This window comes from Saccostrea cucullata, unplaced genomic scaffold (assembly GCF_032062105.1).
Source record: "Saccostrea cucullata isolate Sc308-1 unplaced genomic scaffold, CSIRO_AGI_Scuc_v1 ctg8892, whole genome shotgun sequence".
Classification (NCBI taxonomy): domain Eukaryota; kingdom Metazoa; phylum Mollusca; class Bivalvia; order Ostreida; family Ostreidae; genus Saccostrea; species Saccostrea cuccullata.
The window spans coordinates 2316-73014 of NW_026936679.1; the positions used below are offsets into that span (position 1 = coordinate 2316).

The window sequence follows — 70699 nt, forward strand, 5'->3', positions numbered from 1 at the left end:
ATGAAACAGGGATTTTTCACCAAAGTAAATTGTAGAGAAGAATTTCATAACAACTTCTCTCTCTCATTCTTGTGTATACCCACCAAACACCGAACGATTCGATCACAAACCAATCCAACACATCAGCGAAAGGGGGGAGGGAGGGTGGTGCTTGTTTTGTTTTGAAGTCTTAGCAGAACACTGTGTCCACACTCGAATTATGTAATCTAAAAGAATTTTATACAAATCATTTAAGTTGTTTCACTATTTCAAATCAATCAAATAAAAGAAAAACCAAGAGATGAATGTAGTGTAATACTTCATATTGCTATCAACCCCCCCCCCCCCCCCACACACACACACACACACACACACACCGACCGGACTGTAATGTTTTCATATTTCATTCTCTTGATTCCCACGCTAAGAGTTTAACCCTCACTCTCTATTTATTTATATAACGACCTCCCTGCTAAATTGATTCTGACAGTTCCATTAAGATTTGATATTTTGGTTTGCTCGTTAAAGTTACTCAGCAGACATGTGGCTTATATACACTATATCTAATTATGTAGTTGTAGATTAAAAGTTAGAACTGAACGGACGTGTTTCTTTATTCCTGTGCCCAGAGCGCGCATGATATTTTATTCACTGTTACCTATATTATTGGGGACAGGACATTACACGGACACCTGTTGTTGTGACCGACCCGAGAGACCAAAATCGCCGGACTGGTGTATTGTAAAACTGGAGGGATGTTAGGATCGATATACTACAGACACAATGTAACTAACAATAAACTGTCAATTAAACGTACTAGTATTTACATTAATTCCTTTATAGAATATACCAAAGTAAAGATGGTCTCAATGTATAAATTCCTAAATTATGTTAATTAAACTAAAACATAGTTCTGATCCACCGTCCACACGTATAATTATATAAGACACCAAAGTCCAAATCTAACCACCCTTTTGAGACCCAACGAAGTGTATAGATGCTGATGGAAAAGTTTTGTATTTTGATTGCAAGTCCGTTGTTTGCCTTGGAGTGCGAGCGCACAAGTCTAGGAATACGATGCAGGGTGTGGGGACAGTACGCGATAAGGTACAGAGACGTAGAGATGTTTGAGATTGAGTAATTATCTAAATCACGCCGTATACTTGAGATAGTTTCCGCGGCTGCGGAAATTCGTCGTGAGTGATTCATTGGTGCCGTGCAAGGCTATTAACAGCAATGAAGAGACGGTCATCATCCTGAATTACTAGATCTGTCAGGTAAATGGTTTTCTATAATTAAATGGACGTAAATGAAAAAAAAAAAAACAATCACGAAAATCAAAAAAAAAAAAAAGAAAACTAGTTTATTCATTATTATTTTAATTTTTTTTAAGGAGACCCAAGGATCCGTATCAGAACAACTGACGACAACCTAAACAGTTAATTAATGTACGTTACGATCCTAGGTCAACTCCGGGTGTAATTTTCAAAAATAGGGAATTCGGAGGAAATTTTAATATTTACCAATGGGAAAATTAATTGTAATGAACAGTGCGACATTGAACTCTGGGGACGACATTTGTCCGAGCTTTTGCCAACTACTTTTCCAGAGATACGTGGAAACCATTTATGTCTTCTGGTGGGATTTTTTTTTTTAATGGACTTACCTTCACACCTGAATATCTTCTAGTTTAAAAGATATTACACCTGCAATCAAGAAATCCCATAGGATAATGGTGGGATTTTCTATCCTAACTAATATCCCACCATTATTCTGTGGGAGGAAAAAATGCGCTCTCTGTGATTTTTTCTCCTATAGAATCAAAACTACAATTTTTAACGTTACATGGGAATTTTATCCCATAATAAGTGAAATGGGACAAGAAGGTCTATAATCGTCATAAATAAAATTAAAACTTCTCTATCAAAATGATTTATAGAATATGATATCCTACATGAGAATGGAAATTGTTTTTATCTTTTAATGTAGAGGGGAAAACAGCTCATCTTCTGTTAATCTAATACAGTCAAGAGTCAAATTCATTTTTTAAAGCTTGTTGCCATAAAAATCATTGCAAACTTAACATTTTAAAATCATTACTTTAATATTTCTACTCTTGCTATATATCACTATAAAAAAGCTCCGTGGGGATCAGGGTTAGAATAGGTCCTCAGTACCCCTTTGCTTGTCGTAAAAGGCGACTAAATGGGGCGGTCCTTCGGATGAGATCGTAAAAACCGAGTCCCTGTGTCACAGTAGGTGTGGCACGATAAAGATCCCTCCCTGCTCAAAGGTCGTAAGTGCCGAGCATAGGCCTAAATTTGCAGCCTTTCACCGGCAATGGTGACGTCTCCATATCAGTGAAATATTCTGGAGAGGGACGTTAAACAGAATACAATCAATCAATCACTATAAAAAATTAACTGTGTTATTATATATATGCTGTGGTCTAGATATAAAATTGTCATTCTTTACTTTTATCTTAAACCTTAAATAGACTTCTGCAAAGATCTATCTTGAAATGATTTCATAATGAATGGCAACTAAAATATTTTTGTAATATTTTTGTAAATATCATTTAAATAGGTTTGTAATTGGGTATAATTATATGATAAGTGCTGAAATACTTCCTACCTTTAAATATATTTTATGAAACCACATTCTCGAGTGCTCCTTATACATAGGAGGGAATTCCATAACTGAACTGAAACACCTTTCTTTTTGACTAATTTGCGCTGAGGTGATTGCGGACTAATTCAAGCATTACGTATTAAAAGGATAACTCAACAAAATGAATATAAATGAGACTAAATTGATTTAAAAGAACGTGAATTAATCCTTTCAGCAGACTGCAAAAGTTCACCCACTTCTTTCCCTGTTCTTGCATCACAGTTGCAACAATGCATTTACAGAATGTGTATTTTACTAAGAATTAAAGGCGCAGTGGAGATCTTGATCGGTATCGGGTGGATTTGTCTCGACTATGCGGATTCACTCATGGGCCGTTTCGTTCATTCTAAATAAAGTATTTAATGTGTTTTATAACGACAATAATTTTTACTTTAAATGAATGTTGAAATATATTTAATTATGGTGGCGTTTTTAACCAGAGAGCGTTATCAAATAAAAGTACTCAGCCAAGTGAATTTGCATGAAATAAAATGGAAAAAAATGTAGTCCACTCAGGGTTCACAGATGAATTTAGTGTTCAAATAAATTCATATGTTATATGCATGCAGGTATCAGACTTTAAAAAATTAATTTCTATTTTTGAATAGTAATTATGACTGTATTTATAAGGCAGATAAATCTCTTCCTTTTCAAATAATTTATTTAAATTTTAAAACCTGGTCTTGAATAGAAATAAGTATCCCGTTGGTCATTTTCTAAATGTTTCAAAAAATATTAATAAATTCATTTATTAGGTTTGATTTACTAAGTGAATGCTGTAACAAAAACATCTATTCCAATCTAGCTAAATTCCATTGAAAAGTACAAAAAGTAATGGTTATTCAATTAAGTGAACACACTTATTCCTTTTGACGAAGTTACCATGATGATGGATTCTTCCTATGAAAATTTTATTCCTCTTACAATTTATCATTTTACATGTAGAAAGTACATGCTATTGCAAGCAAAATAATATCAAAATGACAAAATTTCATTGAGAAAAAAAAAATTATGGCCATTCAAGAGAACACACCAGACAAGTACGATTAACGGAGTAATATGACTTGATGATGCATTCTCCCTATGAAAATTTCAGTCTTAATCAGGTTGGAGAGAATACTCGAAATCGGGCATTATCCTTGAAATCGCGTATAATACCCGATATTAGGGTATCGTTGAATCCGCGAAATCGGGTATAGGCGGTGTAATCACCTAATAAAACTTAAACAATGGAATGGCGAGTTACCGAGTTAATTTTCATCTAGATACAAATGTTTTCTAAAGGTATCACTATCCAAGTAAGAATTTGGGTGTCAGGATTAATGCGCACAGGACAACAAATACCCGTGGAGCTTAGTACATTTCATGATCTGCACCCAAAAAGGCGTTCGTTATGCTTTATATTTTTCATAATGTTGAAAGTATTTCCATCTTCTAAATGTTCATACCCAACACAACAGAATCCTTAAATATCAGAATTCGGGAGTTTATAATAATTCCACATCAACACGACAATCATGAACAATTTGTAAATAAATAAAATTATACGGAAACACATTTCACACACAAGATAATGCTTGATAATGAGTAAACAAGGGACTATCTATCGTATCCAATTATGCTTCGTTGATTACTTTCACATTCATCTTGTGCATAATATCAAATTTTTGAAGAATCTATAAATTATGCAATGGTAAAAATGTCTAAAATTTCGGCTAAAAATCTCTCTTTTTTTGAAAATCTTTTTTTTATTATTATTATTCATACATACATGTATTTGCAGAATATGTCTCAAACATTTTAGCAGAGACAGTGATAATTTCAGGAATACAGCTTGTGAGAGAAGTTAACTGTTGATCGTTTAATTTCGCTAAGTCATCAATATTTTACCATTCCTTTGCAACTTCAAGGGGGGGGGGGGGGGTTTAAAAGCTGAAACGGTTGTTACTGCTTTCTGGGTAAAAAATCATTTAGCAGTTATTCCTTGTCCAATTCTCGGACCACCTCTGACAAGTGAAAAACAACATCGACTGTGTGTGTTCTGCATGTGTCCAAGAGACATCTCCTTTTGCAATAATTGAATTATATGTTAAAGCAGAATTTTGTGCTAAACGTTATTGAATGTCACGGTTATATATTTTAAATTGTAGGGAAGACTTCAAATAACATTGCCGTCTTTGGTGAATAGAATTCATCATATCTTGAACAAATTTGTGCTTTAATTGTTATACGTGTTTACCGAAAAAATCGAGGTAAACAAAAAGCAACCCGTTATTTTCTAACACAATTATATGATACTACAAGTATTGAAAATAACTAAAATTCATGTTTAATTTTTTAACACATTTTTTTCATCATAGATGAGTATTAGAAAAAGTTATTGCCATGAGTAATAAGCATCAGAGATAAAATACCGGTAACTAAAAGAAAAGAAAGAAGACAGGGGATTATTAAGTCTTTCTTTCCCTGTCGCGTGACATATTGTCACGAACCAATCAGAAAGTGCGTTGTACATGTGTATTGCACAATGAGGTATAAGACAGCGATATAAAAAAAAAAGAAAACAGAAAACAGAAGGGAAAATATATCATGTATATCCTACAGTATGATAAAAAAGGAAATGACTTTAATTTTTATTAAATTTTAATGTCCGATGAAGAATTATATTCCCAAGAATTAAGACAAGAGTGCTGTACATTGATCTACATGTATATTGGGAATATATTATAAGCATTTAAGTTTTATTTAAACCCCCCCCCCCCCAAAAAAAAATAGATAAATAAAAACCCAGAAGAAAATCCTTTTCACATGACTTCTCGCTCTTAATTTTCACACAAATACATCGATCAAAATGCAACCAAAACATTTGAGGTGTCTTTGAAAGAAATTTCCAAGCTAAATTGTCAATAAAAACATTCTCTTAAAATTACTTACCTTAAATTAGTTATTTTCAACCTGTTCTCCCGTGTGTGTTTATTTAATTTAATTTTAGTTTCTTCTTTATAATAACGTTCGTATTCTATTCTGGCAGAGATATACAATTAGGACTCGCTTATACTGTACTTTCCAACTGAGGAATAATTTATATTTCACGTGAAAGGGACGCCATACATTTTTCTGTAAAAATACATAACACAGCGTTAGTCGTTTGATTTCTTTAAAGTTTCACATTTTGTGAATAGTGCACAACTTAGAAAATTAAGTTTATGGAATACTTTATTGGGAAATAAAGACAAACAAAGTGTAGTTATTTGTTTTTAGAAACTATATAGAAAAAAAATAACGCCATCGTATCTTCTTTGTTACCCCAGCAGTGTTTGTCGTGTGATTTTGAATTCATTTGACATCCATATAAATTAGATTTAATAAAAACAAATCCCCAAGATACTGATGTACAAGTAACAGTAACTGACATAATGCGCCGTTGCTTTATTCTTTTGTTTTTATAGAAAGTTGCACGGAATACCCGATTTCAAGGATTCAACGATACCCTAATATCGAGTATTATACGCGATTTCAAGGATAATACCCGATTTCGAGTATTCTCTCCAACCTGTTAATTCTTACAATTTATCATTTTACATTAAGAAAGAACATGCTATTGCAAGCAAAATAATATCAAATTGGCAAAATTTCATTGAGAAGAAAAAGTAATGGTCATTCAAGAGAACACACCTGTACGATTGAAAGAGTATAACATGTTGATGGATTCTCCCTATGAAAATTTCAGTCCTCTTTCAATTTATCATTTTATGTGTATAAAGTACATGTTATTGCAAGCAAAATAATATTAAATTGGCAAAATTTCATTGAGATATAAAAATGTTATGGCCATTCAAGAAAAAGAACATGCTATTGCGAGTAAAATAATATCAAATTGGCAAAATAGCATTGAAAAATGAAAAAGTTACGGCCATTCAAGAGAACACACTAGTACGATTAACGGAGTAATGTATGACATGATGATGGATTCTCCCCATGAAAATTTCAATCCTCTTACAATTTATCATTTCGCAATTAGAAAGAACATGCTATCGTAAGCAAAATAATACCAAATTGGCAAAATTTCATTGAGAAATTAAAAAATATATATATAACCATGTAAGAGAACACACCAGTATGATTAGGTGAGTTTAATTAACATAGCAAATGTTCCCTATGAAAATTGAAGTCTTTTTACAATATCAGAATTTCTACAATTTTTCCCATTTTCTCCACTGCGCTTTAAATTCTTAGTAAAATACACATTCTGTAAATGCATTCTTGCAACTGTGATGCAAGAACAGGGAAAGAAGTGGCTGAACTTTAATTAATTAATTCAGTTAATTTTTTTTATAGTGATTGATTGATTGTATACTGTTTAACGTCCCTCTCCAGAATATTTAATTGATATGGAGACGTCACCATTGCCGGTGAAAGGCTGCAAATTTAGGCCTATGCTCGGCACTTACGACCTTTGAGCAGGGAGGGATCTTTATCGTGCCACACCTACTGTGACACAGGGACTCGGTTTTTACGATCTCATCCGAAGGACCGCCCCATTTAGTCGCCTTTTACGACAAGCAAAGGGGTACTGGGGTACCTATTCTAACCCGGATCCCCACGGGGCTTTTTATAGTGATATATAGCTAGAGTAGAAATATTAAAGTAATGATTTTAAATTTTTTTTTAGTTTGCAATGAATTGTATGGCAACAAGCTTTCAAAATTTAATTTGACTCTTGACTGTATTAGATTAACAGAAGATGGGCTGTTTTCACCTCTACATTAAAAGATTAAAAACAATTTCCATTCTCATGTAGGATATAATATTCTATAAATCATTTTGATAGAGAAGTTTTAATTCTATTTATGACGATTATAGACCTTCTTGTCCCATTTCACTTATTATGGGATAAAAATCCCATGTAAAGTTAAAAATTGTAGTTTTGATTCTATAGGAGAAAAAAATCACAGAGAGCGCATTTTGTTCTCCCACAGAATAATGATGGGATATCAGTTAGGAGAGAAAATCCCACCATTATCCTATGGGATTTCTTGATTGCAGGTGTAATATCTTTTAAACTAGAAGATATTCAGGTGTGAAGGTAAGTCCATTAAAAAAAAAATCCCACCAGAAGACATAAATGGTTTCCACGTATCTCTGGAAAAGTAGTTGGCAAAAGCTCGGACAAATGTCGTCCCCAGAGTTCAATGTCGCACTGTTCATTACAATTAATTTTCCCATTGGTAAATATTAAAATTTCCTCCGAATTCCCTATTTTTGAAAATTACACCCGGAGTTGACCTAGGATCGTAACGTACATTAATTAACTGTTTAGGTTGTCGTCAGTTGTTCTGATACGGATCCTTGGGTCTCCTTTAAAAAAATTAAAATAATAATGAATAAACTAGTTTTCTTTTTTTTTTTTGATTTTGGTGATTGTTTTTTTTTTTCATTTACGTCCATTTAATTATAAAAAACCATTTACCTGACAGATCTAGTAATTCAGGATTATGACCGTCTCTTCATTGCTGTTAAGGACATACGCAATGTACCTTATCTACTGATAATTTTTAAAGATATTCTAACTGTAAACTTATGATACCATTTCATGTTCGTAGACAAAAAATCAGCATGCCTCACCAGGGGTTTTGAAAAGATAACAAATTTTGAAAATTTTTGAATTTTCAGAGAAAAATGTACAAAAATTACAAAACATAAACTCCAATTTTTTTTTCATCAAAAATTGTTTTCGAAGAGGTGTACAAATCTATATATAGACATTTAAAATATTGCACACAGGTCCTTCATTTAGTGGAACTCTTCAACTCCAGGGAAGAACCCAATAAAGTTCAAACTACGTTGCGTATGACCTTAATAGCCTCGCACGGCACCACTGAATCACTCACGACGAATTTCCGCAGCCGCGGAAACTGTCTCAAGTATACGCCGTGATTTAGATACTCAATCTCAAACATCTCTACGTCTCTACTTTATCGCGTCCTGTCCCCACACCCTGCATCGTATTCCTAGACTTGTGCGCTCGCAACCCAAGGCAAACAACGGACTCGCAATCAAAATACACAACTTCTCCATCCTCATCTTCACAGTTCGTTGGGTCTCAAAAGGGTGGTCAGATTTGGACTTTGGTGTCTTATATAATTATATGTGTGGAGGGTGGATCAGGAATATGCTTTAGTTTTATTAACATAATTTGGGAATTTATACATTGAGACCATCTTTACTTTGGTATATTCTTTAAAGGAATTAATGTAACATAGGTTTAATTGAAAACAGTTTATTGTTAATAACATTGTGTCTGTAGTATATCGATCCTAACACCCCTCTCGTTTTACAATAAACCAGTCCACCAATTTTGGTCTCTCGGGTCGGTCACAACAACAGGTGTCCGGTCGGGGGGGGGGGGGGGGGGGGGGGGTTGATAGCAATATGAAGTATTACACTACATTCATCTCTTGGTTTTTCTTTAATTTGACTGATTTGAAATAGTAAGACAACTTAAATGATTTGTATAAAATTATTTTAGATTACATAATTCGAGTGTGGACACCAGTGTTCTGCTAAGACTTCAAAACAAAACAAGCACCACCCTCCCTCCCCCCGCCCCCTTTCGCTGATGTGTTGGATTGGTTTGAGTTCGAATCGTTCGGTGTTTGGTGGGTATACACAAGGATGAGAGAGAGAAAGTTGTTATGAACTTCTTCTTTACAATTTACTTTGGTGAAAAATCCCTGTTTCATAAACCATTATTTGTTGAATAGATTTGTTATGTGTACATTGGTATGTATGTACAATAGTTTGAAACGACACTTGGTAGAAGATATCATACTAGTTTGTATAAAAACTTGCTTGCTACACAACCTTTCGTTCAAACAATGATTTATAACAAGATTTTAGTGATCGATACATATATATTTATTTGAATACATACAATTAAAACGAATTTACAAACAATGTTAAAATAAGAGAGTTATAAAAGGTGTGATTGATATAAGCAATTTATACATTTTTTTTTAAACATTGAAAATGTCTCCACACATATGGTATTCTAAGGGATTACACATTGCACATTGAAGCATCCCTAGTTGATTTTGATGGACGTCCTGTAGAAAACAGGGTTCAATGGTTTCCAGTTCGGGAACGGCTTTTTCAATGCTACTCAGATGTGATTTAAAATTTAAGTATTCGAGAGGGCGGAGGCAAATCCCCTTCTTGGTGGGTACGAGGTTTTTTTCATTCTTCGTTTTCCAGTATATTCTTATGTTAACACAAGGACTGTCTCCTTTGACTGTTAAGAATATTAGCACCGATATGATACTTCAGATCGTATTTCTTGGTTAAGCTGTGTCGATCAAATCAATGGAGAGCGTCAGGGTTTTAAAAAGCTAAACTGATGCCTTTCTTAGTTGGAAACTGTCGATTTTCAGTTGATTTCCCTTGCCGTATGTCGACTCTACGTTCACCATTGTCCAGCGCACATGCTTGATATGTATCGCTCGTTTCCTAATTCTAGACTGCACTGGGTGGTAGACATATTGTTGCGATCAGTTTTATTTTACTAAGTGAATGTACTTATACCTAAACAGTTTATATCGGAAACACTGTCATTTCCGAATATTTGTCTGATTGGTTTATAACGTTTAAAAGATTTCATCTTATATAAAATAATACCACATCAAACGAAAATTTGTGTAGTATAATAATTAAATTTGATTTTATTCAAACAAGGATGTGAAATAATAAGATATAACTTTACATAGTCATGAAATGTTAAACATTTCCGATTTATGTTTATTGCATTGATACACATCTTTCCAATGATTTTAATCCAACACGTATTTTAAATATATGTTCGAAAGAAAACGTGGGTCTATTCTGAGTTTTTTTTTTATTTAAAAAGCACCGGATTTTTACATAGTTTTACTATTGTTTCATCGTTAAACATTGCACGAATATCTTAATTTTTATGAAACTAAATGTTTTTCAAGTATTGGTTCGAGGATTTGTGATAAACAATTAATCACTCTCCGAAAACGACATATGTCCACACCCATTAACATCCATTCTCCCTTACGATCCTCGTTAGGGATGTCAATTATTGTACCATCACCTTAAAATCTCAGACTTTTTCATTTTTGTTTAATTATAAACGATGGTGTTTCATTAATCCAGAAAACAATTGGGCGGAATTATTTTTTTTCTATTCATTAACCAGGAAATATCTTAAATTTAATTCCTCGTATTTTAATTCACATCTATTGTATCAACAAAATTTATTTTCCCTCGACTTTATTACAATTCATACATATTATCGGGAAATACAGATGGACACGTTTCATTAAACTTGTTCTGATAACCCCACCTCTTATGATTTAAATTATTCATCGAAATGACCTTTATCAAAATTACTAGTTGTCAAATTAGTTTTATATGTTAATATCTATGTATTGATCAACGGATTAAGTTGTTAAAGGATTAAAACAGTCGTGTTATTGATCTATTCATATCCGATTTTGACTTCCTGAACTTTTTTGTCTTGGTATAATACACTTCCGTGATCTATCGTCAGCGCCTCAAATTCGTATGCGCATCAAGGTAGCACGAAAAGCCCCACTCGATACTACTGTTAATGTTTTTCTATCCAAACAACCATTTATTTTGTCAGTTTCGTTTTATGTACTGATGTATTAAAATTTTGAATTAGATAAATTTTGGTGCAGTTTGGTTCTCGCGGATCGAGCGAAATCAATTCTAATCTTTTAAACTATAATGCACATGTACACGTATCATGCATCTATGCATTAAATATTCTAGGTGTTTATTTTTGTGAAATATTACTATGTTATAGTACCCCCTAGGAAAAACGGATATAAATGTTACAATTTCACAAAGTCTTTCAAACTAAATGAAAAAAAAAAACATGGATGTGTTTGTAAAATCTGACCAGCTATGTTCAGCCAACCAAATCATGGACATTTAAACCATAAATGGTTCGTACAAATGATTCCTGCAGATCACTTACCAAATGCGCTCATCTTCTTTCTGCAGTCTTTAGTTATCGCCCTTCTCTTTAGAAAAGGTAAAGTTGAATAAATGAGGTATTTGTAAATGTATTTATGGATCCATAAGCTATGATGATTCGTAAATATTTAAACAAAAATTCATAACAGTGATAAGGAATACATGATGTAGTTGTTGATTTGTAAATATTTGATGTTGTTATGGGTCAGAATTACCCGAAATGCCAGCAAAGATCAATAACACAATTTAAACTTAACAATAATTTATTTACAGTAATATATAATAAGTATATGAAACATAAAGTACAAACTTAGCAAGAATCTAAGAATACATACATCAGAGTGTCCGTTGCTGCACACAATGTCCCAGTGAAAATATATCCCAGTTATATCTCAATAGTGCTTATACGACAAAGTATATCTATGCATCGAATTGACAGGGTATTTATACAGTATCATAAATCTAGAATATTCTAGAAATTGTAAACACATGATATTACTGGAACAATCTGGACATACACAAAATTCAGGAATGTTCTAGAAACAATGACCGAACATATTGACCACTCTGGAATGTTCAAGAAACTTATTGTTACTAATTATATACATAATGAAACAATACACATATCACAACACCTCCCCCCTTAAAAAGTTTGAATGTCAATGAAAAACTTAAATTGTCAAAAATGAAATGTATGTACATTAATACAAAATCATATATGTTCACGATACTCTGGACAAGGCATCTGCAATAACATTGTCTTTGCCTTTGATATGCTTAATTGTTATGTTGTATTCTTGTAACAACAAACTCCATCTAGTAAGTCTTTGATTCTTATTTGACAATTTATGCAAAAATGTCAGGGGGTTATGATCCGTATATACAAGAATCGGATGCAAAGTAACATTCAGATAAACATCAAAATGCTGTAAGGCTAACAACAAAGCAAGGCATTCCTTTTCAATGGTGGAATAGTTTTGTTGACATTTTGTAAGTTTCTTTGAAAAATAAGAAACAACTCTATCTACATTATCACTATGTTCTTGAAACAAAGCTGCCTCGATTCCAACATCACTAGCATCAACAGTTAGCTTAAATTGCTTAGCAAAATCTGGAGTTGACAGAACTGGGTTGCTCATAAGGACAGATTTGATTTTATGAAAGGATTTTTCACAGTCCTTTGTCCATTCAAAGTTAACCCTCTTTTGTAAAAGATTTGTAAGTGGACTAACAACTGAGGAAAAATTTGGACAAAATTTTCTGTAGAACCCAGCCATGCCCAAAAACCTCATTAATTCTTTCTTGTTTGTAGGAATCGGGAACTTTGCAATAGCTTCCACTTTAGCCATTATGGGTGTAACATAACCTTGACCTACTTTATGACCTAAATACTCTACATAAGCATGACAAAATTCACTCTTTTCAAGGTTCACAGTTAAATTTGCTTTAGCTAAAATGTCAAATAAAGCACGCATGATTCGGAGATGTTCGTCCCATGTGTCGCTGTATATGACGACATCATCAATGTAGGCCTCGCATCCCTCAAGGTCTTGAAGAAGGGAGTGAATCATCCTTTGGAATGTAGCCGGTGCGTTTTTCATGCCAAAAGGCATTACTTTATACTGGTAAAGTCCATCTGGTGTAGCAAAAGCAGATATTTCTTTTGCTCTTTCTGTTAACGGTACTTGCCAGTAGCCTTTCAACAGGTCAAATTTACTGACAAATTTCGCGTTTCCAATGTTGTCAATACAGTCATCGATTCTAGGTATTGGATATGAATCAGTTTTGGTAACAGAATTCACCTTTCTAAAGTCTGTACATAATCGGTAGGTACCGTCCTGTTTTGGTACAAGAATACAAGGTGAGCTCCAGTTACTTTTACTAGGTTCAACAATGTCATTGTCCAACATGTACTGCACTTCCCTTCTTAGGTACTGCAATTTTATTGGATTCAGACGGTACGGATGTTGTTTGATAGGCAGAGCGTCGCCAACTATAACATCATGACAAGCTGCATTAGTTTTCTTTGGAACATCCGAGAAGATTTGATGATACTCATTCATCAAGTTTTTAACTTGTTCTTTTTGGTGAATGTTCAAATGTCCAAGTTTGGCATCAAAATCAGCCAAAATTTCTGAGTTTTTCAAGCGGACACTCTGATTACAATCTTTCTCATTCATCTCTACACTTGTATCACTCTCAATACAATTTTGAACAGTCTTAGCATTGGCTAAAGTGGAAACCGGTTTTACAGAATTTCGGTCACACCTTTCAAAATACTCTTTTAACATGTTAATGTGACAAACCCGTTTCTCTTTACGTCGACCTGGTGTCTTAACTACATAGTTTACATCACTGATTTTGCTTTCAATTTCATAAGGGCCATAAAATCTGGCCTGTAAAGGATGACCAGGAATAGGTAAAAATACAAGAACCTTATCACCTGGCTTAAACACCCTATTTCTGGCATCTTTGTCATACCACATTTTCATTTTCATCTGAGAATTCTTCAAATTTTCTTGTGCTAATTTACAAGCATTGTAAAGTTTTTCTTTGAAATCAGACACATAATCTAAAAGATTAAGATCATTAGTCTCAGTCAGCCACTTTTCCTTCAATAATTTCAAAGGACCTCTAACTGTATGTCCGAACACCAATTCAAAAGGACTGAACCCAAGAGACTCCTGGACTGCTTCTCGTGCAGCAAATAGCACAAGATGAACCCCTTCGTCCCAGTCTTTCTCATACTGGTAACAATAGGTCTTCAGCATTGTTTTAAGGGTTTGATGAAAACGTTCTAGCGCCCCCTGGGACTCAGGATGATAAGCAGTTGATCTATACTGCCTAATACCCAACTCATGCATGACTTGCTGGAACAACCCCGACATAAAATTTGAGCCTTGATCCGACTGAATTGCCTTGGGTGCTCCTACAAAACTGAAAAACTTGGTTAGGGCCTTAACTATGCTCTTTGCCTTTATATTCCTAAGAGGTATGGCTTCAGGAAATCGAGTGGATGTACACATAATGGTAAGTAAATACTGGTTTCCAGATCTGGTCCTAGGCAAAGGTCCTACACAATCCACCAACACTCGACTAAACGGTTCTTCAAAAGCTGGAATGGGTTGGAGAGGAGCAGATGGAATCCTCTGATTTGGTTTACCTACCATCTGACAGACATGGCATGACTTGCAAAACTTCGAAACATCCTTTCTTAGCTTAGGCCAATAAAAATGACTCAAAATCCTATTACAAGTCTTATTGATACCTAAATGACCAGCCATAGGTGTATCGTGAGCTAAACTCATGACATCTCGACGATAAGCAACTGGGACCACTATCTGGTGAACAACACGCCACACTTCATCTGGAGAAGCGTCAGGTGGTCGCCATTTTCGCATAAGGATGCCATCTTTCATATAGAAGCATTCTCCAACTTTAGTAGCCTCTTCTGGTGGAAGTGCCCTCTTACTAAGTTGAATGATATCTGGGTCTTTATGTTGTTCAGAGAGTAAACGTTCTCGGCTGAGGATGTCCTTGCCTTGGCTAACTAGTGGATGCAACTCATCATCCTCACCACCAAATTTTGGTAAAAGTTCTTTCTTCTCTTGCTTCTTGATATTGTGTGGTTCCATGCTTGTTTGAGTGCCATCAAGGTCAGATAAGAAAGTGTCATTCAAATCAATATCAACAGAGGAATTCGTCTCGTCAAAGGCTTGAGTATGGTCTGCCTCCATTTCTCGTCTTCTGGCCATCGCTCTAGTAACAGCACAGGCTGGATAAATGTCATCATCTTCATCATCGCACATGACATCTGGATTGATCTTCTCACAAACTATAGGATCTGGTACAACTTTCCCACCAGCTAAATCGTTGCCTAACAACAAAGAAATGCCTGGAACGGGAAGAGTAGGTCGAACACCTACGATAACAGGTCCAGTAACTAAATCTGACTTCAAACTAATTCTATGCAGGGGAACATCAATGACGCCTAGCTCCACACCCTGTAATAAAACTGACCCACCAGTAGAAGTCTGCTCAGACAAAGGAAGCACGCCCTCTAACAATAACGTCTGTGCAGCACCAGTATCTCTCAAAATCTGGACAGGTTTTATTTCGCTAGAGTCACCGAGTGAAACAAATCCCTGAGACATAAAGGGCTTATAATCCTCCATAGAATCAATAGAACTGGACTGTAAACCCTGGACATCAGGAGTGTCAGAACAAATCGAAACTAAGGCTTCTCTATCACCTCTAACTGCCGCACAAGCATGTGGTTGAGTTTTATCAAAATTATTTTTTCTCTTAAGTTTAAAGCAGTCACTGATCAGATGACCTTTTTCCTTACAATAACTACAAGTAGGAAGCGACCCTATTCCAGAAGATCCTTCAAAACGTCCTGGACCGGACTTAGAACCACCTTGGGCTGGAGACTGGGAACTTGTGAAAGACTGAGACCCTGAACCACTCTTTTTATATGTGTCTGAATTGGTAGAATTACTGCTAGTCTGAGATCTTGATACAAAATTCTTTTTATGAGACAGAGCATAAGTATCAGATATGACTGCTGCCTCTTCAAGAGTTTTCACATTCTTATCTTCTAAATGTGTTTTCAAATCTTGAGAAACACCTTCCTTAAACTCTTCTACCAGGATGACTTGGCGCAAATTAGCAAAAGTTTTATCAAGATTCTTAGATCTAAACCAATGATCAAATAAATCTTCTTTCTCTCGTGAAAATTCAACAAATGTTTGATTATCAAACTTCCTATACTTTCTGAATTTTTGTCTATACGCTTCAGGTACTAATTCATATGCTTTTAATATTGCTACTTTGACCTTCTCATAGTCTGAACTCTCAGCTACCCCTAGTGCAGAGTACATCTCAGCTGCTTTGCCAACCAGTACACTTTGTAACATCGTTGACCAAACATGTTGTGGCCATTTAAGATTCTCCGCAACTTTTTCGAATTGGGGAAAATATTCGTCTACAGATTTTTCTTGAAATTTTGGAACTAATCTAATATTTTTTGCTGCGTCAAATTCAGTTTTGACAACTGACGGTTCTGGTTGGTTTTGTAATTTTAGTTTCTCTAATTCAAAGTTCATTTCACGCTCTCTTTCTCGCTCTTCTCTTTCTGCTTCTAATTTGTCTAATTCAAATTTTCGTTCACGCTCTCGTTCTTCTCTTTCTAATTTGTCTAATTCAAATTTTCGTTCACGCTCTCGTTCTTCTCTTTCTCTTTCTTTTTCTCGATCTTCTCTTTCTAATTTTTCTCTTTCTTATCGCATTTTCTCTAACTCTAATTGAAACTGATATTCTGCCATTTTGTTAGAGCTTAACTCTGATTTAACTGTATATTTTGGAAGATCGTATTTTTCAAAGATGTTTTCTTCTACTAGTTTGTTTGCAACCTTAATTCTAATGTCTTGCTTTCTCTGAGAGGATTTAACATCTAACCCAAAATGCAAACCTAATGCGATCAAATCATCCTTTTTTAACGTATCAAAAACCTGAACACTTGGTGAACTAAGAAAGTCTGTGACCGAAAATACCATGTTGATTTTTGCTGGCTTATAATTTAATTTAAAGGTTCAATTAACAAAATTCTGACAATAAACTGCAAAAGTGCAAAAAAAAAAAAAAAAAATTCTTAATCCCGGACGAGCCCCCAATTCTGTTATGGGTCAGAATTACCCGAAATGCCAGCAAAGATCAATAACACAATTTAAACTTAACAATAATTTATTTACAGTAATATATAATAAGTATATGAAACATAAAGTACAAACTTAGCAAGAATCTAAGAATACATACATCAGAGTGTCCGTTGCTGCACACAATGTCCCAGTGAAAATATATCCCAGTTATATCTCAATAGTGCTTATACGACAAAGTATATCTATGCATCGAATTGACAGGGTATTTATACAGTATCATAAATCTAGAATATTCTAGAAATTGTAAAAACATGATATTACTGGAACAATCTGGACATACACAAAATTCAGGAATGTTCTAGAAACAATGACCGAACATATTGACCACTCTGGAATGTTCAAGAAACTTATTGTTACTAATTGTATACATAATGAAACAATACACATATCACAACAATGTTTTTACATGACATTAATCTTTGAAAACAGAAACATGAGAGGGTTTTTTTTTTCAGATTGTTAAGATTTTTTATATGAATTGGTTTTAACATCTCCTGGAACTCAACATGCTGTTTCTTAAAAAGAATTGAAATGTACCACAAGAAATATTATCTTTGTCGTATTTTGTTTCCTTTTCAGATATGCATATCAGAGTAAAGATTGGTAAGACCTTATTCCTGATATATCCTTGTTATAAATTAACTTAGAAGACCAAACAATTGACAAAAAAAATGATAATGTGAAATCACAGATTTTCGTTGGGGGGAGGGATGGGTTATAATATTCGTTGTTTTCGAAGTATGACGTAAACTGCCCCAAGTTTTGTTATATCGTATAATATAAGTTGAAATAAGCTTTATTCCTTATACTGTAGAAGTACTTTTTTCCGCGTGGTATTAATTTACGCTATGTACGCGGTCACAAATTTTCCGCGGAAATAAGTCCCATCGAACTTAATTAAAAAATAAGGCATATATGGAGAATCTTAAGAAATCCGCGTAGTTTACTTCCAGCAGATTAAACAGAAAAAGAGATTCCGCGTAATTATGACCCCGTGGAAAAAAGTACGTTTACAGTAATTTAATTTCAGTGCAGACAATGAGACAATTTTCCCCCAGAATAAGGCTTCACATTGATTAAGTTTTAAAATTAACGTCAAGCGGAGTAATAAGATTTTTGACGTAACTCATTGTGACGTAGGCAAGTTGTGTTATACAAAATGGATAGAATCTTTTATTCAATCAAACTACGTGTTACAAGTAAAATTAAATAATATACAATTATTCAAAATAAAATCTCCACGAAAATTATACCCCACGAAAATATGCATTTTTACAGTAGATGTTTATTTCATGTGAAACTTCAAGCAACTTTGAAGATATTTCTGGATTTTTTAGATACAACAAGAGCTGCTTTAGAAAATCAAGAGCTAAGAACAAGGGATGTATTTGTTCAAATACGAGCAATTAAAAGAGTATTTGAACTTTTAGAGTCCAATAGATATGTCCTCGTAAAAGGTAATCCGGGATCCGGAAAAACCACGATTGCCATGCATGTCTTAACTGAATTACAGAAGAAAGGGATGTTTCCTCTTCAGGTGTTCACAGTTGAAGAATTGTATGGATCCGTGTCACCATCTTCAAACGTCGCTTTATTTTTAGATAATTTATTCGGGGAGTTCTCAGTTTCAAATGAGGTTGACAACTTTAAAGCAAAGCTACATTTGATTAAAGCAATGTTGAATAATGATAATTGTCAGGGAAATGTTTTGATTATAACAATCAGAAATGATATTTACAAAGAAGCAGTCGAAAGAATAAATAAAGAATTATTTTTAAGCAATTCTTCAGTTAACTTATCTAATGGGAATTTTCAAATGCAAAGTTCAGAAATAGAAGAAATGTTTACAAAGTACGATCTTGATAGATTGATAACATCAAACACAAAGCTGGATGTTTTTAAACTTGGAAATTCTCTTGGAATTCCCCAGTGTTGCAGCCTCTTGAAAAATAATCCAATATTTTCCGAACACCCTCAAGCTTTCTTAAAGGATCCTATTCTAAGCTTAGAGAATTATATGAAACAAAGGTTAGATCGAAAAGAAAGGAAAATGTCTGTTTTAATCTACATTCTTCTCTGTGGAGGGAGTGTTGAAGAAAGCGTGCTGGAAACACCTTTACGAGACAGAACGCGGAAAGAAGAAGCACTGAGAATGTTAGGAGTCACAGATTCAACTTTAAGGAATTTTCAAACTTCTGTCTTTCATTACTACCATTTTTTGATGGTTTATGACAACATTGAAAGAAAATATAAATTTAGTCATAGCTCAGTTCAAGAGAGTTTATTTAAATGTCTCGTCAATTATTATCCACAAGAAATTATCAAGAGTTGTGATTTTGCTCTTCTAGAAAGGTTAACGACTTGTAAGAAACTGTCGTGGAATTCTATAGTAATCGTCGAAGATATTTTCCAGGATTTAATTAAACGATTGCTAGAAGTCCTACAGGAAAGATCAGTTACAGCCTTTCAAACACTTTCCCGTCTTCACATATGGGAAGACGAGGAGTTCGTATGTAAATGCAAAAGTAATCAACGTTTGCTGATTGGGCTGAAAGAAAATATCGATAGTCGTGGGCAATCAATGTTAGTTCATTTTTGTGTATCTGGTAACATTAGGTGGGTTAAGTATCTCTTGTTTTCAGCTTCAGAAGAACAAAGATATTTGTCCTTAAATGAAGCATGTGCACACAACCAGGGGGAAATTATTGACTTGCTGTTATCAACTAATGTTAAGTATAATTCAAAAACTTGTTTTTTCGCAGTGCAAAGTGGAAATTTAGATTTGCTGTTTCGCTTTACTGATAATGTAGACCTTACAGAAAGAACTTTATCAAATCAATGGAATAATATTGAATGCGGTCTTCTACATGAGATTTGCTTTTTTGGGCAGAATCACCTCATTGAGCCAGTTCTGGCACGCTACCCACAACTAATTGATGTTCGAGACAATGAAGGTGGAAACGCTCTGCATATCGTTGCGTATGCTGGAGACAAAACAATCTTTCAAGAGTTAATTCAGAGTGGTTGTGAGCCGTATAGTACAAGTGATACTGGTTCAACTGTTCTTAGCTATGCTTGTCAAAATGGAAAACTAGACATGGTCAAGTATATCTGTGAAAAGTATCCAGATTTGCTTTCTCCAGATCATGATGACAAAACAGGTATGACTCCATTACACTGGACAGCTCAATCAGGAAATATAGAATTGTATGAATACTTGATAGAAAAAGGTGTAAAGCAAACATTTCCTGACGGTCAAAGTACACCATTACATGAAGCTTGTAAGTTTGGAAGACTAAATATGTGTGAATACTTGGTCAATACTCATCCTCATTTACTAGACGTCAAAGACAATAATGGAGATAATGCCTTACACACTGCAGCGTGGGGAGGTAACATTGATTTACTCAATTTTCTGTTGGAGAAAGGTTTTGATGTCAAAACCAAAAGAAATGATGGGGGTACTGTGCTTCACTTATGCTGTATGAACGGAAAACTAGAGATGTGTAAGTACTTGGTCAATGCTTATCCTCATTTACTAGATGTCAAAGACAATAATGGAGAAAATGCCTTACATGATGCAGCCTGGGGAGGTAACATTGATTTACTCAATTTTCTGTTGGATAACAATTTTGATGTCAAAACCAAAAGAATTGATGGGAAAACTGTGCTTCACTTATGCTGTATGAACGGAGAACTAGAGATGTGTAAGTACTTGGTCAATGCTTATCCTCATTTACTAGATGTCAATGACAATAATGGAGAGAATGCCTTACATGATGCAGCGTGGGGTGGTAACATTGATTTACTCAATCTTCTGTTGAAGAAAGGCTTTGATGTCAAAACCAAAAGAAATGATGGGAAAACTGTGCTTCACCAGTGCTGTATAAACGGAGAACTAGAGATGTGTAAGTACTTGGTCAATACTCATCCTCATTTACTAGACGTCAAAGACAATAATGGAGATAATGCCTTACACACTGCAGCGTGGGGAGGTAACATTGATTTACTCAATTTTCTGTTGGAGAAAGGCTTCGATATTGAGACCAAAACAAATGATGGGAAAACTGTGCTTCATCAATGCTGTATGAACGGAAAACTAGAGATGTGTAAGTACTTGGTCAATACTTTTCCTCATTTACTAGATGTCAAAGACAATAATGGAGAGAATGCCTTACATGAGGCAGCCCGGGGAGATAACATTGATTTAGTCACCTTTCTGTCGGCTTGAAAAAGACAGGAAGTAGAAGTGATGAGGCAACTGTTAGCAACTTGTGTTGTATTAGTTGAAACTAGAAAAAATTTAATTCTTAAAGATCTTGTTTTCTTTATTCTTGATTTTGTAGACATTAGTCTTCAAAATTCAGCATTTTTTCAAATTGCCTAGTTAAGCAAATATTCCATATACAATTTGCTTCAATTCCGACGAGAAAGAAAGAAAGAAATTCCCCATTCCTCGATAAAATAAAAAAAAAAACATGATCATTTTTTTGAATATCCAGACTTTTTAGATCTATCATCGTTCCATTTTTGACCATTTAAAAAAACTTAATAATGTTGATTTTTTAAATAAGGCATTGTGCTGTACCCACTGCAACTGTTATAAAAAGGGAATTTTGTTAGTCGGAAGTTATTTTTGTACAGAGACCTAGACTGGTATTTCCTGTCGCTATCGTACGAAATGTATCGAGCATATCAGACAGGAAGGACAGACTAACAGAGACTACACTTTATTCATGATTTTGACGTATGTACATGTAGTAATACTAAAAACATTTTTTCTTTCATTCCAAAACCTGCCCGTCACTTCATCTTATACACTATATCTATTTTTTAATTTTAAGCAATGTTTAAAAAACCCAAAAAGGTTTATTAGATATTGTTATATGTGAATTCAAATTAGATACAAAATATTATAAATCAAAATTGACATGAACTTCTGCGATTTGGTGTACTGCATCACGTCAAGGCTGGTGATGTCATTTATGACGAGAGTTTTTCTTCCTTTACTTGGCAATATTGTTATCAAGTGTTGTTATTTTAAAACTGTATAAGTAGTTGGTAAAATAAATGAATTTGTTGTTACTTATGCATCATCGTGTGCTTATTTGATTTTTCTCATTCGTAATTTTATTAACCTCCCATTGAAAATTTTGTTACGGTGCACGTTTGTGAACTGAGGCTCTCCTTAAGATCATAATGTAGTCTAGCTCTTACTATTGTAATTAAGCGTATACATGTTTCTTATTGACATTTCTTATTGACGAGTGTTTTAATAAGAAAATTATTTTTTGTTGTACAACCATTTACGAGAGCTTTATATCGATTATATCCAAAAAGGTTGATACCTTTAATTTGGATTGAGATGATTTCAATGAATATGAATTGAATACATTTTTTCAGAAGCAACTTTTATAATATTCTGGAAAGTGGAAATACTACAATATTTAAGATAAGATGTAAAGTACAATTTTAATTTGTTATATATGTATATTGCATAGTGAACGGAATCATGAATATATAACATTTTATCATATAATAAAAATATTCATAACAAGATGTGTTTGTGAAACACTGATGCCCCCGTATGGCAATATAGCGAAGGTTAAGCTTTCTCAAATGCAGATCAAATATGTTGGTACCTAAAGTAAGGCCTTTTTCACAAGAAATACAAATGAGAAATATAAAACACTAGCATCACCTATTCAAGGGTTATGACCATGGTTAACATTTTTAAAGCAGGACAAACTCTGGGGTCAAGGTCAAAGGGTAAAGGTTGTTGGTTTCTAAAGAAAGGCCTTGTCTCACAGATTACATATGGGAAGTATGAAAGCGCTGGCCCTCACCGTTCAAAAGTTATGACCAAGCTAGGTTAAAGTTTGTAAAAAGAAGGTCAAACTCCAAGGTCAAAGGTTCTTGATATCCAATGAAAGGTCTTGTCACATGGATTACACATTTGAAATATGACAGCCCTAGCCATCGCCGTTCAAAAGTAATTACCAAGGTTAAAGTTTTTCATAAGTACAAAAATCTCCAAGGTCAAGTCAAAAGGTCAAAATTGTTGATTTCAAATGAAAGGTCTTGCCAATCAGAATTAAAATTTTGAATACAAAATTCCTAGTATCTACCGTTTAAAAATTAGGGTCAAAGTAAAAGTTTGGATTTTTTGTGTAAAAGTGGGTAAAAATCAAAGGTCAAGGTCAAATGGTCAAGGTTCTTGGTATAAAATGAAAGGTCTTGTCACAAGGAATACATATTTGAAGTATGAAAGCCTTAGTCCTAACCCTTTAAAAATTATGGTCAAGGTTGTATTTTTAGAGTAGTTCAAGGTTTTTGGTATCCTATGAAGCGTCTTTCACAAGAATTACATATGTTTAGTATATTAGCCCTAGCACTTTCTGTTTAAAAGTTATAGCTAAGGTTAAAGTTTTTTCAGAAGTACAAAAATCTCCAAGGTCAAGGTCAAAAGGTCAAGGTGGTTGGTATCAATTGAAAGGTCTTTTCACAAGCAATACATATGTCAAGTATTAATGTTCTGGCATATACTGTTCAATAGATATGGCCAAAGTAAATCTTCAAAATTTTTGTGTAAAATCGGGCCAAACTCCAAGGTCAAGGTCAAAAGGCCAAATTTAGTGGTACCCCAAAAAAGCTCTTGCCACAAGGAATACATATGTGAAGTATGAAAACCCTAGTCCTAACCCTTCAAAAATTATGGTCAAGGTTGTATTTTTAAAGTAGGTCAAACTCTAAGGTCAAGGTCAAAGGGTCAAGGTTCTTGGTATCCTATGAAGCGTCTTTTCACAAGGATTATATATGTGAAGTATTTATGCCATAGCACTTTCTGTTCAAAAGTTATAGCCAAGGTTAAGGTTTTTTTCATAAGTACAAAAATCTCCAAGGTCAAAAGGTCAAGGTTGTTGGTATCAAATGAAATGTCTTTCAACAAACAATACATATGTAAAGTATTAATATCCTGGTATATATTGTTCAAAAGATATGGTCAAAGTAAAAGTTCAATTTTTTTGTGTAAAAGTGGGTCAAACTCCAAGGTCAGGTCAAATTTGGTAGTACCCCAAAAAAGGTCTTGTCACAAGGAATACACTTGTGAAATATGAATGTCATAGCTCCACTAAATCAAAAGTTATGGGCAAGGTTAAAGTTTTTGCAGACAAACAGAGAGACAGAGAGACAGACAGACACAACAAAAACTATATGCCCCCGAAACTTCGTTTAGGGGGGCATAAAAATTATAGAGTATATTGACTAATTCATTAACCACACGAGGGAACTTGAGGTTTCCTCTGAGTCTGTTTGTTTGTAAAACAGTGAGGCCCCCATATGATAGCTTACATCGACGGTTGAAGTTTCTCAAATACTCCAAGGCCAAGATATCAAAAATGTTTTATTCAAAACAAAGGATTTGAGTCAATAAATATTCATGTACGTATACTTGAAATACTGTGAAATCACAAATTTTCGTGGGGGTTTAATTTTCGTTGTTTTCGAAGTATACAGAGACCCACGAATTCATGACCACCACGAAATGTAAAATGTTACATACATAAGTACTCATTAATTCTTGATCCACGAAATAAAATCCCCACGAACCAAGAAATTTTCCTCAAACCACGAAAATTTGACCCCACGAAAATATGTGATTTTACAGTATGAAAGCGCAAGTATACTGACCTTATTAACAGTTACCAAAAAGATTAAAGTTATTTCAAAATGAGTCAAGGTCAAGGTCATATGGTTGAATTTAGTGGTACTCAGACAAGACCTTGTTATAAGAAATAAACTAGTGAAAACCCTAGTACCAAACATTCAATAGTTATGGCCAAAGGTAGGTCAAACTCTAAGGTAAAGTTCAAGATATCTAAAGAAAGGTCTTGTCACACGAATACACCTGTGAAATATAGAAGCATTTGTCCTAACTGTTCAAAAGTTTTGACCAAGGTTAAAGTTTTCTTTTTAATTGGGTCATTTTTTACAGTCTAGGACATTTATATGTAAACCCATCTAAAGGTCTTGAATACACATGAAGAATGAAAACCCTAGCATTAACTGTTCAAAAGCTATGGCCAAGGATAAAGTTTGATAATTTTGTGCAAAAGTAGGTCGAACTCCAAGGTCAATAGGTACCCAGAAAGTCTTGTCACAAGGAATATAATGTGAAAATGAAAGCCAAAGCCCCACCTACTGAAACATTATAGGCAAGGTTAAAGTTTTTTGCAGATCGATAGACAGACAGGGCAAAAACTATTAATATATATATCCGATTCTTTGATTAGACGGGCTTAAAAAGTCCATATTAGAAAATATATACTTTTCAAAGAATAAATGTATTTTCACTATATAATCAATAGAGCCCCACCCTAACCCCTGACCCTGGGGCCATAAAATTCAGAATTTTGGTAGAGGCACTCTTGCTCATCATAACTATGAACTTGATTAATTTATTTAATACCCAGGAGCAGAGAAGAAGATTTTCAAAGAATTAATTACTGGGTAATGCATTTTCACTATATTATCAATAGAGCCCCACCCTAACACCAGAACCTCTGACCCTGGGGCCATGAATTTCACAATTTTGGTAGAGGACTCAATACTGATTACAATCATTTCAACATTTTGCCTGCTTGTTTTCCAGGAGTAAAGAAGATTTTTTTACGACTGCACTAATTTTAGTGGTTTTTGCCCCACCCCCAGGCCCCAGGGGGCAGGAACCATCAAATTTACAATTTTTGTTCCCCTTCACCATCAGATTGATTGATTGATTGTATATTGTTTAACGTCCCTCTTGAGAATTTTTCACTCATATGGAGACGTTACCGATGCCGGTGAAGGGCTTCAAATTTAGACCTATACTCGGCACTCAGGGCCATTGAGCAGTGAGGGTTCTTTATCGTGCCAACGCCTACCGTGACACGGGACCTACGTTTTTAAGGTCATATCCGAAAGACCCGTGACTTTCACTTCTAGTGCCGAGCGCTTGGCGAAGGAACAGTCACTACCTTTGTTTACGTCTTAGGTATGACGCGGCGCCGCGATCGAGAATCGAACCCGGGCCTCCCGATCACGAAGCGAACGCTCTACCACTAGGCTACCTTGACCGGTGTTCACCATCAGATGCTATATGCCAAAATTGGTTGGAATTTGTTTAGCGGTTTCAGCGAAAAAGCTGAAATGTTTAAATGTTAACGCACGATGGACAAAATGGATGGCAATACAATAGGTCACGTTAGGTGACCTAAAAATAATCGGAGAGGGCTACATCATTGCAGCTACTTTAAACATAAACATAAAGTAGGGCTTTTAAAGCAAAGTGTTATTCATTCTCTTTAATTTTAAAATAAAGATGTTACAGAATTTTACAGATTCAGGGAGTTTAAGTCAAAATTCCCAAGCATTTTAAATACATTGAGCATGTTAAACTGTAATTTATTACCAAATATTTTCTAATACAAAATAATGCAACAAAAAATTGTATTTGAATAAAAACAAAAACCTGACTCTTTATCTGTTATTACATTGTACATTATACAGAAATATAATGACAAACGAAAAATGCAATGTATCATGATCATATCTTATTCTGTCAAGAGAAGTGTACATCCTGCCATATGATGTCATTTCTTTGCAAAATGAAAAGTTGGTAAAAATGATGGTAGATTATTAATTGCAATATTAATTGCTTAAACATGTCAATATAAAGTATAAATAATCCACCTAGAGCACAGATCAGCCATAACATGAAGATGTTGTTTGAAGGTAGGACTACCAGTTTTTACAAGGATTCTTTCCCTAATCGGGAAGACGACAATTTCTTGCAGCTTTGTCCTTACATAACAGTCTGATAAACACACATAAAACAGCCTCGCAGGTTGGGGTCACATGATCACATCGGGTCACGTGATTGGTTGATCTTTGAAGCCACTATTTTTCCATATCCTCCCCTTCCTTCGTCATAATCTGTTCTGTATTCATCTCGGACCTGAAATTTAGAAAAAAAACAAATGGTATAATAAATATAATTAAAAACAATTTACTTTCAAGGAAAATAATAACTTCAGTTAATACCTTTTTGTAACTGGCATAATTTTACTATAAGAATGATTTATTCTTTTATTCAAATTTGATATGAAGACGGACAGGTTCTGTCACTTGACTAAAAACGCTTTAATTCCAGAACAATTCGTCAATTTGAGACAGATTTATCAAAGTTGGTTTTTAATTTGTTGAAATTTTACTACCTCTAACATATTGATACATTAAAACTTAATGGCCTGCAGCTGATAGAAATAGAAATGGCTTTGTTTATGTTGTATATAACAAACCCAATCATGGGTTCTGATACATTTAAAATTTTTACCTGTCCCCCACTTTTGCCCCTCCCGTGCTGCCGTCCTTCCTTAAAGTCGTGGTCCCAGTCCGTACGAATGATCCGGTCATCCAGCCTCGTTCCGTTGATGTACCTCATCGCATTCTCCGCATCCTCTCGTGTGTAGTATCTGGGTAGTTCAGGAAAAACTAATTTCCATAATCAGTCATTAATATACCTGGTAATTACGTGTATTTCAAAAATCAAAAGTATGAATCTTTTTTCAAATTATGATGTTTGATTGGTTGCATCCCTTTAGAATTAAAATTAATAATTGTTTCTACATCCATATTCATTGTACACAATATAAATTAGTGACATGATTTAATTTGTTTTAATTGACTTTCTGATCATTTAGACTTTAAAGAAGAACTTCAATACAGAGATTAGCAAAGTTCTGTTTTGTTTTTCTTTATATCTTTTTTATCACCAAAATTAACAAATATATTAATATTCAATTTTTCTCTGTCCATTTAAAAAACAAGATTTTAAAGTTCTTTAATTATAATAGGTTATGCAATTTTTAAGTTTTGAATTCTTTTTCTCTTTTTGAAAATTCTCAGACATAAAAGTAAATTGTGAATGTCCATCATATCAGCTGAAATATTTAGTTTATTATGGGGTATATCTTTAACAAATCAAAATGACTGTGTAACTACTTTTTTGAGAAAATGAACCCCATCATCACAAATCATGACAAGGAGAGAACCAACTATTATTTGCGACGACTTTATTTCGTGATTTACAAGGGATACATTAGTTTGTGACAATTATTTTTTGGGATCAAGCCTTTTTGAATCTGTTCTTAATAGACAAATACACTTTAAAGGTACTTGGACACAGATTTGAAGTTAATATTTTCTCAGAAAAACTGTATAATATCACGAATTATATATTTCAATAGCATTTCACACAAAAATTAATTAAAAATCTTATTTCATTTAAAGTTATTAAAACCTCAAAATTTTTGGCGGGTTTGATTGACACATCCTTGCACTTTCACAAATTTTAACTTTATTCTTAATCCTTCGGACAAGTGGCAATATTGTTGTGTGAAAGTGAGAAATATTAAAACTGAAACTTAAAAAATAATTTTGTTCAAGTAGAAATGTTAGAAAGCAAAACTCCTTCAAAAGTATCGTCATTCCGAGCTAAGTGTTGTGTGCAAATTGATCACACTTGTGTTATGTACACAGTTTTTGTAAACATGGCAAGAGCTCAGTTATTGTTGGTTGTTTACGGTTCACCGGGTGCGTTCAACTGTCGAAGTCTGCTCACCAAAACTGCACGGACTGAGAATATATTGTGTGTTTGTATTGCTTTCGAACATGTCTACTCTGAATTTTCTGGATTATAGTATTAATATTTTTTTCATTATACACAACGAGATTGCCACTTTTCCTAAGTATTAAGAGTAAAATTAAAATTTGTCAAGTGCAAGAATGTGTCAATCAAACCCGCCAAAAAATTTGAAATTTTGATGACTTTTAAATTTCATAAGATTTTTAATTAATTTTTGTGTGATAAGCTATTAAAATATATGTCTTAATATTATAGAGAAAAAATATACTTCAAATCTGTGTCCAAGTACCTTAAAGGACCTGTTCGCGGCGAGAAATAAGTAACGAGGCTCCTGCGAATTTCGTGAAAATTTCTCGCACGCGAATAAAAAATGGTTTACAGTATATGTGGTCTCTGCACTGCACTGGTTTGAGACAATGACTGAAATATATTGCTTTGATATTTTTTATGATAATTACTTACAAAATGAGTTTACTTGTCATTTATACATAAACATATAAGACATCAATACACAGAAAGATACTCCACAAAACAGAATCCACAAGGGGTTTTCTTAACCTTCGCAGCACAGTTAAGGTTACAAAAAGGAGGCGGAGCCTAATTTGTACGGGAAAAACTTGACTATGACATCATACACAATATACGTCATACAACATTTCTTTAAAATACCACAAAATGAGTTTGTCTGCTAATTTAACCAGTAAGAAATCATCAAACTACATAAAAACTTACTTCAGGGTGTTGTTTTGTGTTTAGTTAAATCCCACATAGCAAGTTTTAAACAAGTCACTGATCGCAATACACTGGTCAATATGACTTCATTTCTTACAACGTGACGTACTGACGTAGTTTGTATGCAGTGAGAGACAGATCAAGTAATATTTTCTCAACAAAATATGTATCCTGTAATTAAATAAAATATTATTTACAGATATTCTATGGGCCAATAACTTGAATTTAATGTCTTCTTCACTATTTTATTAATATATTTTCTGTAAATTACGTATTTAATTGACACTGTCGTATATTTGTATGCAAGTACATCGGAGGGTAATGTGGGGGGTCTTAATAAATCGATCTAGTGCAAGAACATACACTCTATGGATCAAAGTAAGCTTTTACATTTCAACTATAGAACTAAGAAGGTATCTGAAAAGTGCTGCGATCCTGATGAAAGCTTAAAAACTATTTAATTATATCAATATTTCATGCCGCTAACCAGCAAAAAATATAGCATTCGGTCATACAAGTATAATTTTAACAATGAAATTGCAGAATTTAGACAGGATCGCAGAACTTTTTAGAAACTACAATGTGTGTTGAAAATATTTATATACTAAACTTGGCAATTTAACTTGGTTATGCCCTTGCACTAGTGATATTTATACATGTATGTAACATCAATACTTCAAGTCAATGTGCTAAAATCGCGTGACTGCCGCATCACGTGACTTGTCTAAATATAAAATATTATCGTCATCAATATGTAATTATTAATCATAATTACAATTATCCGATATAAATAATGTACTAAAAATTATCGTCATCCCGATTAGAATACATTTTTAAATACAAAATTTAGTCGATATTTCCATTGCGCACCTTAACTGTACTGCGTTATCCAGCTCCATGACGATTCGCTTGATGCCGCCACATTTCCCAAACAACTCGTGGATCTGTTCCTCTGTGGTGTAGTACGAGAGATTCCCTACATATAATGTAGAGGACGTCAACAAAGCCTTCTCCTGGTCTGCCCGGCTCCCCTAAAATGTAAGTAAGTTACATTGTTTCTCTTTATTTCAAAGTAAAGTGTTAGAGATCAGCTGTAACAGGCTAGGGGCTGAGGTTTATGAATAGATTCTCTGGAAGTGGATCTTACAAAAAAAAATATTTCAAAGCGGCATTTTCGTCAATTTTGCCGGTAGCCGATCATTTTGAATTTGTCAATATTCCCGGTAGCCGATTCTTTGGAAAAACACTGAATGTATGTTTATTATTATATACTTATTTTCAGATGTAATAAATGAAATGTATAAATATTAATGAATACGAGGTCTATTAGAAAAGTTCGCAGACAAGTTCTTTTGAAAGCGCGCTATATCCATGCAACCGGTTAAACACTTGACCTTTTTGCAATAAATATACAAAGATTTTGTGTTTTCCAGTGATAACTAAAAATATACAGCTATATTATTTTGAGAAAAACATGCTTCACGGAGCATGCTATTTTTTCACATGTTTATATTATAGTGTTTTCTTTCATGAAAATAAAAATAAAATGCACATTTGTAGAGGAAAAATACGAATGCGTATTAGGGCCGCAGCAGTATTTTTTTTTTAATTTGTTTAAACAAATTAGAAATTTGATATAACAAATAAAGAATTTTATTATAATAGATTAATAATTTGTTATAACAGATTGATTATTTGATATAACAGATAAATAATTTGATATAACAGAGTAATAATTTGATATAACAGATTAATAATTTGATGTAACATATTAATAACCTGATATCAGATAAATAATTTGATATACAGATTAATGATTTGTTATATCAGATTACTAATTTGTTATACCAATTGATAAAACAAATTATTAGTTTGATATAGCAAATTATTAATTTGATAAAACAAATTTGTAATTTAATAAAACATTTGACAAAATTTGAAATATTTACAGATACTGTGGTTTCATCAATTTTCGTTGGCATCAATTTTCGTGGATTTTGTAAAACAGACAGTTTCGAGGATACGTAATTTCGTGGACAAAAGCATTGCCTGTACAAATGAATGTCATATTTCGTAATTCAATGAACATTTGAATTCGTTGATCTACTCAACAACGAAATCCACGAAAATTGGTGCTCAACGAATATTGATGAAACCACAGTATACGAAAGTCAGATCAAATCAATAATCTTAGTAAAGTTGAATTTCTAAAAATATTTTGCACTGTCCAAGTTTTTTAGCCAATAATAAGGCTTTAATGAGACTATTGAGAGCTTTTCCAGCAGGTCTTTTTTATTTTAAAAATTCCATGGATACAAAATAATTGAATGACACTTTAGGTATTTGATATTTAACTTTACCAAGAGATAGCCACTCGGGAATATTGTGGGTGTTTTTTTTTTCTTTCGTTTTCCTGGGAAGGTTGTTACGGAATCCATTTTTTTATTGATAATTTATCTGCAAATTCATTTTGGTCTATGTTGCCTTTGTTGCTCACAACTTTTTTCAACCATGGAGGTTCACCACGTGAACAGATCCAGGATTTTTTTCATATATGGAATTGGGATTAGGGTTTTAAAGATTTTATTCTTTATACATGTATATGAATTGTGTTGAACAGTAGGCATAAATGCCTGTCGAAAAGTAGTATTCAAAGTGGTTAGGTCGCATGTAAAGAAAGAATCCAGAGAGAGAGAGAGAGAGAGAGAAAGAAGGAGACTGAAAAAAGAAACAAAACAAAACACAAATAAAACAATATCATATATATTGTAAAATTAGGTTGCTTGCCTTAAATACGTTAAGGTCAAAATGAACGCTAAGGCTTTATCCAACTTCTTGTCAACTTTTTTCGGCAATAAAAAGACAGATTAACGTTTCGTTTAAAACATACTACGGAAAAATCACTTAATCTGACATAATAAAATGATCTGTTCAGTTCTAGCTAACGTGAATCTGAAAGCATGAAAATGTTCCTCTACTTCCTGTGAAATCTTTCAGATTACAATGTTCAACTCTCATGAGTACTTTCAGTACTTTGCTAAATCTTTGTTGTATCATTGTGGGTAATGATTATACAGTTATTTGTGTTTAAAAATTTCTCGTAAAAAAAGAATACATTTTGATGTAAACGAATTATACAAATTGAAAAACAATACGAGGGGTGATCAAAAAGTTCGCAAACTATCTCTATATCTACAAAACCACAATTCAGATTAGAATGAAATTGGGTACACATATAGCCATACACCAGGTCTATAAATAGCATATGCTGAATAATGTTTCTCTCCTTGTTTGTGACGTCACCATGTGAAAATGACGTCACTATTTAGGTCCCTTGTGACGAAAAATGGTTGTCTCAGTCGAACTCGTTCAACAAATGACTGTACAATTTATTGTAATATCTTAAAAAAATACCCTCTATAATATCATATAATAATTTGTACACAGTTAATTGAGATAAATGAGTTCCTATAAATTCAATTATTGATTGGATTAAACGTTTTAGTGAAGGAAGGCTGATGGTTAAAAATGATACTTGTCATCTTGTTAAGTGAAAGCAAGTTTGAAAAGATATGTCCACCTTGAATAAAGGTCTCTCCTGAGACAGAAGATTTGTGTTTTAATGGTCGCCATACTTATTTTTGGAAAGGATGTGTTGCCGAGTTATGACCATTTCTGACAAATTAACTGTTCTTGTCATAAAGATTAACTCACATGAAAAGAAATATAAAACTCGGAAAAATCTTTTAACTTTTGTGACAGAACGCTACGGAGGGCGTCGTGGTGGTTGAACAGTGGTTGATGTGCATTAAAATCAGGGAGGATTAATTTAAAATATAATCAACATTAAAACCAAATATTGTTTCTTGTATGGAAGTTATTCAATTAGTTTGCGAACTTTTTGATCATGCACCCCTCGTATTATTTACCGTTATTACAAGGTAATATCCGTATCAGCTCTCTTTAACATGTTTCCCTCCAGCAATTCCTTTATATATTGAGAAACAAACTACAAAAAATGTATTGAAGAATTAAAACAATTGAGATATACCTGTACATTTTGTAAAACTTGGATTCTCAATTATTTACACTTCATCGGGGACAGTAGTTTGTATTGCATGGTTTTTTTAATCAGCAAAATTGATTAGTTGGGTGATTCTTTATGCAAACAAAGGGTTTTGGCTTATCCTTTGTTCAGTTCAATCAAGATGGGACTATAAATGACGTTCATAAGGATTAACAAGACAGATATTCTGAAACTCAAAACACATCAAATAAATGTTCTTTGCTGTTTAAGTTTTTTTTATTTTCAATCGTCTTGTTGTATTCATTTAAAACATGCAAATAAATATCCCTTTATTACGCACGTATACTGTACGTATCATTGTGCAAGTAAACAAGAGAAAAACGCTATTTGATATGAAAAGGAAATGTTCAAGCGTATATTCAACATTTAATTAGAGTATTTAATTATACAAATAAATCGTTACATATATTATTATAATAGTTATGATCATAGAAATGAGTAACCGGTCGTGGTCCAATTGGAAATAAATAATCTTCTACGAAAAAGTTGTCCCCATCCCATCAGAATCAAATGATTATCCTTTAATCTTAGACTTTTTTTTTTGAAAACCAAGTTTAAATCCTTAGACGGGCAACTAGAAAAAAGATACTTTTGAAAACTTCATCTAGTAATGATAGCTTCTCAAGGAACACAAGTCATTTAAAGTAAATAGACGGATTTTCCGTGAAAAAAAGTTAAAGGTAAGACTTTATAAATAATTCAAGGTATATATTATATTAATCCTTGAGATTGCTATAGTTACGACATTAATTTTCTATGGTCAATGTAGTTTGACACTAATTTCATTAAAGTGAGGTCAAGGTCAAAGGAAATGCCTAGGTCAAAAACTGTTGATTCAGTTGAAAGGCTCTCATTAGTAAGTATCAGCATATGAAGGTGAAAAAATATAAATGGTTTCTTTATAACTGACTTAAACACAAATGGATAAAAGTGAAGTCAAGGTCAAATGAAAGATCAAGGTAAAAAATGATGATACACTTAAATTGCTTACATCAGTATGTATCAGTTTACAACGTTTGACACTGATTAAGAAAAAGTGAGGTCAAATGTCAAAGCAAAGGTCAAGGTCAAAACTGTTGATGCAGTTGCATATCTCTCAGCAATATGTATCACCATATGATGTTCGATAAAAATAGCTAGAAATGATATTTTTAATTAAAACTGACTTAAACACAATTTGATAAAAGTGAGGTCAAGGTCAAAATTGTTGATGCAGTTGAATTGGTTACATCAGTATATATCAGCATAAGAAGTTTGACACTGATTTAGGAAGAGTGGGGTCAAAGGTCAAAGGAAAGGTCAAGATCAAAAACGTTGATGCAGTTGAATTGCTCTTATCAATGTTTAGCAGCATATGAAGTTTGATAAAAATATCTTGAATGGTATCTTCAAAACTGAACGCAACATTAATTAAAGATAAGTGAGCTCACGGTCAAAGAAAAGGTCAAGGTCAAAAATGTTGATGCAGTTGAAAAGCTCTTATCAGTATGTATCAACAAGCATCTTGAATGGTATTGTATAAAACTAAGCTTAACACTAATTTAAGACAAGAGACCCGTGGGCATTATAGGTCACCTGAGCATTATGCAACAACTTTCCAGTGATTGAATTTGATTCGTGTTTTAAGCCAGATGCTATGGCATTCACAATTTTCAAAAAAGCACCATTGATTATCATAACTATACACTTATCAGTTGCTTAGTTTAGTTACTACACATAAGCAGGGTAGGGGAACAAAAAATGCATTTCAATTAATCAGTAATATTCAGCAATCATCAGTAGTGCCCCTACCACACATGAACTCCTGACCCTTAGGCCTAGATCCAAACATTGCACAATTATTGATAAGGCATACTTGCTAATAAAAAAAATTGATTAGTACCAAGGAGCAGATTTCAAATAATGCATTCATTTTCAGTATATAAGTACAGCCCCCCTCTAAGGTACCCCTGACCCTAGAGGCCTTGAAGTTCACAATTCTGCAAGTTAGGGCTCTTGCTCATCATAAATATAGGTAGTTCATCTGCTTAATACCCAGGAGCAGAGAAGAAAATTTTCAAAGATTTAATGTATTTTCACTATATAATCAATAGAGCCCTGCCCTAACACCAGAACCCCTGACCCTGGGGCCATGAAATTCACAATTTCGGAAGAGGCATTCTTGCTCATCATAACTATGCTATTAGTTAGTTTATTTAATACCTAGAAGCAGAAAAGAAAATTTACAAAGAATCCATGTATTTTCAATTTATAATCAATAGAGCACCACCCTAACACCAGAACCCCTGACCCTGCGGCCATAAAATTCATAATTTTGGAGGAGGCATTCTTGCTCATCATAACTATGCAATAAGTTAGTTTATTTGATACCTAGGAGCAGAGACGAAAATTTTCAAAGAATCCATGTATTTTCACTAGTATATAATCGATAGAGCCCTGTCCTAACACCAGAACCCCTGACCCTGGGGCCAAAAAATTCACAATTGTGGTAGAGGCACTCTTGCTCATCATCACTGTGCACTTAGTTAGTTTATCTAATACTTAGAAGCAGAGAAGAAGATTTTCAAAGAATTCATGTATTTTTACTATATAATCAATAGAGTCCCGCCTTAACACCAGAATCCCTGACCCTGGTGCCATAAAAGTAACAATTTTGGTAGAGGCACTCTTGATCATCATCACTATGTACTTAGTTAGTTTATTTAATACCTAGGAGCAGAGAAGAAGATTTTCAAAGTATTCATGTATTTTCACTGTATAATCAATAGAGCCCCGCCCTAAAACCAGAACCCCTGATCCTGGGGCCATAAATTCACAATTTTGGAAGACGCATTCTTGTTCAACATAACTATACACTTAGTTCATTTAATATCTAAGAGCAGAGAAGAAAATTTTCAAAAATTTAATGCATTTCCACAATTTAATCAATAGAGCCCCGCCCTAACACCAGAACCCCTGACCCTGGGGCCATAAAAATCACAATTTTGGAGGAGGCATTTTTGCTCATCATCACTATGCACTTAGTTTAATTAATACCTAGAAGCAGAGAGGAAAATTTTCAAAGAATGCATGACATGTATTTTCACTAGTTTATAATCATTACAGCCCCGTCCTAACATCAGAACCCCTGACCCTGGGGCCATAAAATTCACCATTTTGGTAGAGGCACTCTTGTTCATTATCACTACGCACTTAGTTAGTTTATCTAATACCTAGAAGCAGAGTAGAAGATTTTCAAAGAATTCATGTATTTTTACCACATAATCAATAGAGCCCCGCCCTAACACCAGAACCCCTGACCCTGGGGTCATAAAATTCTCAATTTTGGTAGAGGCACTCTTGCTCATCATAATTAAGTACTTAGTTGGTTTATTCCATACCCAGGACCAGAGAAGAAGATTTTTCAAAGAAATAATGCATTTTTAATATAAAATTATTTAGCCCCGCTCTAGCACTAGAACCTCTGACCCCAGGGCCATGAATTTCACAATTTTGGTAGAGGATTCAATGCTTATTACAATTTTGCAAACAGTTTGACTGCTTGTTGTTCAGGAGTAAAGAAGAATATTTTTAAAGATAGCATTAATTTTAGAGGTTTTGGTCCCATATCCCTCAAGCCCCAGGCGGGGGCGGGGGGGGGGGGGGAGGGGGGGGAGCAGGGATCATGAAATTCATAATTTTCGTTCCCCATCACCCATACATGTTTTATGCCAAATTTGGTTGAAATTGGTTCAGTGGTTGCAGAGAAGAAGCTGAGAATGTTCAAATATTAACGCACAACGCACAACGCACGACGACGGACGAAAACGGATAGCAATAGGTCACCTGAGTTTACTCAGGTGACCTAAAATGTGAGGTCAAGGTCAAAGGAAATGTCAAGGTATGAGGTTAAAAAATGTTGATGCAGTTGCATAGCTCTCATCAATATCTATCAGCATAATAACATGAATAAGTTTGATGAAAATATCTTGGAGATGTTTCTTTGGAACTTAGCTTTGAACAGAGCTAAACGCGAAAGACAGACGGAAGGAGGGAAGGATAGAAGGAGGGAAGACGGATATATGACAAATACTATATGCCCTGGCCATATTCATGGCGGGGCATAAAAAAACTATTGAAATATAAAAGCCCTAGCACGAAGTATTCAAAAGTAATGACCAAGGATAATGTTTTCCAAGGGTAGGTGAAATTCCAAGAAAAAGATCAAGCTTAAGATATCCAAAGAAAGTTCTTGTCGCAAGGAATACACCTGTGAAATATGAAAGCCCTAGTCTAACTGTTCAAAAGTTATATCCAAGGTTCAATTTTTTTTTTCATAATCTTGTCATTTTCTAAGGTCAAATATATTTATACCCATGCAAAGGTCTCGAACACAGAATGAAATCCCTAGCATCAACTGTTCAAGGTACTTGGACACAGATTTAAAGTCAATATTTCCTCTGTAATATTACGACTTATATATTTTAATAGCAATTCACACAAAAATTAATAAAAAAAATTTTATTTCATTTAATCCTTAGGAAAAGTGGCAATCTTGTTGTGTATTAATTAATGAGAGATATTAAAACTTTTATCCAGAAAAATAATTTTATTCAGAGTAGAGATGTTAGAAAGCAAAACACCTTCACAAGTATCGTCATTCCGAACTAAGAGTTGCGTACAGGATTTAGCAAACGAGCACACTCGTGTTATGTACACAGTTTTTGTAAACAGGACACGAGTTATGTTTTTGTTTATGTGTACAATTCACCGGGTGCGTTCTTAATCGTACATCGTAAATCCCCGGTCGACAGTATATCCATGTATGGTATGTAGAAATAATTAGCCCCGTAACAATACTTCAATATACAATGATGTATGAATATGTTGATATTGTACGTACTACTTTATCCTTATATTGGAGTTGCAACTCCAATATAAGGATAAAGTAGTACGTACAATATCAACATATTCATACATCATTGTATATTGAAGTATTGTTACGGGGCTAATTATTTCTACATACCATACATGGATATACTGTCGACCAGGGACAGGTCGACATTTGACAGTTGACACTTCCCTTGTGTTCTAGTGTCGACCGGGGACAGGTCGACGGTTGACAGTTGACACTTCCCTTGTGTTCTAGAGTCAACTGGGGACACTAACCCTAATCATGGCTATAAATTTTAGACTAACCCTAATCACAGCTATTAATGCGAAACTAACCCTAATTACAGCTATTAGAGTCAACTTGGGACACTAACCCTAATCATGGCTATAAATTTTAGACTAACCCTAATCACAGCTATTAATGCGAAACTAACCCTAATTACAGCTATTAATGCGAAACTTACCCTAATCACAGCTATTAATGCGAAACTTACCCTAATCACAGCTATTAATGCGAAGCTAACCCTAATTACAGCTATTAATGCGAGACTAAACCTAATTACAGCTATTATTGTGACATTAACCCTAATCACACTTATTAATGCGAGACTAACCCTAATTACAGCTATTAATGCGAGACTAACCCCAATTACAGCTATTAATGCGAGACTAACCCTAATCACAGCTTTTTTTTGCAAAAATAACCTTAATCACAGCTATGTATACGAAACTAACCCTATTCACAGTTATGTATGTGTGACTAACCAACTGTCAACTGTCCCCGGTCGACAGTAGAAATGTTTAAGTGTCAACTGTCCCCGGTCGACAGTAGAAATGGTTGTGTCAACTGTCAACTGTCCCCGGTCGACAGTAGAACCGAATCACTACTTCTATATATACAAGCTTCCGCATAGGGACTACATACCCTTATATTGGAGTTACCAAAACTGCACGGACTGACAGTATATTGTGTGTTTTGCTTTCGAACATGTCTACTCTGAATTTTCTGGATTACAGTATTAATATTTATACACAACGAGATTGCAACTTTTCCTAAGGATTAAGAATAAAATTAATTTGTAAAATTGCAAGGATGTGTCAATCAAACCCGCCAAAAAATTTGAAATTTTAATATCTTTTAAATGAAATAAGATTTTTCATAAATTTTTGTGTGAAATGGTATTAAAATATATAAGTCGTAATATTATAGAGAAAATAATAATTTCAAATCTGTGTCCAAGTACCTTTCAAAAGCTATGACTAAGGATAAAATTCGATAAATTTTTTTGGCAAAAATTGGTAAAACTCCAAGGTCCAGAGGTAAAATTTAATTGGTATCCAGAATTTAAGGTTTGTTACAAGGAATATAATAAATGTTAAAAATGAAAGCCATGGCCCCACCAACTCAAAAATTATGGACAAGGTTAAAGTTTTTGCAGACACAGACTGATGGATAAGGCAAAAACTATACAAAAAAACTTGTTTAGTATGAACACATAAATTGCGAATTACAGATATAGCAAAGTTATCTTGGATCCCCAGCTGTATAGATTTAACAAATATCTTATACAGATATTATATCGAATTACTTATATAGGGAATCAATTAATTTCTTAGTTTTAAGTCCCTGTGACTTTGTTACAACTGAGTTTTACTGTATATCCCCGAATCTTTGATTACGGGGGCATAAAAAGTCAATATTAGCAAATTGCTATGTAAAAGATAATAGAACATGTGTTTAGTCTTTTCTCTTTTATACGTCAACTCATTCTGTTACGCAGGTAAAAACAGAGAACCATTTTCCCCACCTAAAGCTGAACACAATTCGTAAAAAGAATTTGTCCGTCATATTTGTCCAAGCTCTCGCTTTATCCGCAGATCCCTGTAAATACAGCGAATCACTTAGTCACTCAGTGTAAAGAATTGTAACCGGTGTATATGGACATATCCTGCAGGAAATTAAGATACCAGGGACACCTACAACAGTTGCACAGGCCAGTGCAGTATACCTTCGAACATAAATACCGGGATATATGCATAAGTGTAATAAAATGTTAACAAAGGTAATGCAAGAATAAAGTAAACTATGGCTACAGAAAAACACATCTGCAAATCAAATTGATATTTATACTCTTTAATTTCAAAATAAAGAAGAGGCCCATGTGCTACATAGCTCACCTGAGCACTGTGGCTAGAGTGGTTAGAAATTGGTTTATTATTGAAAAGTTTAAATCCAAAAGTAGTCCCATGACTGATCATAATTGAACAAACTTGAATCTACACTACCTAAGGATGCTTCAATATAAATATGATCAATTATGGCTAAGCTATTCTTGAGAAGAAGATTTTCAAAGTATTTTCCTATATATTTCTATGTAAAACTTTGATCGGCCATTGTGGCCCCGCCCTACCCCCAGGGGGCATGATTTGAACAAATTTGAATCTGCACTACCTAAGGATGCTTCCATATAAATATGATCAATTATGGCTAAGCTATTCTTGAGAAGAAGATTTTTAAAGAATTTTCCTATATATTTCTATGTAAAACTTTGATCGGCCATTGTGGCCCCGCCCTACCCCCAGGGGGCATGATTTGAACAAATTTGAATCTGCACTAACTAAGAATGCTTCCATATAAATATGATCAATTATGGCTAAGCTATTCTTGAGAAGAAGATTTTTAAAGCATTTTCCTATATATTTCTATGTAAAACTTTGGTCGGCCATTGAGGCCCCACTCTACCCCCCGGGGTCATAATTTGAACAAACTTGAGCCTACACTACCTGAGGATGCTTCCATATAAATATGATCAATTAGGGATTGGCTATTTTTGAGAAGAAGATTTTAAAAGAATTTTCTATATATTTCTATGTAAAAGATTGGTCTGCCATTGTGGCCCCGCCCTACCCCCGGGGTACATGTTTTGAACAAACTTGAATCTACACTACCTGAAGATTTTACCCCATAAGTTTCATCTTTCCTGGCACAATGGTTCTTGAGAAGAAGATTTTTAAAACATACCACCAAATTTTCATTAATTCCCAATTATCTCCCCTTGAATGAGGGCATGGCCCTTCATTCCTTTGGTTGAAATTGGCCAAGCGGTTCTTGAGAAGAAGTCGAAAATGTGAAAAGTTTACAGACAGACAGAGGGACAGACGGACAGCTAGACAGACAGACGCCGGACAAAAAGTGATCAGAAAAGCTCACTTGAGCCTTCGGCTCAGGTGAGCTAAACAGATACAGAATTTTACAGATTTAAGGAGTTTAAGACAAAATTCCCTAGCAATTTATACATTAAGCATGTTTAACTGTAATTTATAAAATATTATCAATTATTTTCTTAATGCACATAAAATAATGCAGCAGGGAATTTGTATTTAAATAAAAACAAAACCCTGACTCTGAAAGTAGTATTACTTGATACAAAAATAACAATCGAAAAAAAGCAACAAATCATGATCATGACTTAGAACAGATGTGTACATCATGCCATATGAAGTCATTTCTTTGCAAAATGAAAAGTTGGTAAAAATGATGGTGGATTATTAACTGCAATATTAATTGCTTAAAAATATCAATACAAAGTATAAATAATCCATCTAGAGCACAGATCATCCATAACATGAAGTTGTTGTTTGAAGGTAGGACTAGCAGTTTTTACGAGGATTCTTTCCCTAATCGGGAAAGGGACTGTTTCTTGCAGCCTTGTCCTTAATTAACACTCTGATAAACACACATAAAAACAGCCTCACAGGTTGGGATCACATGATCACATGGGGTCACGTGATTGGTTGATCTTTGAAGCCACTATTTTTCCATATCCTCCCCTTCCTTCGTCATAATCTGTTCTGTATTCATCTCGGACCTGAAATTTAGAAAAAAAACATAAGGTATAATCAGATAATAAATATAAAAACAATTTACTTTCAAGGAAAATAATAACTTCACTTACTAGCCTTTTTGAAACTGGCATAACTTTACTATAAGAATGATTTATTTTTTAATTCAAATTTGATGGACAAGTTCTGTCACTTGACTTATAACGCTTTAATATCAGAACAATTTGTCCATTTGAGACAGATTTATCAAAGTTGTTTTTAAATTTGTGGAAATTTTCACACCTCCAACATATCAATACACTTAATGGCCTGCAGCTGATAGAAATGGAAATGGCTTTGTTTATTTTGTACGTAACAAACCTTTTTCTTCTTTCTTGGGTTCTGGGTTCTGATACATTTAAAATTTTTACCTGTCCCCCACTTTTGCCCCTCCCGCACTGCCGTCCCTCCTTAAAGCCGTGGTCCCAGTCTGTACGAATGATCCGGTCGTCCAGCCTCGTTCCGTTGATGTACCTCATGGCATTCTCCGCATCCTCTCGTGTGTAGTATCTGGGTAGTTCAGGAAAAACTAATTTCTATAATCAGTCATTAATATACCTGGTAATTATTTCAAAATTAAAAGTATGAATCTTTTTTAAATTATGATGTTTGATTGGTTGTATCCCTTTAGAATTAAAATCAATAATTGTTTCTACATCCATATTCATTGTACACAATATAAATTAGTGACATGATTTAATTTGTTTTAATTGACTTTCTGATCATTTAGATTTTAAAGAAGAACTTCAATACAGAGATAAGCAGAGTTCTGTTTTGTTTTTCTTTATATCTTTTTTATCACCAAAATTAACAAATATATTAATATTCAATTTTTCTCTGTCCATTTTTAAAAAAAAAAAAGAATTTAAAGTTCTTTTAGTTATAATATGTTATGCAATTTTTTAAGTTTTGAATTTTTTTTTTCTTTTTGAAAATTCTCATAAAAGTAAAATGTGAATGTCAATCATATCAGCTGAAATATTCAGTCTATTGTGGGGTATATCTTTAACAAATGTTGAACAAATCAAAATGACTGTGTAATTACTCTTTTGAGAAAATGAACCCAATCACCACAAACCATGACAAGGAGAGAACCTACTATTATTTGCGACAAATTTATTTCGTGATTTACCAGGAAAAATTAGTTTGTGACAATTATTTTTTGCGATCAAACCTTTTTGGGTCTGTTCTTAATAGACACATACACTTTAAGGACCGGTTTACGGCGAGAAATAAGTGACGAGGTTCTTGCGAACTTCGTGAAAATTTCTCGCACGCGAATAAAAGTTGGTTTACATGTGGTCTCTGCACTGCACTGGTTAGAGAAGATGACTGAAATATAATAGCTTTGATTTTTTTTTTTATGATAATCACTTACAAAATGAGTTTACTTGTCATTTATACATAAACATATAAGACATCAAAACACAGAAGGATACTCCACAAAGCAGAATCCACAGGGAGTTTTCTTGACCTTATCCAGCCCCATGACGATTCGCTTGATGTCGCCACATTTCCCAAACAACTCATGGATCTGTTCCTCTGTCGTGTAGTACGAGAGATTCCCTACATATAACGTGGAGGACGTCAACAAAGCTTTCTCCTGGTCCGCTCGGCTCCCCTAAAATTAAATATAATAAACGTATATACTAGTATAAGATCAAATGAGAGGTTTTCTAGAAAGTCATTCATATAAAGAGGAGGATCAGGGCTTACTCCTGCTCAGCAAAGCTGTCTTGAAAATATTGAGCATTTATAATATTTGAATATATACATGATAGTTTTGCAACATATGACTTTAGGAGTAGAGTAGTATTGAGGAATTGTGATCAATATTAAATATTTACATCCACTGAATATTTTCTCCTTTATTTCTTAAGAAAACCCATTGCCATTTATCAGTGCATGAACATCACTTTGCCCATAACTTAATAGACGTTACATGGTAACTGCAGAACTACTTCCTTGCAGGGCAAAATGGTATATTTTGGTGATGTGACATAAAAGTAATTGTTAAATCATCTCTCAATAAAAACTTCGCTAAACGTTATTATTTTGCCCTGCAAAAGAGTAGTACCATAGTTACCATGAAGGGGCTAATAGACAAACTATGTATTTGTTACATGTAATATCCATTATCCAGGTCCAAGACAATACCCTGATAAAGCCTATATATAAAGATATTAAAAATACCTTGGTCAAGGTATTTCATGTAATGAAAATTCAAAAAATTCTTAAAATATTAAATACTGAAAGTTGAGTTCTGAGTTTTTGTCAGTAAATTCACCCATGCATGTAAAGTACTCAAACACAAAGAAATCAGTATAAAACCATGTCATGTGAGGAGACATTCTTTTATGCAGCTGTCTTTTTGATACCAGAGTGTTTTTCATATACGAGTAGACACACTGACAAAAACTCAGAACTCGACTTTCAATATTTAATTTTTAAAGAATTTTTTGAATTTTTATTACATAAATACCTTGATTAGGGTATTTTTATACCTTTATCAGGGTATTGTGCTGGACCTGATATATTTGCTCCCAGCCTTTCCTGTTTTTGTGATTTTTAAGCGCTAGGCGCAGCGCAAAGCGTTTTCTGTCGCCGTAAATCTACTTCCGTTCGCAATCCAGCGCCATTAAGCAAGTTAGATAACTCCACTGTTTTTTTCTAAAAATGTGCAACTTGAAATCCCTGACTCTCTTTCGGCTATTTTGGTGTGATACTGAGTTACGTGCAGTTCTAACAATAGGAGTCAATTAGTAGGTAAAGATAATTATGCATGCACTGTGTACGAAAATCCACATGCACTGTTAGTAGACAAGAGCGGTTCTTGTCAGGCTTATCTCTATACATTGTAGTTTATTTTAAATCGTATCGGCACTCATCACATGTCCAATGTAGTTAACAGTTGCTGCATTTATGCGCATTCAATGTAGTGATCAAATAAGTACACATTTTTAAAACTAAGATGAGATTTTGACAAGTATTTAAATCTTCGAATTGGAATTGAATTATTTAGTAGCAATTATGAACTTGATTTACATGGTGCATATGTATGTTCTACGAACGTATATCTATATAAAATATTGTTTGTTCTTCTACGCGTAGACCCTAATTTAAGGCAATGCAACTAAAAAGAAGTCTTCAAAAATGTTATATTACGTTATACAACATTTTTGAATAAGTTTTCTTATTATATCACAAATGTAATAAGTTCTCTATAAACCCTGAAAAATGCTGAGTCACACCGGAAACAGTTATGTCACGCACAAGACGAAAGACCACCTTTAAGCAATCGCTTATTGGTAGCTTAATGGTGACTTAATGGTGGCTTAAAGAAGTTAATTCCTTTAAGCCACCATTAAGCTGCAACTTACAGGTGCTCAATGTCCAAACTTCATTAAGCTACCATTAAGCTACCATTAAGCCACCATTAAGCTGAGCTTAATGGTGACTTAATGGTCAAACCTTATTAAACTCCACGCATTTACGCATCTTATATAGAATCTTTAAACTAACTGTTATTTATATTTTTATCAATTACGCAAAATCTATTCCAACTCATAATTTTGTCTCAATCATAATTTCTACGATTTTTTTTGTCAACATGCATAAACTTGATCACTTAGAACAAAGTTAGCTAATAGCCACAGGGGCTTGCTCGAGGTGTCTATTTTTTTTTTTAAATCATTTACAGTGATAATAAAACAAGACATGCTTTATCAGAACCGTAAATTATTTTTAAAAAAAAATTATTATGCGTTGTTTTTATTTTTAGTGTATATGATTTAAAAAAAAATAAATATTTATTACACACCGGGAGCAAGTCCTTGTGAAATATCTTAAATTTTCAATACCAAAAATCAATTTGTTCTTAAAATTATCTTTATCCATGAACACAGACTATATATTACTTTTTAAAACCAAAATGGTATAATTTTTATTTCATGTGTTAAAAGAAACATTCCGCTACAGAATTCACAGGAATATAACTTTAAGTCTAATCATTTCATGAAAAAAATCTCTGTCTTATTTTTTTTTCTTGGGGGGGGGGGGGGCTACTGGTATACAAATGTTTAGTTTTCAAAGATTGATTTTTACCATAAAAACTTTTAAATGGCTTTTACATCATGAATAATTTTAATTAATTCGTTATCTTTTTTTAAAAAATACAGCGGTAAGTATCTGTCAAAATCCTCTAGTCGGTCTGCAATAATTGTTATTTCAAAATCGATTTTCAGAAGAACAGCCGATCAGACTAAACATAACATCTGACCAGATGTATACACATTGAGAAACGGGGTAACATTAACAGATGATCAGTGTACAGTAAACCGACTGGTCAGACAATAGACCTTAATTAGGTGTCCCCCCGTCCCCGGTTAACTAACAGGAAACTATACACACAACGTACACTGACAGATTTTGATGATCAATTATTTTTTTAAAAAAATTAAATTTAACGCAAGCAAATAACAAATTAAAAATTATGATTCATCGTAAAAAGTCAATTATTTTGATACCCATTATGATACAAAAAGAATTGAAACTGAATATGATATTCTAAAAAAAGTTTTTGTAAAGTTAACGTAATAAACCAGGTAAATCTTACGCGAGGATTTTCACTAAATTCTTGACACAGAAACCGTTAATATTCGCAGTATATTAAAAAAATATAGTAGAATCTGTTTTTTCGTCTTTCTTTTTTGTGTTTTATCTAAAATTAATTTATTTTCAATCATGATTTAATGCTTACATGTATAAATTTTCGAATAACAGAGCGACGAACTCAATCACATTACATCAATCTAAAAGCCGAAATCAATGGTTTAGAAATATTAATGTGATATAAGCCTTTCAAAAAGATCCACAAATAAAATTGTTTATATTTTGATTAATAAATCAATTCAAGATTTTTGGAAACGTTCAACAAAATTCTAATAAATACTTTCACAAGTCCAAACAATTTTTGTAAAAAACAGAGTTTAAATATTTAATATTTTCACTTCTAATCAAGAGCGGCGATGGCCTAATGGATAAGGCGTCTCGTCAGTGGTTTTTTTTTTTTTTTTTTTTTTTTTTTTGAATTTTGAATTTCGTTCTTTTTCATTATTTTTAACAAATCAAGGTATGTGCGAACCCTATATTTATAATATTGATAACAAATCACTATAAAAATAATTTTTCAACCATATAAACAATATTATCGACTGCTTAATGTAGCTTAATGGTGGCTTAATGGTAGCTTAATGGTAGCTTAATGGAGTTTGGACATTAAGCACCTGTAAGTCCTCCTTAATGGTAGCTTAATGGTGACTTAATGGTGGTCTAAAAGCTACCATTAAGGACCTGTAAGCCACCATTAAGCTACATTTAAGCACCCATTAAGGACTTTGAGATGGCTTAATGGTAACTTAATGGTGGTGTAAATGTTACTTAAAGGTGCTTAATGGTGACTTAAAGACAACCATTAATCCACCATTAAGGACCTATAAGCCACCATTAAACCGGACTTAAAGGGTGTGTTTCATCTTGTGACGTCAGAAACAGTTATGTCATCCCGGACGGAAACAGTTATGTCATCCTTTCGATCACCTTCACGTGTTTTTACGTTGCGCATTTAAGTTCGGGTTCGAGATTTTATGACGCCGGTTGCAATTAAAAGCAAAAAAAAAAAAAACAAAAAACAAAAGCAAAAAAAAAAACAACAACAACAACAACACAGCATATTTCTTAACGTCAAGAAGGCATTTTCGGATTATTTGTGTAAATTTCAACGATTTTGAATGATTTTGAATTCTTTTAATTTTAAAAATGTCATATAACATATTCCACATGGCTTCTCGGGCGACTATACCAGCATATTTGCCCCTCGGTGACAGGAAAGCCCTGGAGTGTTATGTCACCCTCTGCCCTCAGTTATATGACATTTTTTTAAATTAAAAGAAGATTTAAAATCAACTAAATCAATTAAAACGTAAAAAAAACGCGAACGTGATCGAAAGGATGACATAACTGTTTCCATTGGGGGTGACATAACTGTTTCCGGTGTGACTCAGCATTTTTCAGGGTTTATAGCGAAACATATTACATTTATGATATAATAAGAAAACTTATTCAAAAATGTTATATTCTGGTATGTCACCCTGGAAGCCATGTGATATATGTATAATGTCATTGTGTCTTTATATTGTGTCAAAAATGCTAAGCCTCTTGTCAGCATACATGTATATTAGGCTATTTAATATTAGATGTGAAAAGCTCATGTCTTACTGTGCGCACTCTTCTACATTATGTCGATGCACTATTACGTGATGCGAACACAGGTATCCTCGGCCTTTATATAGGCATAACGTATTTTCGGCGTTCCGCATGCACTAAAATTGGCGGGAGAGAAAACTGTCATAGAATAAATTCTCAGCGATTTGGGAATGGCATCTTTAAATGAAAACAATTTATTTGATGTACAATTTTGAAACGTGCAAAGCCTTAACACTGCGCCTGTTTAATTCAATGGTGTTTACTTTTAATCTGATAATTAAATAAATAAAATATTATGAGTCGTGCAGCTTTTTTTTTTCTTTTTCTTTTGAATTGATTTTGTTTTGTTTTTTTTATTAAGACTTAAACTTCTGATCTTACTAAGAACATTGTCATAACTGGTAGTTTTTTGTATTGGAATTCTGGTCCAGGAATGGTTGAAATAATTACTAATTCAGTTACGTAGCATCTTTTTTTAAGACAAAGGGATATCAGCCAGAAAAAAAAATAAATATATCTTAAAAATTATTACATGTATAAAATATAATTATAAAAATAATAAAAAAGTATTTACCCGAAAAAACTTGACAAGCCAAAAAAAATTGTCCAAGCCCGAAAATCCTATTTCGGGGAGGCGGGTCCGACTTCGATCAGTCCTATTTTTTTCAGTTATACTACATTACCCTTAGTGGACTATACTTCAACAAAAATAGGGGTTGGGCGTTACTTTCAATGAACATTACATTTCATTTTGTATAGTAAAGTTATGCCTGGGAAAAGAGGGGGCTGATATTATGTGCCTATAATTAGTCCCACTCAATCAGGACCACCCCCACCCCCTTACCAGTCATTAAAACAATTAAAAATTTATTTTTATTTGTTATCTTATAAAAATGACTATTTTCCAGTTTTAAATCTTTATCCCCCACCCCCACCCCATGAGACAACAAAAGGTTTGGAAAGGATACAATCTGAAAAAAGGATTTGTTGTTGGTTCACAGGGGAGATATTTTGAAAATGATTTTCAATTTTCCGTTAATTTCTCTAGTGAACATTTCTCTTAAAGATTTATATCTCTTTGTTTTTACAAAAAAAGATATGTTTTATATGCACAGATCTATCGATTGATCGAGAGAGAGAGAGAGAGACAGAGAGAGAAGGGGGGGTCCGGACTATCCCATTGAAATTTGTAACGGTACACGTATTTAATGTACAAACTAAACCAACTGAAAATTATATAATGTATAAAATGAACCAACTACACTGTAAAAGGGACCTTGGAAACCCCCCCCCCCCCCTCGCGGATCCTTGTTTAGTTGGTATGGTCTCTTAGACATAAAGCATAAGAAACCCCCAACCCTCGCCAAAATAATTCTTCACGTTAAGGAAAAAAGTTTACTTCTTATGCAGATGGATCGGTAGATCTTAGGCGTATTTTTGTTTTTGCCCCGTCTGTCTGTTTATCTGTTTGTTTGTCTGCAAACTTTAACCTTCTCCATTACTTTTGAACCATGAGAGGTAGAGACTTCATATTTGGTATGCAAACTCAATTATTAAGCTATTTCAAATGACATCAAAGTGGTTGACCTAGTTACCTTGACTATGACCTAAAAGCTTAAAATAGCTTTTTGTCTGCAAATTTTAACCTTCGCAATAACTTTTGATCGAAGAAAGATAGAGACTAAATATTTGGCAAGTATACTCCACTAGCCAAGCACTTTCACATGACACCAAGGCCAATGACCTCAACTGAGTCCTATATGCTAAAAATATATAGATTTTTTTCAACCTTCAGCCATAACTTTTGAACAATGAGAGATTGTGACTTCGTATTTAGTATGCATACATCAGTAATCAAGTCCTTTCAAATGACACTAGATCAATAACTTTGTGACCTAAACTGTGACCTATATGCTTAAAATTTGTTTTTTCAACTTAATTACCGCCGGGCGCAGAGTGTTTCACAAACACATCTTGTTTTAACTGGGTGATCCTCTTTGGAAAAAATCCTGGGTCCGCGCCTGTTTTTTGACAATTCAGATGGATATCAAAATGAATATGAAAATTCATTCAAATATGCGTGGCAGTTGGCTGTAAGCAGTAAGCAGTTGGCAGTAAGAAGTTAGCAGAAGGTAGTAAGCAGTTGTCTGTCGTATATGAAATTCCATAGTTTACCAGGCTGATTTTTTCCAGTTGTTTTTTTTTCTTTATAAAAATCACCTGTCTTAATATACATGTATTTTTCAAAGGATAGCAATTTAAGGTGACATATTCTGAAAACCTTTAGTAAGTGTGATTTGTCTATCTTTGTAATTTTATTAATTAGTTGAAGTATTAAGTAATATTTTCCAAGACTATTTCTTTTCAAAGTCTAAGGAGGAAAAACATCAAAGAATTTACCTATTTTCTATGCCTGCTACATGATATTAAGTCTCGTAGGATTTATTCCAAATAGGCAAAAGGACTGAAGCCTTTACACGTAATTTTTTTATATAGAAAAAAAATCGATTGAATAAAGGGGTTGGGAGTTGATCAGTTGATAATAACTCGTACCTATTAATTTATTGTGTTCTAAGTGCCAAAAAAGCCATTCTTAGCAATCTGTACTTTTATAACAGATTTATATTTACTGTTTTGCTTCATATTTAAGAAGAAAACTAAAGCCGGAAAATAAAGCCGAAGTTCAAGTGTTATATCAATATTAATTCTGTATCAGAAAATTTCATCTAAAGTAACAGAAGTCCATAATAAGTGCAGGAAACGAAGTTGATAACTGGAGTTATATTTGGTTAGTAGGAAGAACAACATATTGATCGAATTTTGATTATTCAGTAAGGAATTTAATTTCCATATTTTCTAAGAAGAGTTAAAATATAGGTTAAGAGTTTGCAGTTTTGTTAATATATGGAAAGTCGTATCGTAATTTCCTTATGTGGAGAACTTTCATAAAATGCTGGTACTTTGTCATAACATGCTGGTACTTTGTCATTAAATGCTGGTACCCTGTCGTTATATGCTACTACTTCTCATTATATGTTACTAAGTTGTCATTATCTGCTACTACTTGGTCACTTTATGCTGGTACTTTGTCATTATATGCTTAGTACTTTGTCATTATATGCTTAGTACTTTGTCATTATATGCTACTACTTTGTCATTATATGCTGTATAAGGTGACCTGTTGCCCCCCTAATGATGTACAAAATAAGGTGATCTCTGGTCATGCACCCTATTGATGCAAGGGATAAGGTTACCTCTGGTCCCCCTACTTTTGTAAGCTTAAGGCTACCTCTGTTTCCCCTTATTATATACAATATAAGATGACCTTTGTTCTTCGTTATCCATACAATATAAGGAAACCTCTGGTCCCCCTATTAATGTATAATAAGTAATAAAGATTCTGTGAAAGTTTCATCAAATTTCATACAGTGTTATGAGAGGGGTTGCGGATAAGAGATGGGTACCCCAAAGCGTAACAGACGGACGGAAGGACAGACGGACGGACAGCTAGACGGACGGAATGAATTAACAATTACTATATACCCTCCAGTTTTTCAAGCGGTGGTATAAATATAGAAATTTTATTAGTGTGACATTTTTTTTTCACATGAAGAAATGATAAGAAGAAAGATAAATCCTCCTCACAGATGTATTCACATAAACATTGTGGTTTTCTGACTTCGGACAAATCGCTTGGACTGCTAGAACACATCATGAAGCCTTCATAATGTGTTCTAACATGATTTTAAAGTTCATGATGATACTAAGTATTAATTTCATAAACACCTCATACTTTAAATTTAATGTTATAAGAATAAATTGTTACTCTTTCTGTTCTCTATGTTGAAATTTCTTCATATCATGATCTGACATGAAAATCATTTTAATCTGAAAAAATAAGCTGCACTTCATACTTCAAACTACATATAGCTCTAATGTTCTTGTTGTACATGAAAATCAATATTAGAAATTTTAAATTTTCCTAGTGAAATTTATAGCAGAGGGTCGGGACCCCTTCAATATTTGTTAACTTAAAAAACGAAAAAATAATTGATTTTTTTTATGCTGAAACTAAGTCTGCGTCCTTTTAAGTACACATAAGGAGCATATACCTAGGACTTTCATGATTGAATATGGGGTTGGGGTCTTGACCTCAGTGGATCATGATTTTTAAATACCCCTTCGACATACAGGCATAATTTAATATGCCAGCCAAACCTATATACATTAACATGGTAAAATTAATAACATACCTTATCATGCTAATTTGTCAACCAGAAGTCTCTGTCGAGACTGTAGCTCTACTGGTTTGTACTTTAAGCAAAGGAAGAGAAAAGTGGCAGTTGGGACTTAAAGGTACTTGGACACAGATTTGAAGTTAATGTTTTCTCATTTTTTCTGTATAATATCACGAATCATATATTTTAATAGCATTTCACACAAAAATTAATTAAAAATCTTATTTCATTCAAAAGTTTTTAAAACTTTAAATTTTTTGGCGGGTTTGATTGACACATCCTTGCACTTTCACAAATTTTAACCTTATTCTTAATCCTAAGGAAAAGTGGCAATTTTGATGTGTATTTATGAGAAATATTAAAACTTTTATCAAGAAAAATAATTTTATTCAGAGTAGAAATGTTAGAAAGCAAAACACCTTCACAAGTATCGTCATTCCAAACCAAGAGATGCGTACAGAGTTTAGCAAATCGAGCACACTCGTGTTATGTACTCAGTTTTTGTAAACAGGGCTCGAGTTCTGTTATTGTTTATATTTAGAATTCACCGGGTGCGTTCAATTGTCACAGTCTGCTTACCACAACTGCACGGACTGACAATATATTGTGTGTTTGTTTTGCTTTCGAACATGTCTACTCTGAATTTTCTGGATTATAGTATTAATATTTTTCATTTATACAAAACGAGATTGTCAATTTTCCTAAGGATTAAGAACAAAATTAAATTTGTGAGAGTGCAAGGATATGTCAATCAAACCCGCCGAAAAATTTGAAACTTCAATATATTTTAAATGAAATAAGATTTTTAATTAATTTTTGTGTGTAATGCTATTAAAATATATAAGTCGTAATATTATAGAGAAAATAATAAGTTCAAATCTGTGTCCAAGTACCTTTAAAACTTCACAACAGTAATAATTAATAATTAGAATACTGATCATGTATCTCAGTGTACACTATTTGCATGCCACATTATACTTTAATCAGACTAAAACTGTATTTGGAATTGCATTTTTTAAGTATTTCACAGGAATTTCTATTTTTAGTAACCAAGGCAACATAGTTCATCGAAATCAAAAACCGATATACAAAATTATGTATCTTAGTGTAATCTACTTGTGTGCCAATTTATATTGAAATCAGACCAAAACTGTAGGAGGAGTAGCAATTTAAAAGTATTTCACAGAAATTTCTAGCATTTCAGCTCTGAGCTAAATCACTGATTTACTTAATGTACCAAACAAGTCCGTTTTGATAAGTATTTTTATACATGTCTGAGAACTATTTTTTAAAACTGATTTACTAGAATATGAGTAAGAAAAATAATGAAGCGTTTGTAATGAACATCTCTTATAAAAAGGGGTGTGAAGAAATTATATTTTATTCTGATTTTCCAGGAATTAATGAATCAAAATTCCATGTTTCACAGACTGCACTACATTTAATAACAAGGAAACATGTACTTTTGATTGATAAGCGACTGCTAATTTATCATTTTGAAAGTTTGAAAATCATGTGACAAAGGTTTCTCCGACACAGGTTCTATCTTCACAACGCTGCGTAAAATAAGACTACTGTAGAACGTGTGAAGTCCCAATGACATGTCTTACCAACCTACGGATTTACGCTAACTTGAAATGTTCAGTGGTTCAGATTCTTGCTTTCAAAACTGATCATGTGTGGATCGCAACTATTAAAAATGCAAATGCAGACCTTCGAAACATAAAGCCGAGTGTTGTTCAGCATGCCTGAGAGCCACACGACACTATTCCAGGCATTATCCTGTTATTCGCTCCGCGGAGCGAATAATATTTGACGTTGTTGACGTTACGTCAAAGCAGTCTTTGGATGAAGAAATAGCAAATAAAACCAAAACAAACCATAGTACTATCCATTTATTATAGTTGAAGGTCGAAACTTAAAATAAGTTAGGTGAAACTAATAACAGCAATGTGAAATGCATTCCTTACTAAAACCAATATAAATAATAAAAATGCAAATATCAAGTGTTATGTATTCTAAAAATTTAAAGAATATAAATATTTCAAAATGTATTTTCGGGGGAGACACTCTAAAATATTTCTAATGAATGAATATAGTGTCATACTTATTCGCACCGGTGCGAATAACAGAAGTATATATATATATATATATATATATATATACAGACGATGTTTCGGATTTCAAGCTAAAATGCCCTGGAAAGGGAAGACTTCCCGGGGGAGAGTATATATAAAAAATGGGGCTTGGAGTTGTTCTATTCCGCCATCACCGTACTTAGATATATAAAGTAGATACATGTAATATAGAGAAACGCTATATACAGACGATCTTTCCATTTTCAAGCTAAAATGCTCTGGAAAGGGAAGACTTCCCGGGAAAAGGGTTTCTTTGGGGGAGGGTATATAAAAAATGGGGCTTGGAGTTATTTTTTTTGGGGGGGGGGATTGGCATTTTATGAAGGGATATGTAGTCATACTTATTCGCACTGGTGCGAATAACAGGAGTATATATATAAAGACGATGTTTCGGATTTCAAGCTAAAACGCCCTGCAAAGGGAAGACTTCCCGGGAAAAGGGTTTCTTTGGGGGAGAGTATATAAATATGGGGCTTGGAGTCTTTTTTTTTGGGGGGGGGGGGGGGGTTATTCATTAAAAATATTGCATTTTATACAGGGATATATAGTCATACTTATTCGCACCGGTGCGATTAACAGAAGTATGATATATACAGACGATCTTTCCATTTTCAATTTAAAATGCTCTGGAAGGGGAAGACTTTCCAGGAAAGGGGTTTCTTTGGGGGAGAGTATATAAAAAATGGGGCTTGGAGTTTTTGGGGGGTATTCATTCTAAAATTGGCATTTTCTGAAGGGATATGTAGTCATACTTATTCGCACCGGTGCGAATAAATGAAGTATATATATATATAGACGATCTTTTAATTTTCAAGCTTAAATGGATCATTTGGTGGATATATTCATTGTGAAAAAAGTATTAAATTGATGAAAATATAGGTATACTTATTAGCACCGGTGCGAATAAACGGGGGAAGATTTTTACAAACGCCATACTCAGTATAACTGAATCATAGCCATAGGTGAACACTATTCATGCATTTAGTCATTGTCCCTATTGTTAAGTATTAAATGTGAAAGCGTGTTTTCTTCGATTTCTGTTATTATGGTATTCAATTTAAAGGTCTGATACAGTAAACAGGAAATAATATCATGTAGGTACAGAGATTTATTCACTGTTCAAATGATACTGTATTGTAAACTCACGTGAATATACCTATGCCACTTCAAGGCATGGATTCCTTATTTATAGAACAATGTAATTGATGTAGCATGAAAATATAGTTTATTCCGTTACAGGTGTATAAATAAACATACGATTTATCACATTTCTACTTGTTCCTGAGTCTTAAATGATGAAATTTAACATGTAAACAAAAATGGTTAAAACAAGAAAAATGCCATGTGGTTTATTCCGTGATAACATAACATATTACATTTTATTCCCTGATAAATGTATACTAGTAGACATGAAATCATTCATGAAAATACTGTTAAATAATATAGAGTGTATGCATATAAGAGAAATTCACGGAATACACGCTATATATTGAATAATTCTCTCAGATTTAAATTTTTATCCAATATACCCTGTAATGAAATTTAATCGGGGTAAAAAAAATTACCACGGAATAAAGGCTAATATCTGAGAGTATATATGTATTCTTTAAAAGGCAAGTATAAATATGAAGAAAAAACGTAACGTCAACAACGTCAAATATGATTCACTCCGCGGAGCGAATAACAGGATAATGCCCTTGGCCATTCCAAGTTTTTTCACTGTTTAGCGTCCACGTGCGTCTTGGTTTTTGACACTCCATATGAGAAACAAACACTTAACAACAGGAGTCCTGAAATTGATACAAGTTTAGTCGAAATTTTCGAATTTTGTAAATTTCTCTAAATTATTCTGTACAGTAAGTTTTATTGGGTGTATTGTAAGCATTTAATCCGTTGTTTTTGCTTAAGAATAGATATTTCTTCTATTAAAGCAGTTTAGTTAGATCAAATCATTTGAAGGACGTCATTTGTATGACTTTTAAGCTTGTGTTTTATGTTTTGGCTTGTGTGGTTTTTTTTTTTGCGAATAGGTAGGTAGGTTTTAGAAAGATGAGTGGACGCTAAACATAGAATAAACTTGGAATGGCCCTGGTCCATATTCAGCTCATCCAATTTTCACATTTGTAACTACTCGGCCATTTTCCTAAAGAGAAATAACTATTTATCGTTCACGGAAATGACCGGGAAGTTAAGATTGCCAATTTTCATACAATGCATGCATGAAAATTGACCAGGTGTGTCGAGTGTTTTTTCGTCATGCAAAAGATTTCGATCCCGACCCTTAAAACTAAAAGCCCTATATTTTTCTTTTTTTTTACAGGGTATATACAGTTTTCATTTCTGTTTGCATGTACTTTTTTTAATTCTCTTAACTTGGTCTATTTGTTGCGAAGGAATTGCTGATCGATGGCATTTAATTGAAATGACTTGTTCACTGTATTGATAATACATTATTTCAAACATATCAAAGGAATAAAAGTATATGTGATTCAGTTTGGGTTCAACGTAAAACTTTATTTGTCCAATAATAACCAGACGGGACGTGTGAATAACACAATATTTTAATGTAATTATTGTAGTCAGTAGCCCATTGAAACTATCAGGAGAGCTTGATTTTCATGGTTTCGTGTAATATTGTTAACTTTCTAAAAATCATAAACAATAAAAATTGTATTCATGTAACCGAGAATTAAAGGCCTTCATGCAGCCATGTCAATATTATTTTCATATTTAGGGGAAACATTAGTGAACTCTCATCTATATATCTACGTTTATTAAAACTAAAATATCAGGCAATTATTTCATTATAACATTGGGGAAATTGTACATTGAAGGGCCACGTACCCTCCATGGACACCCCCCCCCCCCCATTTCAGTTAAATTTTTAAATTGGTTTTTTTTCCAAGTGAATTGATCGGTTGTATGTTCTTTCGCCCCGTTTGCCCAGAGTCCGCTCGCCCTAAAACTTGTTCGCACAGTGTCCGTTCGCCCTAATTTAATGTAGAATAAAATCTAACGAATTTTTTTTCCAATTTTTTGGTACATTCGAGATTCTTCAAAGGTAAAATCTTCAACATCCGCTGTTCAGTTTTATAATTGACTCATTAACGTCTCAGTCCTAGTTTATTTCAAAACTTAGCGCAAATTGTTTAACTAACACGAATGCATCCCCCTAATTAACATTGATATTAATCATCTAATTATAATTAACTAAAGTGCAAACACTAAGTCAATAAAAACATTAGTATCAAATCAAAAATTATTTAAGACTAAATAAACATTGTTCATTGGTATCAGAATTTGAGAAAAAAATATATCCCAAGTTTGTAAAGGAAATAAATAGAAAAATGATCCTTTTGTCTCTAGCTCTAGCTAAAAAGAAATAAAAAAAAAAAGCTTTTTGACTGGCACATTTAAAGAAAATATGTCACCAACACACATTAGCTTTAATATATGGATTTTTTTTAATTAAGGTCCGAACCCCTTAGTTGAAAAATCATGTGAAGCTAGTCCATATGACTTTGTGAGCATGGAGACAAAGACAAAAAGGTATCTCAAGAGAATATAAATACAATGATATTGGGAAAATTAAAGAAATACAAATTTAAACATAGTTTCATGTCTAAGCAAAAGAAACCCATCATTATTCAAATAAAAACACACACTATGCTTTTCAAAGAAGTAAGGGCATTAAGGGCCTAGATTAGCCTCAATGTTTCCTACAAAATTAAAAGTTAAACTACACTTAATGAAATATCTTTTAAAAATCATCTGTGTTAGTACTTCAAGAAAATGTGATAGATTATAGAATTTGCACGTTTTATGACGTCACTTTATTGTCATGGAAACGTCTCGTTTGCTGAAAATGGCTTAAAAGGTCATTTTTCATTGAGCATTTTTAAGAAATTCGTAACCTCCACAGCCATGTGCCAAATTCTCCTTTGCATATGTTGTTCTTCAAAACTTCAATTGTTTTATAGCAAAATATCCTTTTGGCACATGCTTGTGGAGGGTTGTAATTTTTTAAAAATAATAAATCTATGAAACTCAGTAAATTTTAGTTTCCGGATGAAAATTGTTCAGACATTAAGAAAGGAGAGAAGATTTAAGCCTTTTTTATAATCTTTACAAAATAAATGACTAATAAAAACAGATAACATAAGAGCAAAAATCACTTCAACAGTGAAAATATTGTTTTTATCCTTGTATTCATAGGATATTCCGACCTCTCTTTCTTCCGTATGAAAGTAGGGGACATACACAAGTGATACGTATACATGAATGTGCATGGAAAAAAAACGCATCGGAGATGAATTGTAATCGTGTTAAATTTACAGCATGAACGGCGTATAATAAATATAACCATTAACTATAATTTTGTGAATATTTATGAATATAAAAATCGGACGAAATTTAGAAACGTACTGTATATGACAGACATTTTACGCAAGTGCGTCATTAGTAACAGGTTGACCAAAGAAGATCCAAGAATTGCCTCAACATGACCTGAGAAAATATCTGGACAACAGAAACCAAAAGGGGATCAGGTTTGTCTTCATAATTTTTTTCTGAAAAAATATTTTGAGAAATCAGTAAAACAGTAGGCTAATGTCAACAACCTCGTCTGTCACAAGCTGCCGGCATATTTGTTTACATTCTGTAAAATCGGAAAGAAATGCAATAATATTAATGCCCGTGTTAGAAAAAATTGTATATTTAGTTAACAATAAATACATGATTACAATCTACAATCTTAAATTTTCTGGGATAGATTTCTTTAATTCCAAAATAACCGGTAAAGTTTGCGTATATATCGATATGTACAGGCCTAACTTGCATTTTCAGAGCATTCACTGATTCAAACAACCTAGATATCAAACTTCGTGAGAAAATATGATGGGAGATATTTTAAGACAGAATGGAATGCAGTTAAAATAAATGTTACCACTTTTCGCTCAAAATAAGTGTGTCGTATGCTACACAAATACACGAGGGAATAATTTTTTTTTATTGTTCAAGTTTTACGTTCGCGCTTCATAATCGTCGGTGGCTGTTTTGATTATTTGCTCGGACGCCAACACACAGTGGCTTAGGTCTGAGTTCGAACCCGCATGGCGACCTTTTTTTTTTTTTTTTTTAATTTTTTTTTTTTAAATATTTTTAAATTTTCATATTTTATGTTCGGACGTTTCAGTGAGAGTACTTTTGAGAGTGTTCGAGACTGGAGCAAATACCGTATAAGTAGAATTTTTAGCGAGGATTTAATTTTGGCATTATTAGCGAGGGTGCCGAGATCGCTAAGATTGAATATCGCTAAAAATTAATTACAATTTATTTGTTATGACTTCTTTAACATTCATTTCAAAATCGCTAAAATAACATCTCGCTAAAAATAAATTACCTGTTTTTCAGGGCAAATCGCTAAATTTGCGTCTCGCTAAAATTTCCACTTATACGGTACCTACTTGATGCACAGGATATTCCAGAGCCACTGACCGTAGATGAAAGCGAGAGTGAAGATGAGAATGATGAAGAATAATTTTGTACAAATAATAATATCTATTTTGAAGTAAATAAGCTGTTAATTGAAAAACATTTCTCATTTTTAGAAAAACAAAGCGAGTATTATGCACTTTCAGAACGTCTTGAAACTCATAGTAAGGTTTCCCAATTTTTAAAAGTAGAGTCCTGTACATGTATTAACATCGCATAAATTAAATTAAATTTTACGTGTCTAATTGCTAATGTAAAAATCAAAAGGAAAAAGAAACTTTAAAATTTTAAAGAAAACCCGATTAAAATCAATGCTAAATGTGCGATCTCCAGATTTATGGTAACGTCAACCCATGACGTTATGGGTATAATAACGTCGACGTCATGTCATTTATTCAGAAAACAATGCCATATTTAAACGACAGAAGGATGAAAACTAGAAAAGATAACTCTATAATATAAATTGTTTAATCATTTACTAATCCTAAGGTATTATTTGAGAATGTTTCATTTATTTCTAACTTGAGGCGGATTTTTGCCCTTAGAGCCCTTTCTTCTTTCAAAGACATGATAGCCCTATTTCAATGGTCAGTTGGTATCACGTGGTCACTGTCAAAGACCTATCGATAACCGGTTCAGTCTGGTTAAAACAGGTTTAAGCGACGCCATCTTAGAAAACATCGAAAAAACCAAATGAAATTGCTCTTCACACAAAGTTATCAATTTGAGAATACCAACATACGAAATTGATATTGATCAGACATCTTCTCTATTCTTCATTTTGAATTGCAAATACAAAAACATCAATAATATATCACAAAAACGCACTCAATATGATGAATGTGGGACCACTTTGTTCAGTTAAAATTTCAGTGTACTTTTTGACAAAAATAAAATAAAATAAAGAAAAAGAAGCAGTTACTTAATTTTTTGCCTATTTTAAGCTATTGTACTCTCATTCTAGCTATTCATCTCTGGTGCAATATGACTTAGAATAAAATTTCAAGCTTCTTTTACGATGCCTATCTCCTACATATTCATATCTGAATGCATTAACACGTCTTTTTTTTCAAAAAAAAAATCGATTGAATAAAGGGGTGGGGAGTTGATAAGTTGATAATAACTCGTACCTATTAATTTATTGTGTTGTAAGTGCCAAAAAAGCCATTCTTAGCAATCTGCACTTTTATACCAGATTTATATATACAGTTTTGCTTCATATTTAAGAAGACATCTAAAGCCGGAAAATAAAGCCGAAGTTCAAGTGTTATATCAATATTAAGTCTGTATCAGAAAATTCCATCTAAAGTAACAGGAATCCATAATAAGTGCAGGAAACGAAATTGATAACTGGAGTTATATTTGGTTAGTAGTAAAAAAAAAAAACATATTGATCGAATTTTGATTATTCAGTAAGGAATTTTCCATATTTTCTAAGCAGAGTTAAAAGATTAAGAGTTTCCAGTTTTGTTAATATATAGAAAGTCGTATCGTAATTGCCTTATGTAGAGAACATTCATAAAATGCTGGTACTCTGTCGTTATATGCTACAGCTTTTCATTAAATGTTACTACCTTGTCATTATCTGCTACTACTTGGTCATTTTATGCTGGTACTTTGTCATTATATGCTACTATTTTGTCATTATATGCTATATAATGTGACCTGTTGCCTCCCTAATGATGTACAAAATAAGGTGATCTCTGGTCATGCACCCTATTGATGCAAAGGATAAGGTGACCTCTGGTCCCCCTACTTTTGTAAGCTTAAGGCTACCTCTGTTTCCCCTTATTATATACAATATAAGATGACCTTTGTTCTTCGTTATGTATACAAAATAAGGAAACCTTTGGCGAACTTCCCCCTACTGATGTAGAATTTGTACAACGTACAATTCAAGACGTCCTGAGACTGTCTTCTTATTGATGTAGAATATAAGGTGTCCTCTGTTCTCTCTACTGATGTACAATATTAGGTGCCCTCTAGTCCCTCTACTGATGTACAATATACGGTGCCGTCTGGTCCTCTTATAGATGTACAATATAAGGTGACCACTGGTCCCCCTACTATGTACTTTGTAAGGTGTCCTCTGGTCCCCCTAATGGTGTACAATATAAGGTGTCCTCTGGTTTCCTTATTGATGTACAATATCTGGTGACCTCTGCCCCCCTAATGATGTGCAATTAAAGGTTACCTATGGCTCCTATTAATTTTAAATGTATTTGAAATGTAAGGTGACCACTAGTCTCCCTATAGATGTACAATATAAGGTGACCTCTGGTCCCCCTAATTACTTTCATGTTTCTGTTAATATACATATCAGTAGGTAGATCTTTATGAAGCTATAAATATGATTATTTTGGAGTGAGACCAGGAAAAGTTATTATTATGTAAACTTCAATCAATATATAAGGACCCCTGAGGTCTCCGTATTGATATCGATGAATTTACTTGTATGCCTTTAATGTCTGAAGAGTTCCTAAAATGTTTTATTATTACGCAAAATGACAAACTATTTTCGGGGTACCCGAGGTCCTATTTGAGCGAACGTCGTTTATTCAGTAAGCATCAAAATTATCTAACTTGGTGCGCTCTTTTGTTGAGGAAGAGAGTTTCGTTGTTGCATAAACAGACAGGTGGGACAGATATTTATACATTGGATGCATTGTCTTATCGATATTCTAACTGGTTTATCATTACTACTTGATTGTCAGGATACATTCTACAACTCGAGAATAGTCGAATTGATGTAAATGCGTCATTCTTTTAAGGTAGGATTCTTCTCTGGTTTCTGACTAGATGAAACTATCAAATTATATTTGCTGATATGTCTTATATATTGAGGTGTAAGTAATTTTAAAGACCATATTTTTCTTTTCTCATCACAATTGTACAACTTTAAATAGAAATGGCAAACTGCGTTTAAAAACTAGCAGGGACTATATTTTTGGCGGAATGGTGGCGTATGAAAATATCTTCTTTTCTGCCTCTCAAAATTATAATAGAACAAGGAATTTAGTTATAATTTTTACACAATCGAAGTCTTGGAGAAATTTTCAAATGCAAGTTAGATTAACATTGAGGGACTAAACTTTCAAAATATATCAAATAAGTATGATTTTTCAAACAAACTAAAACTTTATTAGCCTTTAAACCCTTCCTATCAAAGTGCAGATTTGAGCCAAAAATCCATAAAAGTAATTTTTCTCTCTTAGTAAACGATCAAAACTTTTTGTTTTTGTACCATTTCGTACATTTTAAAGACTACTTTATTATATGTAAAAATAAGAAAAAGTTAAATATAAGAAGTATATGAAAATAACTTATATATCCTAAAAAATTAAGAAAAACAGAGAAAATTCGGATTAGCCAATATCCAGTTAAGATAAATCATTTATGTAAATTTGGTTATATCATGCTATACACCCGATATAGTAATATGTTTTTATAGGAAAAAGGTAATGACCTTGACCTGACCTTGCCTCTAATATAAAACGGTCAAATTTAATTTCACTGACACTATCACTTACTGATATTGTCTTCTTGATTCTGTGAAAATTTCATTATTTTTTAAATATTAGAAATATGAGAAGAATCCTACCTTAAGCAAAAAATCGTTTAACAAATAGGAAAGTATCAGTGGATGTGAGACTGTTCAGACGTTCGTTATAACAAATAACGGAATTCGTTTAAACGAATTCAATTCCTTATAACAAGTTTTAGAGTCTGTTAAAACGAGTTTAATATGTATTAACAAATTTTTGAATTCTTTGTAACGAAACCAACAAATTTGTTATAACAGATTAAATTCGTTATAACGAAGTCAAAGAAATTGTTATTACGAATTAAATTCGTTATTACAAATTCGACAATTCGTTATATCGTATTCAAAAATATATTTCGATAGGTCCTAAATGGGCTTCTAGTTTTGCATTAGGGGATCTGTACGTTGGTTATGGTCAAAGACAAATATATAAAACCATAACATCACAGATCTGCAGCTAAAGATCCGTTTAAACGAACTTAATATGTCATTTAAAAATGAATTTGCCATAACGAATACTGCAGTAGTCAACAAATTTGTTTTAACACACTCAATTCGTTATAATGAATTTGAAAACATGTATAATGTAAGAGATTTGTTGAATTTCATTTGGTTACCGCATATAAATTATCAATTAAATTCGATAAAGCGATTTCAAAGAAATTTGCGAGTTATAATTTTTTTTTCATGTCGAATTCAAATTTTTTTCGAGGGATCCTAAACTGGTTTCCTTAATATTTACTTCCGTATAGCTTGCGACTATTTACATTTACACACGGAAGAAAATATCAAAGGATGAGGTGACTTGCGACCCCCGGTAAATTGACAAAGAAATGTCTTAATTTTACTCAAATGTTTGTATGTAACTAATCACTGATATGTGTACCTTTATAGAATACTATTTTAAACAAAAATAGAAACGTGATTTGAAAGACATGGATCTTTTATTGGGATAGGGGTATCATGTTTACATCCTATTCCCATTGCATTTTAACCCCGCCCACTCTTTGAAGCCCTTAAAATATACGAGCGCAGGTAGGTACAATTTTCTCCTATGGTTGGACATTGTATTTTATTAAAATCTACCGATACGTGAAAGGGGAAAACTGTACCTAAATGCGCTCACATGTATTTTTTTTAAAAAAAAATGTAATATCTAGCTGGCCTTTCCCATTATGAACAGATCGACGGAACTAAGTTTTCTGACGTAAGAATAAATTCATGTACTGGCGATACTTTTACGAGTGAGTACCACAAAAATACTATGGAAACATGCTTGGAATTGTACTACTTTCCGTTATTTTTTATGCATTTGAGTCACAGATTAGACACGGATCGACATATGTACAATTCCCGAGATCACAGTAAAATTTATATACAGTTATAAACAATTGACGAATATACATTAGTGTAGTTTTGTAGCATTTTTGGTGAGCGATTCGCTACGTTTACATGTATTCCCGATTATCAGTTAATACAAGTTTCATGTGCATTTCTTGTCCTAAAATACGTAAATGCTGAAAATCCATGCGTATTTTTAAGTATAAACAGCCTTGACTGACCATCATGAAAGTTTGAAATGTAGAAAGCTATAACAGAAAAATTGACCTAAACCACGTGTATTCGTCTTCATTTAATATACTTCATTGTTTGTGTGATTGAATTTACGTTTGTAAAAGAGATAATCATAATAATTTATTTAAGAAACTGTATCAATTTAAAAGAAGATAGAATGAATTTACAAGAAAAAAGGAACATAGATGTAAGGAAAAAATGCAGAATGATAAAAGTTCAAAGTGAAATTTAATGAAGACGAATATGGCAACAATAAAGTGACATATAGTTACAATAATAACAAAGAATAAAGAAGTAGGCAGAATGAGAATAAACAGCAAGATAAACAGACTTTCGGCGGCAATTCCCTTCCATACTTTCATGGAAAAGATTTCAAGCATTTCTAATCAAATTGATATTAAGATTTTGATGCATTTTTTTTGAGTATTTCTTGTAATTTTTATATATACCAATGTATATATATAATTCTGAGAGAAGGTATTGTTCAGTTTATGAAAATGATTATGAAAACATCATTTCACTTGCTATAGCAACGAAATACACCACAATCATGCAGGAACTTCCATTTATAAAAGAATAAGTTATCATTCTAGTTTTTTGTTTTTGTTTATTTTTTTTTTTTTTGGCTTAGTTAGATATATTAAAAAATATGCTATTGTTGTGTTCAAAATTATGAGGTTGTTGTAGCTTTTTTTGGTTTTGTTTTTGAAAAAACAATTTTAAGTATTTTGGGGGATGGGATGGAGTTAGGAGGTAAACACCATAATTAAGCATTTTTTACATATTACGTGTTACATGTACCCCTGCATTGATTTCGATAGCAGCAAAAATCTGAGACAACCAAAAAATTATGTATATTATTTTATTGTAATTATTTTCTCTTTCCAACGGTGCAAGATTTATTTTGATATTTCCAGTATTAATGAAGTTATTAATGTTTTTTCACACTATACTCGTTTTTCAAGTCAAATGCGTAGAAATGCGTATACATTGTATATGCCATGTAAGTGGTTAAATCACGTGACCTTTGTAATAAATTTCCGTTTCTGAAAAATAGGAAATACATACTGATACACAAAGTTCGAAAGAATCTCCAGTTAGCTGTTACAAGAGAGACGGAATTAAGATATCGTGTTAAAAATCACCAAAAAAGCAGTAAAAAATACGGTAAGAATATTATTATAATTATTTATTTAAAAAAAAAACCATGCGTAGCCTTTAAGAAGGCGTCTACACCCTTTAATATATTCATAACAATATTTTTCATCAATGGCAGCTTCGAAGATTTATTCAAGAAGGAAAGGGTTCTATAAGATTGAGCGGTGTTCAGCATTATGGAATAAATAAACTAAAGTCTGGAGATATCTTTTATTTTTTAAATGTTCTACATTGAATTTCGAGATAGATATAAAATGTAGGTATTAAAGTATAGATTCTGGGAAAAGTGAAAATAAAATGTTTCATTATCCGTATGAAGATAAGTGGCAGTTTTGACAATTAGTCCATTTATGTACTTTTTAATAAGAAACAGAAACATTAGACAGTAAAAGTTTATCTTTTAAAAAAAAAGAGAGGTGAGCTAGCGCACTAACAATTTTTAAACATAGAAAGGAAGGTCCGTGATCAAGTGTTTTATTTTGCTGAATTTTTAAAATGTTTATCGAGGCTGGGGTGGGAAAAGTGATCTTTTTTTGTGAAATGTATAGGTAAAAATACGAGGCAAGGGGGGGGGATGAAGTTTTTCTGTTGACACATTGGAGTTTCCAGAGTGTTCCGAATGAGAAGATGTGAAGTAGCTTGACCCTTTGGGCCATCTTTTTAAGAACTGTTATTTTAAAAGCCATACACAGATTTTTTTGTATAAATAATAGATTTGTTCGAATTTTTTAGTGTAAATCCTTGTTAATGGAAATTTTTGCTTGTCCTACATTGTCATGATTGCAAACATAAAGAATATGAAAATATTTTTACCAGCCACGTAGCACCGGTTTTGAAAGTGGGGGGGGGGGGGCAGCCAGAAAATCTCTTTACTTACCTGAAGTTGACCTACTTCTGTCAGTACCAATTTTTTTATACTACATTTCCTTACATCAAAAAAGTGCAGGGGGGCAACAAACTTGAAAAATAATTAGAAACATTTCATTTACATCAGCAGTTTAGAATTCTGTTCTTCCAATGCATTTGAAAGACATTTCTTTAAGCGTATATATATATATATTCAAATTTCTTCAAATGTTTATTTCAAAAAAGTGTTTTATACTTTCTGCAAAACTGTGTATTTCGGTAAAAACTCGTCTCCTCGTTACTTCCGTTCTTTAACCTTTGATCAGGTTAAAACGCTGACATCCTTGTGAAAAACCAGCAATAAGGACTGTTGAAGTGCGGTAACCTTCATGAGAGTTGGGGGTTAAAGTAAAAAAAATATTCAGTCTACAATATGAGTTGTTGATTTTAACATAGGCACTTGGGGTATGGACCCACCCCCCTTTTTCCATTATTTTTCTTTTTAAATCTGGGTTCGAGTCACCTTTTTTCTATTTTTCTGTTCTAATATACACTGCATGTTATCAAAAATGTAACTCTCCTGTCTCTACAAGCTGTTTTTAAGTATGTCGTTTCTACTGATACATATAAAGCTCTCTTTATAGTGGGGTAGATTTTATAAAATTTTAGTTTAAGCAAATTTTCTGAATTGATAGGAATGATTATATCACAAATGTGTCTTCCATATATAAACTATCTGAAAAAAGTCTAACAGGTCCGGGTGTCAATATTCGGGGGGGGGGGGGCTATCCTCAAGCACTTGATGGGAAAATACATCGTGAGACCGGATATAGTTCAATTCAGAGTGTAGGAACTCTTTATATAAAACATTAAAGAACGAATTAATGTATCAGTGTATGTAACGTATTCAATAGAAGAAGGGACAGCCATCCGATGATTTCCTGAAAGTGCAAAGGACGTTTTCTAAATTATAAACAGCATTATAATAATATAGATTAAGAACAAATTAAATATATTCCTAATATTTTTAATTAATAGCAGTTTATAACTAATTTCTGTTACTTTTCAGATAAAAGGACTTTTTCGCTTTTCCATGTATTCCTTCCACATTGCGATTTTTAGTCAAAGGGAATTATGAAATAAATATGCAGCTATTAGAGATATCATAAATTCAGTGGGAAATACATTAAGTAGTTCGGAAAGAAACCAAAAAAGAAAACGATCATGTCCCATTCAAAGTACGCCTCTACACCACAAACAACAAACTTAGCACGTATCTCCCGCCTGATTCTGGGCCCCTGTGCTGACGTCATGAGGGATGTGCTCCTGAAGGAGATCCCAGCAACGGACCTGTCTAAAGCCGTTAAAACTTGGTTAAAGACGCAGAAGAGGAACCCCCTTAATGTTTCACAAACTGAATTAATTTTCCCGCCACCTTCAAAAATCTACACTGGAGATTATTCAAATTTGGATATAACCTTGCTCTATACTCTCTTGCGTAATGTGACTAAGCTACCGGCACACAATCAAGGTTGGGGTAATGATCCTGACCCTACAGACAGAAGTGTATCGGCAAGTATGGAGCGAATAAGGTTCATCAGAAACAAACACTACGGACATGCTGTAGATATAGGTATACCTGATGTCGATTTCCAACTTGAGTGTATGAACATTCGCAAAATTGCCGAAGATGTTGATATCTGTTTTGGCGTTTCAAAACATCAACAATCGGTGGATTTTATCAAGACCGAAAAAATGGACCCGCAACAGGAAATCAAATGGATAAAAAAGCTTACAATATTAGGTATGACTATTGGTATGAACAATTCGTTTTTATTGCAAATCATGTCCATCTCTTTCATCACACACAATCATGTAAAAAAAAAAAAAACCAAAGAATATATTGATTTTTAGAACTACGTGTACTTAATTATCCTTTAGAAATATCATTGGTTATTTATCATTTGCTTCCATGAAGACAAACTCCCATTAAGGCATAGCTTATACTTTTTTGTGAAGAGTAAAAAAGTTAATAAAGATAATATTATAAATTGAATTCCTGAATGATCGTACCCTTATTATGCTTATAATAACAATCTTTCTAAGAGAAAGTGAATATTTTTGTCATAACTTGAAATGTAGCAGCTCCATCTATTTTGTATCTGAATAAAAACAGAACTAACATAAATCACAGCAGGGGGGGGGGGGGGTATTTTTTGATCATGTCCATATAAGGAAAGTATTCGGACATGTGAAATCTTACGATTACATATCTACATGTATACTTAGATATATGATATTTGAAAAACAAAAAATAAAAACATTAAAGCATTTATTAAGATATATGTTACGTTAGAAATATCAATGCAAATAATAAACAAACCTTGAACACCGGAGGCCCGTTTTACAAAACAACTTACGACTAAGACCAAAAACGTCAGATGATTGTAAGCGTTTGCAAAATTTATAATTCTCTTTAAAATGTTTGGTGTAAAAATATCTTTCCACATTTCTTTTAAAAAGATTAAAATAATATTGATATAATGTTTATCAAAAAGTTACACGAAGAATTAAATTTGGTCTTAAGTCGTAAGTCCTTTTGTAAAACGGGTCCCAGGGCCTTAATGTATACAGTCAACTGTAGTATAGCTATTTGTTTAAACAGAGTCACTGGTCTCAGATGTAGAACAAAACGCCGAAGAAATACAGAAACTGAAAGGTAAGTCATCGTACTGAATACAGAGTTAAATATTACCATTCAGATCTGAGAATTTTTACATAAATCTGTCAG

At 33.2% G+C, this 70699-nt stretch overlaps 3 protein-coding genes across 4 annotated transcripts; 2 read left to right on the plus strand and 1 right to left on the minus strand.

The window, feature by feature from the left end:
* Nucleotides 1-19443: 19443 nt before the first annotated feature.
* On the plus strand, nt 19444-21624 carry LOC134246252 (putative ankyrin repeat protein RF_0381). The gene is made up of 2 exons (XM_062728585.1): nt 19444-19902; nt 20284-21624. Exons 1-2 carry the CDS (start codon nt 19444-19446, stop codon nt 21622-21624), a joined length of 1800 nt encoding a protein of 599 aa, XP_062584569.1.
* Nucleotides 21625-26722: 5098 nt separating this feature from the next.
* Nucleotides 26723-44279, minus strand: LOC134246251 (nuclear cap-binding protein subunit 2-like). Of its 2 annotated transcripts, none has more exons than XM_062728584.1 (3): nt 44092-44279; nt 27769-27907; nt 26723-27390 (listed from the first exon to the last, which is right to left on the minus strand). In XM_062728584.1, the coding sequence occupies exons 1-3, from the start codon at nt 44139-44141 to the stop codon at nt 27295-27297; spliced, it is 285 nt and encodes a 94-aa protein (XP_062584568.1). In that variant the 5' UTR covers nt 44142-44279; the 3' UTR covers nt 26723-27294. The 2 variants fall into 2 exon arrangements, with proteins under 2 accessions (XP_062584568.1, XP_062584567.1); XM_062728583.1 differs by lacking the exons at nt 26723-27390; nt 27769-27907 and adding exons at nt 40932-42639; nt 43024-43162.
* A 24727-nt stretch (nt 44280-69006) lies between these two features.
* LOC134246250 (uncharacterized) lies at nt 69007-70652 on the plus strand. The gene is made up of 2 exons (XM_062728582.1): nt 69007-69712; nt 70574-70652. Exons 1-2 carry the CDS (start codon nt 69133-69135, stop codon nt 70642-70644), a joined length of 651 nt encoding a protein of 216 aa, XP_062584566.1. The 5' UTR covers nt 69007-69132; the 3' UTR covers nt 70645-70652.
* The last annotated feature ends 47 nt before the right edge of the window (nt 70653-70699 follow it).

Excerpts from the sequence above, each read along its gene's own strand:
- LOC134246251 (XM_062728584.1), bottom strand. The coding sequence starts at position 44,141 with ATGGGGCTGGATAAGGTCAAGAAAACTCCCTGTGGATTCTGCTTTGTG. Across the intron at positions 27,908-44,091 it reads TGTGGATTCTGCTTTGTGGA|ATACTACACACGAGAGGATG; the intron begins GTATCCTTCTGT and ends TGAACTACCCAG. Across the intron at positions 27,391-27,768 it reads GGGGCAAAAGTGGGGGACAG|GTCCGAGATGAATACAGAAC; the intron begins GTAAAAATTTTA and ends TCTAAATTTCAG.
- LOC134246250 (XM_062728582.1), top strand. The coding sequence starts at position 69,133 with ATGTCCCATTCAAAGTACGCCTCTACACCACAAACAACAAACTTAGCA. Across the intron at positions 69,713-70,573 it reads AAAAAAGCTTACAATATTAG|AGTCACTGGTCTCAGATGTA; the intron begins GTATGACTATTG and ends TTGTTTAAACAG.
- LOC134246252 (XM_062728585.1), top strand. The coding sequence starts at position 19,444 with ATGTCTGTTTTAATCTACATTCTTCTCTGTGGAGGGAGTGTTGAAGAA. Across the intron at positions 19,903-20,283 it reads TATGGGAAGACGAGGAGTTC|AATCACCTCATTGAGCCAGT; the intron begins GTATGTAAATGC and ends TTTTTTGGGCAG.